We start from the raw sequence: 71,834 nt of genomic DNA on the forward strand, positions 1-71,834 counted from the left end.
ACAGGCTTGGGATACAGGCCGACTAGGACACACTTTCAAGGTGGGCTGACCAAAACTGGATGGCCTTCAATGCAGAGAAGTGCAAGGTGCTCCACCTCGATAGGAAGAACCCTCATCATCCTTACAGGCTTGGCAGTGCTACACTTGCTAGCACCATGACTGAAAGGGACTTGGGGGTCTTGATTGACGATAAGATGAATATGAGCCACCAGTGTGATGCAGTGGCAGACAAAGCTAATCAAACTCTGGTGTGTATCCACCGATGCATCTCAAGCAAAACCAAGAAAGTCATCCTACCGCTTTACTCGGCCCTAGTGAGACTGCAGCTGGAGTATTGTGTCCAGTATTGGGCCCCCCACTTCAGGAAGAATGTGGAGAAACTTGAGAGAGTCCAGAAGAGAGCCACTCTTATGATCCAAGGCCTGGAGGGAAGGCTGTACAAGGAGAAGCTGAGGGACTTGGGAGTCTTCAGTCTGAAGAAGAGAAGGCTCAGTGGGGACTTGGTGGCAGCCTACAACTTCATAAGGGGTACATCAGGACCTGGGAGAACATATGTTCACCAGAGCTTCCCAAGGGATAACAAGGTCCAATGGCCATAAATACCTGGAAAGATGATTTAGACTGGATATAAGAAAAAATTTCTTTACGGTGCATGTGTCCAAGGTCTGGAACAAACTCCCTGCAGAGGTGGTGCAAGTACCTACTCTGGACTCCTTCAAAAAGCAGCTGGATTTATTTCTTGCTGGGGTCACTTGATCCCAGCTGACTTCCCACCTATGGTGGGGGGCTGGACCTGATGATTTCATGAGGTCCCTTCCAACCCCTAAGAGCTATGAAATCTATGAAATCTAAATTGATCCTCTAGCAATTTATGACCATTATTCCTCATATTCCCCTGGGGTGCCTTGGTGAACAGATGCTCCCCCAGGCCCTGATGTGCACCCCTTATATACTCATAAGCTTCCACCAAGTCCCCTCTGAGTCATCTCTTCTCCAGGCTGAACAGTCCCATGTCTCTCAGCCTCTCCTCATGTGGCCTGCTCTCCAGACCTCTAATTATATGTGTAGCCCTCCTTTGGACTCTCTCAAGCTTCTTTACATCCTTCCTGAAGTGTGATGCCCAGGGGAATAAACAGGAAGGATTTTTCTAAAATACAATGCTTTTATTTTGCTATTTTCCTTACCTAGAGATTATAAACCCTGTTATTCATGGTCACTGTTACCCAAGTTGTCTTCCACCTTCAAATTCCTAACCAATTATACCCTAACTAATAAAGTTTTAGGATGAAGTTATATATTACACTTAGACCATACTAAATCTGTGGAATGTTAAGTGGTGGTAAAGTTAAAACACGCTATGAGCAGTCACACATTAAGGATTAATACTATTTCTTGCCTGCACAACTCTGACTTGCCACTAGAGGGCTGGTAGCAGGGGTGTATCTACGAGCCAGGACATCTGAGCTCAATCCCTGCTGGGGGGGGGGGGGACTAGGACAGATGCATCCTGGGATGCTGGAGGACTGCAAATTGCCCATTTTATCTTTGTAAAGCAGAGTAAAGTTAGTTAGGTGGCATGACCCAGAGTTAATACGTGCCTGAAGGGGCATAACTTTGAGATGTTCAGAGGGCATTCAGCGTGAGTTAATGAGCTTTAATATGTGGACACTTCCCTTTTAAATGCCATTAGTATGGTCTAAGTGTAATGTGTAACTTCACCCAGGAGAATGAGAAGAGCCTCACCTTTAGCTATTCTCTTCACCAGCTGTACCAAAAAGTTGTTCACAACACAAAGAACTTGCTGCACTGTTTGCGCACTGCTATTATCTTCTCAACAGATAATTAAAGCCCTGTCTAAACACTAACACCTGCTTTCTGCATGCTTCAGGTGTTTAAAAAAAATTCTCATTCTTTATTTTCAGGTGTGGTGGTCTACAATGCATCTATATCTACCACAACACCATGATGTTGTCCTTTTTCTCTTTTTTCCCATAACTCAGAGGCTTTCCACTGATCTGCCTCTCATATTGTTTTGGACCTCAAAGCAAGTTTATATATCTTTAGTTAATATACAAAGTCCCATCCTCTCCCTTTTTTCCTTGGCTGTCCTTGCTGAACAAGCTATATCAATCCACATCAATAAACCAGTTGTGTGAACTATCCCATCATGTCTCAGGTATCCCAATTAAGGTACAGGTTTGTGTGACTACTAGGAATTTTGTTCTTCCTGCTTATTCCCCATAACTCTTGCATTATTGTATAGGTATGTTAGATGACTAACTGATTGCCTTGCTAGTTTTCATCATACAACCATGCTGATATTTGTTACATTTCCTCTTAATCTCAGGCCTTTAGGGCTGCTCTTTATTTGTCTGTGGACTTTTGTCTTCTGACCCCATCAAACCTACTTTAAAGACCTCCTCACTTGGACTCACTTGAATAGCAAATCTAGGAGTAAATAAGCCCATCCCCCCCATTCTTTGGTGGATCCCCTCTCTGCTCAGCAGTCCTTTTTTTGAACCTACACATGGTCAAAGAAAGTACTGTCTGGTGCAAGAAGTAACCAGCAGTTAAAACCATTTGAGCTAAATCTGTGAATTTTGATTACAATACAAGCTAATATATAACCCCAACAAAAGATTAGAGTGCCTAAAGGGTGGATATGTGTGTATACACACATACACACACAGAGGAGATAATGTATCAATTATTGTTGATGCCTAACTTTCAGCGTGCACCACTGCTGGAAATCCAATGCACGTTTTAAAACTTTCATTGTATAAATGTGCACCACTGCACAGTACATGTAGTAAAATAGCATGGGACATATGAAAAGCAGGCTTTGTTATTGGCATGTAAGCACTCACAAGGCTTACATTTCTAAAACTGTTCTAACCAGGACCAAATAAAAGTAATGCAAAATAAAAGTAAGCACGAAAACAAATGCCTATGTGGCCTAGTTAAGCTATTAAGGGGGAAGTGTTACTTTCAATTCTTTTTACGTGTTCATAGCTCTCAAAATTACTTTTACCATCCTATTTAAGTCTTTCAGTTTTGGCATAAGAAGGTGCAATTACACTATTTATTTTTTCTCAATAGGGAATTTCTGAACTTTGGAATGCATCTAAAAACTGGAGTTGCGTGGACAGAAATTTTTGCCTGCACAAAGCCCTATTAATTTAAACGGAGTTCCTAAAATTCAGGCTCACATGTACATGGTAATGGCTTGTACATGTGATGCCATTACCATGTACATGTGATGGAAATGTCACTTTGTGTGGCTTAATGGCATCACACTGTACATGTTCAAGAGTTTGGGGGTTTAAAATGAGTTTGCATTGTTGCAAACTAAACTACATTTGGATGCAAAAGGAACAGGCACCTCACCACTTCTGCCTTCAGCAGGCTCCTGCAGCTGGCAGGATGCCTGGGGCTGCCTGGTAATGGGCTGGGGCAGCACAGGAAGGTGGCAGGAGGGTGGCTGGGTTTGCTGGCAGCTGGAGAAAGTGTCAGGGATGGTGCTCCGAACACTGGAAGCTGAGGCAGGCTACTAGCTGGCCAGATGCTGCCCCAGCTTGGGGGTGCCCAATCCAAGACTTCTCCGAACCCACCCGGGCTTCCAGTGCCCCATACACCGCCCTCACCACCCTCTCTGGCTGCCAGCAAACCTAGCGGCCCTCCTTCCGCTTTCCCACACTACCCCAAGGACAAGCCAGCTCATTCCTGGGTGGTCCCAGCCATCCTACCAGCGGCAGGAGCCTGCCGAAGGCAGAAGCAGCAAGGGACCTGATCCTTTTTTTTCTTCCCAGTAGAGCCTGCCTGCCTCTCTTGCAGCTTTGGGGGTGGGGGCACAGGGAGGAAGCTGCCAGTGTGCTGAACAGCACCTGAGCTGCAGGGGGGGGGGTCTCGGTCCTGTCCTCTGTGGTGGCAGTGCCCCCCAAGACTGGCTGGGAAGGATGCTGGCAGGTTGGGTGCTGCCCCAGCTTGGAGGCAGTGGCCCACCTGATCCAAGTGTTCCCCAAGCCCACCTGCTAGAAGCCCACCAGGCACTGCTCCCAGGGTGAGCTCAGGGAAGAGCTGGATCAAGCTGGGTGCTGCCTCTGAGCAGAGGCAGCACCTGGCCTGCTAGCAGGCTGCCCGGGCAGCCCTGGGGGGCACCACTGCCATGGAGGGTAGGACTGGGCCCCCCCTGCAGCTCAGGGGCCGCTCAGCCCACCAGCAGTTTGCCCCCAGCTGCAGGAAGGCTCCAGCTCCAAAAAAAAAAAAAAAAATAAGGATTGGGTCCCACACCATAATGTGAAGAAAAACTTGAAACAATGGATTTCAATTAAAAACCCACTGTTTCAATTTAGGGGCCATAGGGGCCGAGGACAAAACCCCATCACAACACCCTTGGCTTTTAAAAGAAATATTTTTGCAAAACTGAATTTGCATACAAATGTATTAATAATGACATATTTGCAAAGAAAATTGTTTAAGAGAAAACATTGCCAGGAACAGAGACTGAGGAAGCACACCTTATTATTAGCAAATAAGATGCAGAAAATATGAATAAATGTAAATGCATTTGTATATTCATATTCATATATATATGAATATGAATATACAAATGACAAGACCAATCCATTGCCTAAGGTGAGAGAAGTATATCAAGTCAATAAATAGAACAAATGGTTACTGGTGTATTTAATTAAACTAAAAATATTTAGTTAAGTTGATAGCAAACCTACTAAAGAATTGAAGACAATTTAAATATTTTTATTCTGTCAATGTCCATTTGAATTAGAACTATCGATTAAACAGCAAGTATAATAGATCTTTCAATGCCATGGCCTCAGAGCAAACTCTTTAGCTAAGACTGCAAAACAGTCATAGCCATTTTGAGTAATAAGTATATGAATAAAGGAGGCTTTCCCTTTTTAAGAAAATCTGAAGCATTTCCCCTTCTCTTCCCCAATGGCTAAAATAGCATTTTTCAGTTTTGAAACTCTTCACATCTTACAAAGGATATGCCTACTATCAACTTACAAAGTAAAATTAATATTGAAAAACACTTATGGGGCATGAACAATAGAAAATGGAATTAGATCTCTGGGTTTACACTTTCAGAAAACTGGTCTGTTCAAACTGTTTTTTCACAAATGTGTGCAAATAGGTATGTCAGCCTTAAAGGCACACTGTCAGATTGAAATCTTGTCAACTTAAACAGCTAAAAGTAATTTAACACGTCATTTACTTCTCACCCCTTCCTATTTCTATTGTGTTACCATCAAACTTTCTTATTCTGAAAAATGTTCTCTTCCCTGTTGACGTGCTTAAGTGCTGTATGAAAGACCTGCAGACAGAAGCTGACTCGGGTGCAGAGGCAGAAGCAATGAAACACATAAACAACGCAAAATAATCATCTTTCCCCATAATCTTTGTTATAATTGTGGGTGTTGTCACAATAGCAGGCAAAATCCATTTCAGACAAGTGTGTATTTCCAAGGTTGACATCTTTTCAAGCTTAACCTTGGTTCTCTCAACAGCTCACCCACAAGAGTCTCTCTGTAGGGGTGGACTTGACCTCCATTGTTTGCAGTGGTTTGGCTACAACAGTGGCTGGCCACTCATTGTTGGAATGATGGCATATCCCCTTTGCAGACAATGGTGAAGCCATCATCTTCCAGCCTGTCTGTACCTTAAATTCAGTACTTTCTGTAAAACCTTATGCCATAACATTTTGGGGAGCCTTTGTTTGGGAGCCAGTATTGAAAACATACTGCTCTGAGATGCTTACAAAAGAGTCAATTTATAAATATTGCTTACTCCAATTATAGTATCCCCCACCTGTGATGCAATCACAAAGGATGCACCTTCACTTCCTTTTTTAAATTCCTCTTTTTAGAGGTTTAAATTGACAGGAAAAGTCTGCCTTATTCTGAGCTAATCGTTTGTCCCACACTCTCAAAGCTTAGGAATCAATTTCTTGTTGCTAAATTTGGGATTTTCTTGTTGTCAGGACAGGTACCAGTTCCAGATACCTTCCAGCTTACATAACGCATGCTGAGATTTAAAACAAAATTCCCCAATTACATTAGTTTGTTAAATATCCTTAGATTTTTGCTTCTTTTACTTTTTCCAGGACCACGTGAAGCGCTCAGTACACTTGCTGAGGCATTGCCACAAGGCGGTTTAGTAGCACATGCTTTGCTTTTTGTAAAAACAAGTTCTCCATCAAGTAACATTGCAAAGGCCACCTGAAACACTTATAAAAATACCGCAAGTGGCACTACAAAACATGCCATGTTGTAACCCGCGTCTGGAGCTCATACAATAGCACAGGGGTCCATTCTCAGTCTTTTCAGCCTGGAGGCACCCCGTCAAAAGCGCCAGGTCTTAGTTTTAACTTTTTTGACTAAAGGAAAATACTGGAGTAGATCTGTTGCAGAGAACTCGGGAAGCACACAACAGGGCAGAGCAGGTTTTATACCATTTATTCCCATTTGAAACCTCTGGGTTTAATCTTGCAAGTCACACTGGTGCATCCCACAGCACCAACGCTGCTTGGTGCCCTGCGGCACCCTCGAAAGGATGTTGGGGCAGCCCAACTGAGAACTGCCACAGTAGGGGAAATGAAAGGAGCAGCAGCCAAAAACCAGCATGATGCGCAATCCCGGGTGCCAAGCTCAGCAGGGGGAAAAGTTTGTGCTTGGCTTTTCCTGAGAGCCCTTGTCTTCGCCACAATCCTGTTAGGACCAGACGGATTTTCCCTTGCTTCTTTTTTTCCGGGGTCACTAAAACACATGTGGGCAAGAATTTTTTTGCCTCCCCAGGCTGCTGGGGGGGAGATGGGTTTCTTTCCCTCCTATGGAAAGGAGACACCTAAGTGAACCCCAGGGCCCTCAGGAGGGCTCCAGCAGCAGGTGGTGGCAAGGGGCACCCCTCTCCCCTACCTGAGGGAGTCTCCCTCCATCCCTCTTTCTCTCAGGGAGGGTAGTCCTGCACCCACCCCCGGGGGTGGGGCCCCGGCTGTGAGGAGCCCGAGCCCCTTCTCAGGGGCTACAGGACTTTGAGACGTCGCACGAGAAGGGAACATACGAATGACCACTGGACATCCCTCTACACCAGCAGCGGCTGCCCGCATTTAAAGAGCAGGCGGAGGCGGAGGGATCCCTCCTGCCGTTGAGCCGCGCCGGGACTTTTTTCCATCGCCTCCCCACTCCTGAAGCGGTGGGCCAAACGGACCTCGTTTCTCCGCGAATCCCTCCGCCCGGTGGGAGAGCGAACACAGGGGCGCGGAGCTGTGTAGTGAGTCCGTGGCGGGGCCGGGCCGGCGGGGCTGCGTGGGACGGAGTGAAGCCAAGCCGCGGCCGGGAGGGGTTTTTGTTTTTTGGTTTTTTTGGTGGCGTATCCTTCCGCCGCGCGACGCGTCCGATATCGAGGCGCGGTGTGCGTCCGCTGCCGCTGTCTCTGAGCATACAGGCAGGAGGCGCCTCTCCTGGCTGGGCGAGGAAGCAGCGGCGCCGAGCGGCCCCGGCAGGAGCTGGCGAGAGGGTCGCGGGGAAGGAAGGACGACGACGACAACGAGGAGAAGGCGGCGGCGAGGGCTGCCGGGCGCGACGCCTCCCGTGGGGTCTGCGTGAGGGAGGCCGGGGGGACTCTTTCTCGCGGCACCGGCGGAGGGATCTCTGGGTGCCCCCTCCCCCCCCGGCCGCCGCCGCGCCGCCATCTTGGATTTTAATCCGCCATTTTTCCCCCTGGAATTATTATTATTATTATTACTATCGGCCTTATTGCCGCAGCTGCCGCTGCTTTTTGGATGCCTCATTCCCTCCAGACCCGAGAGCCGGCACGCGGCGGCGGCGGTGAGTTCCCGGGGTCCGAGGGGGGGCGGTGTGAGGGGCCCTGCGGCGGGGGGGAGACCCCGCGGGGGGGGCTCCGTGGTAGGGTGCGGGGGGAGGGGCGGGCACTGCTGGGGGGAGGGGGGACTCCGCGCCGGCGGGGGATTTAAAGGGGCCGCGACGCCTTTATGGAGGGAGGGGCCTTATGGGGGGGGCGGGCCGAACCCCCCCTCCCGCGCTGTTCTGTGCTGGGAGGGAGGGAGGGAGGGGGGTGGCTCCGCCGACAGGCGGTGTGATTACCCCCGGGCACCGCCGCCCTTTGTACTGGGCCCCACTGCTGAGCTGGGAGAGTGGCTCCCCCGGCCTTGGGCTGCGCCTGAGGTGCCCCCGGAGGGGGGAGGCTGGCAGTGCTGGAGGAAACGGGACGGAACTACCGGGTCCTTGTCCAGAGCGAGACACGTGGCCGAGACCTTGGGTTTAAACGGCGGTTTAAAGGGATTTCTGTCAGAGAGCAAAACCCCGGGGGGGAAGCATTGGCTGTTCTGCAGGTTGTGGTTGTGGGCGCCAGCTCTTCCATGGGAGCCCTGTGCGAATCCGGCAAGCACAGGTCAGTTTGCTTCTGAAGGAAGTATCAGTTTGTGAGTCTCAGCTGTCTGGGGCCACCAAGTTTCTAGCCAGGTTCTGAGCGTGGAAGTAAAGTGTAAAGGATTTCAGAAAGTCTTGCCCGCACTACTCAGCCTTGAAGCAAACCCTATTTTATTTTTAAGTGCATTTGAATTATTGTTTTTCACAAGGCAGTTGGTACTGCATGTCATTCCCCCCCCCTTTTTTTTTTCCAAATCAAATTTAATCTGTAGCTTGTACTTGTTGTCCTGAGATTATATATGCAGTGCTTTCAGTATAGTACCTTTCCTCCCAAGGTAGAATGGAGGAAAAATGCATTTAAAGTATTAAATAGCCCTAAAATAAGACACCCCCCCTCCATCTCCTCATCTGATTGCAAGAGGGATGAGTTGTAAGTTTTTAATTTGTCTATTTACTGTGTTCCTGTCCAATTTAAGAGCAGAAATTAAACCTGTTTAAGCAAGTTATGTAATCTTGCTTAGTGCATAGGTATGGTTTACAAGATAATATTCCTAAATGTGGTTGTCGCACAGGTTCATGTGTATTTGTTGCGAAAGTTAAATAAGTTTTCTCAGTATTGGTTGTAACTCGCGACACAGCGAGTGCTGGACTACAGCTCCCAGGGTTCCTTGTGCCTCCGACAGTCAGCTGCTTTAGGAGAAAAGAGCATGCTCTAACACCACCACAATATAAGTGTGTGGTTCGGCATGCAATGAATGCCCTGATTTACTGCAACTTCCAATCTCCTATTTTGCATGGCTTCTGCATGTTTCCACTGTGGAGAGCAGTTGTCCAGTGTCATTGAGCCTCATGAGCTTCCTAGAAAAGCAGTGCCCTTTGGGTCTACCCAAGTTCTGCCTTATGACAGCTAATGTCTGGAACCAGAGTTGTGCGACTTGCAGTCCCCTTTAGTGGCCTTGATTCCTTCCTCTCAATGGACATTTACAGGCATAGGGACTTTTGTTTCAGAGTCTGTCTGTCTTTTGTCATTAATAATAGTCACGTAAACAGGTTTGCTGCCTTTCGGTCTTTATTTTGTTTCTGAGCTGTTGCACTTTTAGCTTGCTTACACTGATACTGAGTTGCAAACATCATGACCCCAAAATCAGTGGGGGCTTGGTTGTAGCAGTGGATATCATGACCCGCTTTTGTCCTGATTTTTGGATACACAAACTTGGTTTTATAATGTATTGTTGAAAGTCATTTTCTGAAGCCTACAACAGTGCTTCCTAGCATCAGGAACCAACAGTGCTTTTCAAATTGTGGTAGTGATGCTTTGCCAAAGGGTAGATGCCTAAGTTTTAATAATGGTGGTAGAGATTTCAGTTGTGCAGCAAGGTCACTATGTGCTTAGACCCCTGACACTGGTGCTGACACTTCCAAAGGAATGAACATGCAGGGACACATTGGGAATGGGGTATGAGGAGCAGTATTTTGCAAGTATGAGATATGCAGCCAAAAAAAGTTTGAAAACCACTGATCTACCAGGCAGCTCTTCTTAATGATATGAAACTGCTTGGCATTGGTTTGGTTGGGTTTTTTTCGTGGTGGGGGGGGAGGGGGTTGGTTTGTCTGTTATATGGAGTCTGTTCCTCTTTACAGGGATTTTGTGGCAAGAATTCCATTGAGTCTCAAATATGCATGTTATCTGTGCTGGCAGTTGCAGCATTTGAAATGTGTTGAATGTTCCCCTGAATAAAAAGTAGACAAGAGCTTTGATTCTTGCAGAGTCTCATTTCCTTGTATTCTCTGTCATAAGGTTGTTTGTTTGTTCATTTTTCCTGAGAGGCTCTTGGGACCCTGGAGCATTTATTCCTTGATTTCTTTTAATGCATAGTGGTGTGGCCACAATGTTACCTTCTCTGTTTTAGTGCTCAAGAGGTCAAAGGATGAGTTGATGAGTTTGTGGTGCACTCTTGCTCTGTTCGCTTCATTCATGTATATTTCTCCATGTGGTGATGTTTTAGCAGCCAGATTATTGGTGATTTTTTTTTTACTGCCAATCTCAGAAATGTGTGGTTTGGATGGCTGAGACTTTGGGACTGAAGGACATAATAGTTTAGAAAACTCTCATTGCCTTTTAATAAATTGAAAAGCAAAGGGAGAAGTGACTTTACCTATCAATTAGACCCCACGTTGAGGCTGTCCTTTGTGTTTGCCATGGTTTTGAAGGCAGATAAAACTTTATGCTTCTGTTTAGAATAGTGTTTCTAAACAGTAGTTCTTTTTTAGATTTGAGGCACCCCTTGGAAAATTCCAGCCCTTAACTTTCACTCTTTTTGACTACAGAAAAACAGTACAGCAGTTTTTCTGTTGCAAAGAACTCATAAATACCATAGGTCAGAATGTTTTTTAGCACTATGGATTCCTGTTTGAAATCTCTGAGTTTCTTTTGAATACTGTTTGCAGGCCTGACAGTGCTAACATGTGTGGCACTCTTCTCAAGGCAGATGCTGCAGGCTCTTGATTGAAAATCACAGATTCAAAACCTAGTCTATTGCTGGTTTTGTATAATCCATGCTCTGTTGTGGAGAATGTAGGGTGTCAGGCTAAATGAAAGTAAATGACATTTTATTATTTATAGTCTGGCTTTTTTAATGTGGTGTATTTTTAATGTGTATTTTAAGGATTTTTTAATGTTCTCACTGAGGTTACTTGCATTAAGGATAAATGCCATTAATATTTCATCTAATATAGCAGATGTTTCAAAAGTGATTTTATTCTTTCAATCCCATACAATTTATGTGACACTTAACCTGCCCTGGCTAACCCTTTATCACGTTATGGCAGGACAGTTGTTTTCTGAGAAACTAAAGGAATTCTCACTGCAGCAATAACTCAGAATTCTTGCACATGATATAACATTGTGTGTGATGCAACTATTGCCTGCAGCCTTAATGCAGAAAATGCTTCTGCCTTCACTTAACTTGGGAGGGTCTTTTATGTATGGATAGAGCCTACCACAAGAGTGCTCTGGTCCTGGATTAGGGCCTCTCCATTCCACTTCAGTACAAGTAATTAGTAATAGTTCCATTATAAGTAGCTCATTCTGTTTTAAGAGCATAAACGCATACTTGCAGGATCTAGACCGTAGTTGTTTGTTTAAATTGTTGAAGGCTTTTTCATGTATATACTTCTGCTTTATATTTTTGAGAAGGAGAAATCTTAAATCAAGGAATGATTAATAGGAACGCTTCAGAAAACTGAAAGATAAGAAGTGCAGTACTCGGTCAGAAAAGTGGTCCATCTAGCCCAGAAATGGTTCGTTGTTTGGGCTGGTGGGACAGTTCAGGAGTTTTGCTGAACTCTTAGGGGGAGGGTGCTAACCTGGCCTTCAGCATAGCTGTTTATACCACCCAGCATGAGGAGAAGATGCCAGTTGATCTTATCTGGCCCTATCCGCCCTGCATCCACCATCAGGAGCACCAGATGGAGTGGGTGGGAACGATCTCCACGGAGACTGTCATGAGACCCCCATGGGCAGAGTACACTCAGCTGGGTGGATGGGATGAGGTCACAGGTGGGTGGGGAGCAGTGTCTGGGAGTATGATGGGCAGGTAGGGCCGAGATCACAGGGCAGTAACAGCATGGGCCTGGGGCAGAGCCACAGTCTGCTCCCTGTACATCTCTGCAACAGGCTTTGCTTCTGCTGGTAGGGGCTGGCTGCCGCCTGTGGATCCAGCGCCCATCACAGGGACGTGTGGGCAGCAGATTGTGTCTCTGCTCTGGGGTCTGGCCCCGTGCTCTCACCACTGTGATCCTGACCCCTCCAGCCTGTTGTGCTCCTGGATTTTGCTCCCTGCCTGTGACCCCATTCCATCTGCCTGGCCAAGTGCACCCTGTCTGCAGGGATCCAAGGCTGGTCATCATGGAGACCCCACTCACCCACCTGCTCTGTCTAGTGTCCCAGTGGTGGGTGCTGGATAAACAGGCCTGGGCAGCAGGGTGGAGCCTACAGCAGAGGCAGAGACACTAGAGTGTGAGGGCAAAAGCAAACTGTCACAGCCACAGGGACTGTTGGGAAACTGAGTTTGGCCAGCACATTACCCAGCCCTGCAGACTACAGCTTCCAGTGTGCCCAAGAACTGCATGTGGGTATATAGATGGACTACATTTAGGACCAGGTGGCACCTCTGTGCCCAGGGGCAGCAGATCTGGCTGCGTGCATGCAGAGGTGAGGAACCTGCTTTGGGCCAGATACAATCACCTGGTAGGCTAGATCCCACCCGTGGGCTGCATTTCGATCTAGCCCAGGTGTTTTCAACCTTTTTGGAGGTGGGAGGGGCATGGCCATACACATAGGGGCAGCAACTGCCACATGCAAGCTTCCCTTGCATCTGGCCAGGTGGGCAGTGCCTGTGTGGCAGCACAAGATGGTATGTGGCAGTGTTGCATCCCCACCTGCCTGTGTGTACTGCCTAGGGCCTTCTCAAGTACCCCCTGCACATCCCTGCAACCCCTGATCTAGCCCGTCTGTCTCTGGCAGTGGCCAGTAATAGATGCTTTAGAGCAGGAGTGTCAAACTCAAATGAGTTCATGAGCCAGATTCAGACCATGGAGCTTTTCATGGGCCAGGCTACCTACTTCTGGGTGTGGACTGCAGAACTTCTTACTGTGGCTATCAGAACTGCTGTGTCAAGGCAGCCAGCACACAAGAGTCAATGTTCCTTGCCACCCTGCTGCCAATTTGTGTGTCTGGCTGTAATCAAAAACTAGAAGTGTGGTGTTCAGGAAGGGATAAAGTGTTAATTCCCTAGATGTTGCCTACACTGGGTGCACAGTGGAACTAGGACAGTGGTTCTCAACCAGAGTGCCTTGAGATCCTTTCAGGGGTTCTGTAGGGTGCTACACAGTGTTAACACCATTAGGTTTACTAACACAATTCATAAGATAAATACAGAGATTTCAAATAGAAAACTGGTCTTCCTCAGTTCTTTGCAAGAGAAACTTTTATTATTTTTCTGTAGGCATAAAAAGATTGGAAACTAACAGCTGGCATTTTCCAAGGGGTGCTTTGAGTTTGTCTAAAGATGTCTTGGGTCTAAAAGGTTGAGAACCACTGCTCTAGGAGCTGTGGTGAGAAGCTCTGTAGGCCCAATCCAAAGGTGATTCATCTGGCCAGAGAGAGAAGTACTGTGGGCCGAACGTCAAAGGAGGGTTTATGAATGGGGCTTATCTAGAATCACGCATCCTCTGTCATACCATCCCTGGCACTAACTATCAACTTGAGTTTTGTTTTTTGTTTTTTAAAAAAAGGTTGATAACATTTTTGTTTCATGTCTGCTGTCAATCTCAAAATGTACATGCTGTTTCCAGCTTGGCACTGTCTATGGTGCAGAGTCCCAATCTACATAGAATTTGAATTGAATGCATGATCTGATATGACTATTCAAATAAATACAGCACAAGGGAGTTTAAGGGAGATAGGCCAGAATAGACAGTATTTGCAGAATATCCAATATGTTTGTTAACAGTGTATAGGGGCCATGTATAGCTGTAATGCATGCTACCAAAGTATTTTTAGGCCATATTTCTTCAAGCAAGTGAAAAATATATCCCTCTTTTAAAAAAATCATGAAAACATGCACTGATCTTATTCTTTGAAAGATCCGTGTTGCAGTGCGTCTGAGTATAAAAGAGATCTGAAAGGGGAACCTCACTGGGGTGGGAGAGGACACCTACTTACTCACTGCCAATTTCAAAACCAGCCAAAATGAGCTTTCAAAAAAACCCAAAAACCCCAGAATGTTTCACTCTCAGTTGAGAGTAAAATATAAAAAACTTAAGAAAAAATAGTTTCTAGAACTAGTTACCACATCTATCTGATTTTAGAAATTTATAAGGATAAATACATTTTTGTTTATACTTCAGTAATCTGATGTCAGTGTTCTGATAGCTACAGTAAGCAGTTTGGGCAAGTAATGTGAATAAACCTGTGAAATGAGTAATACAAGAATGCAACTGCTAGTTTATCTATTTCTGGATGACTAACAGTAAAACTTAAGTATTATGTTGTGCTTTCTAGGAATATGTATTGATCTGAAGGCTGCTTTTTTATATGGGTGTGACCTAGTCACTTAACTTTGGCATAGTATTTAGAAAGCTTCCTAAATGGGTGCTGCAAAGGTACCTAGATCTTGAAGAGATCTCTGAGATTTGATAAGTGTAACTGTATTGTCATTTTTCAAGATGACACTAGCTTAGTGAAATCTTGTCTGAATGTGACATTGGGCTCTACCATGAAATGACAAGGATATATTTAATTGGGGAAATCCACCATTCTACTGCCCCACTTATGCCTGTATAACTGCCTAGTGTGGATGCTTTCTGAAACATCTGGTATGAAAACCTATATTTATATGGGTATAATTAGGCTGGTAAACTTCCTTGATTGGACAAAGCCTCACTTACTCAGTTTGTAGGTATTATCTAGAGGGAAATCCTCCAGCAGGAACCCATAAGTATGTAACGACGGTGCGGATCTATTCAAACCAAAACTTTCTTCCACTAGAAGAACAACAAACACTTGAGTTTCCATCAAGTCCCTGAGAGCAATCTCTGTCAGTCACATGTCAATGGTAATTAGGACTGCCACCTATCACTACCTTACCAAGACGAGATAAATAGAGGCCACTCTTTATTTTAAATGTTCTATATCTGTTGTAAAGCTTACATTCTGTTGTGTGTTTGGAGACTGAAATTTGAAGAATCTCTGTTATGTTTTGTGGGCTTTGTTAAAATTTCTAGAGTAAAGAATGTAAGTTGTGCTGTTTGCCACTTTCATAATGGATAATGGATCCTTCTTATTGCTCTTAATGATTGAAATAGTCATGGGCTTTCTAGAGAGGAGCAGCTGCATTTATTTAGATCTCTGGGTGCCAGGGAAAAATGTAATTTTTCTCTCTATTTGTTCAATTTAGATGTATTGTCATCCAACATGCCTCATTAGTGTGAAAGCGTATCTTGGAAATAGTGCCAGCCTAATGAAATCTGCTCGTTGTCACTAAGTATTGACAGTCTGTATAGCTATGTTTGGTAATCCAAACCATTATTCCCACCTTAAAGCAGGCTGAGTGCTTCCACCTTGTGTGTCCTAAATTATATTTAGGTGAATGTTGGTATCCAGCATCATACAAAAGCCCAAGTGGGGTACTAACCTGAGTCTCTTTGTTTGAAATAATTGTAGGTGGTTTTGTGCTTTTGTGTCCATGTGCATGTGTATACTCAGGAAAAACTCAGAACTCTGGGAGAATCGGAGCAGTTGAACAACCTCTCTGTTTTTCCAGTGCAAATTCTGGACTCGGAGAGAGGTTGTCCATTAGTGCTTTTTGTTTTAATTAAAAGCAGCTGATCATCACAGGTACAGCTAAATGTGATATTTTATATGATAACTAGTAAATGATACAAAGAAGAAAAACATGGTTTTGTTTGCTTACCGTTGTAATCATTAGCTCTTTTTAATAAATAATTTTGCATGGTGATTAGATGCTTTTAATGGTCAGGTCCAAAAAAGTGATGTAATTGCATATCTGTATTTCATTATGGTAAGGTCAACCAACCCATTACAATGGGTTCTTAAATCTGTTCGGAGTCGTCTTGAGGACAAAGCCAGTCCAGAGTGTCCTGTCCTAAATTTCCCTCCACTTTTTTTTACTGCCTCCATATCTTCAGATAACTCAATGGTATTATTTGCAATATGCTTCCCATTGCATTCTGAATAACTTTTATCTTTGTTTTGTGGTATGACAGTTATCAAAAGGTCTAAACGTTTATATTTATGTTAAATCTCCAGTCATTACCTGTCAAGCGGCCTTTTTTTTTTTTAATTAAAAATCTTTTTTTGCAAGTATTTTCAGTTATTAGCCATACAGTTGTCCAGAATCATTAAAATATTTGCAGTTTGGTAATAAGGTGCCTAAAATAATTATTATTTAATATATATTTCATCTACTTAATTGCATGACACATTTTAACCAAAGATTTAAGGCTCTCAGTTTTTTCCAAAATACGATTAGCGCATTGAAAATCATGTAGTCCTTTTGCTACTGTGCAGTGCGTTAACTAATGATACAATTAGAAAGCTGTTATATATATATATATACTGGGCATTTAAACTAAGACCTGGAGGTTTCATATTTCATAACTTAAACGTATGTCTTTTTCTTACAGTCCATCTACCTAAAAAGTAAACAAACGTGTGTAAATACAATTCTAGAGTTATTTGGGATGGGGGCACTTTCCTGCAAATCACATGTTTGCATGGATCATGATACAGCGGTGTGCAGAAGTAGTAATGGTTGGCTTATATTATGAATTATCAATGCCAAAGGCATATAGACTGTAAGTAGAAATGGGGGTATGCTTCCCATTTACATACTGTGGATTTTCTGCTCTAATTGTGATACTACTTATTACTGGCCCATTGAGCCAAACGTAATTTTTTTACATGGACCAGTAGCATAAGTGGTAGCCTGAGGCCATTAGGCAACCACTGCTTTTAAACTCTGAATATTACATTTAAAAAAATCTATGTTAATTTTATCTCCATCATTTCTTACATGTTGTCAGTTGTATCTGTTGATCACATTTATTAATAGCTAGTGTTTACATCCAGACACATTCAGTTTAATGCCTGTTGTTTTTATTAGGTGATGTATCTGAAGAATAATTCATTTCTTTTTTATCATGTAAATATCCATTAGTTCTTAAATATTTGAGTTGTCTTTGTCTTGGAAGGTAGTCTCAAACTTTAATTATGGATCTACAGCTGATAAATTTTGTCCCATCATTTTCCAAAAGTTGTAATTAGCTGGAGCTTGCGCTATTTTTATCTTAGCAGTCCACATTTCTTGCTCTCACAGCATTCATTTCTAGAGAGAGAGAGTATGCCACCCATAAATTGAGATTCCAGTCTATTCAGTAGTGTCCGTTATTAGTTCCATTAGTTCAACAACAGTACACAGGCAATCCAGGAAGTTTTTTGGAGAGTGTTGGGGACAACTTCCTGGTGGAAGTTCTGGAGTGGCCAACTAGCCTAGGGGCCACGATCTTCTTGACCCGCTGCTCACAAACAGCAATCAATTGGTCGGGAATGTAATAGTGGGTAGAAACTTGGGCAGTAGTAGCGATCATGAGATGAATGAGTTCAGGACCCTGAGGAAAGGAAGAAATGGAGAGGAGCAAAGTAAGGACCCGGGACTTCAAAAAAGCAGACTTAGACTCACATAGGGAACTCACAGGTAGGATCCCCTGGGAAGCCTATCTGAGAGGGACAGGAGTCCATGACAGCTGACTGTACTTTAAAGAAGCCTTACTGAGAGTGCAGGAACAGAACATCCTGATGTGCAGGAAAACTAGCAAGTATGGCAGACGACCAGCTTGGCTTAGCAGGGAACTCTTCAGCAAACTAAATCACAAAAAGGCAGCTTATAAGAAGTGGAAACTTGGACAAATAACTTGGGAGGAGTATAAGAGCGTTGCTCAGGCATGCACTGATGAAGTCAGGAAGGCCAGAGTGCACTTGGAGTTGCAGCTAGCGAGGGACATGAGGGGTAACAAGAAGGGTTTCTACCAGTACGTTGACAGCAAGAGGAGGATCAGGGAAAGTGTGGCCCCTTACTGAACGAGAGAGGCAACCTTGTGACAGAGCATGTAGAAAAGGGTGCAGAAAAGACTGAGGTGCTCAATGCCTGCTTCACCTCTGTCTTCACAGGCAAGGTCAGCTTCCAGACCGATGCACTGGGCAGCACAGTTTGGGGAGGAGGTAAGCAGCCAGCAGTGGCAAAAGAACTGGTTAGGGACTATTTAGAAAAGCTGGACATGTACAGATTCATGTGGCCAGATAGGATGCACCCAAGGGTGCTGAGGGAGTTGGCTGATGTGATTGCAGAGCCACTGGCCATCGTCTTTGAAAACTCATGGTGATCAGGAGAGATCTCGGATGATTGGAAAAGGACAAAAATAGTGCCCATATTTAAGAAAAGGAAAAAGGAGAATCCAGAGAATTATAGACCAATCAGCCTCAACTCAGTCTCTGGAAAAATCATGGAGCAGATCCTTAAAGAATCTATTTTTAAGCACTTGGAGAGGAAGTTGATTAGGAACAGACGGCATGGATTCGCCAAGGGCAAGTCCTGCCTGACCAACCTGCTTGTCTTCTATAATGAGATGACTGGCTGCGTGGATGCGGGAAGACCAATGGATATGGTATACGTTGATTTTAGCAAGGCTTTTGATACGGTCTCCCACAACATTCTTGCAGGCAAGCTAAGAAATTAGGGGTTGGATGAATGGACTGTAAAGAGGATAGAAAACTGGCTGGAGCATCAGGCTCAGGGGTAGTTATGAATGGCTCAGTGTCTGGTTGGCAGTTGGTATCACGTGGAGTGCCCCAGGGGTCGGTCCTAGGGCTGGTTTTGTTCAGTGTCTTAATCAAAGACGTGGAAGATGACATGAAGTGCACCCTCAGCATGTTTGCAGATGACACCAAGCTGGAGGGAGTAGTAGATATGCTGGAGGGCAGAGCTAGGATTTAGAGTGACCTGGACAAATTGGAGGATTGGGCCAAAATAAATCTCATCAGGTTCAGTAAGGACAAGTGCAAAGTCCGCCACTTAGAACAGAACAATCCCATGCACCAGTACAGGCTGGGGGCTGACTGGCTGGGCAGCAGCTCTACAGAAAAAGATCAGGGGGTTACTGTGGACAATAAGCTGAATATGAGCCAACAGTTTACCTTTGTTGCTGCTTTGGTAGGGGTGTTGCGAGCAGGTCAAGGGAAGTGAGTATTCCCCTCTATTTGGCACTGGAGAGGCCACATCTGGAGTACTGTGTTCAGTTTTGGGGCCCCCACTACAAAGAGAATGTGGACAAATTGGAGCAAGTCCAGTGGAGGGCAACAAAAATGGTTTGAGGACTGGGCACATGACTTCTGAGGAGAGGCTGAGAGAACTGGGCTTATTTAGTTTGGAGCATAGAAGACGGGATTGAATAGCAGCTTTCGACTACCTAAAGGGAGGTTCGAAAGAGGATGGAGCTAGACTGTCAGTGGTGGCAGATGATGGAACAAGGATCAAAGGTCTCAAGTTGCAGCAAGGGAAGTTTAGGTTACATATTAGGAAAAATTATCTCACTAGGAGGGTAGTAAAACACTAGAACAGGTTACGCAGAGAGGTGGTGGGAGCTCCCTCCTTGGAGGTTTTAAAACCCAGCTAGACAAAGCCTAGGCTGGGATGATCTAGTTGGGGATGGTTCTGCTTTGAGCAGGCAGTTGGACTGACCTCCAGAGGTTCTTTCCAACTCCTAATTTTTTATGATTCTATGATTAGTTTCTAGTACTAATGTTGTTGTAAGGAATGCCTTTCACTAAAAGCATGCATGAATGTTACAAGGAGTTTTTTTTTCTATTTAAAGGTTTGAGTTCTTCCTGTTGCTCTCTTGATCTAACAGGGCTTTTTTGTTACTAGTTTAGTGTTGAACACGGTAAATCCTAGGCTTTGAATTAATATACCATATTTACTCTACTTGGATCTAAAAACGGAGTGTATGTTTTTTTTTTGTTTTTTGTTTTTTTTCCCCCAGCCAGCTTGAAGGAATAAAAAGCCTTGTGTTGGAGTCCGGTACTAACCTGGGGCAGGCAGCGGCTAGCTCAACTCTGGCTCTGGCCAGGGGCTTGGGGCTGAAGCTGTAGCTGTAGCTGAACTGCTGCTTGCCCTGGGCTGGGCTGGCTTGTTTGGCAGGGGAGGAGGCTTCCAGCTGGGGAAGCATTCGTGGGAGGGGGCACGGAAGACCTGCCTGTACAGCTTGGAGGGAGTGTGGGGGATACTGCAACCTGTATATCCTCCACCCTACCCAGCTGCCCACTTTCTCCATTACCTTCTATTCTTATTCCAGTCCCTCCAGCCCCAAGCTGGTTTGGCTGGGAGCTTCCACCACTTCTGCCTGGCCAGGCCAGGCTGGGGCCACTGCTGCTGCTGACTGTCATCATTGTCTGTGTCGTCCCTGTCCCTGTCCCCTCCATCCGTCCCCCACCCCGGTTGCTTTCCTTACCACAGCAGTTGGGGGCGGGGGGGCAGGAATTTAAGATGACTTCCCATTAATTAGATTCTGTAGGTGGAAAATGATAGTGTATACAATTTTTCATGTATAGAATCTAATTACTGGGGGTTGTCTTGAATTCACCTGATTACTGGTCTTAATTTGTCTTAAATTCATCTTGGATTGAAGAAAATATGGTAGGGTCCAATCCTTGCATGTTCATCCAGTATCTCAGAGGCAGATGTCTTGGGAGCACATCAGACTCTTTAGTGCAATGTTGTGAACTTGGATTAAACCTGGAGTGTTTTGTATCTAGCAGCATTAAAGGATGTTGTGGTGCTGAAATCTTCCAGTAGTTTAGTCACTTGTGTGATCTTTTGTAGAGCTTAGAGATCTTTCTAGGTATCTCTTGGATAAAGTAATCACCATTTCCAGGAGGGCTAACTGTTTTCAAGTCAGTGTAGCTGCCTGTGCTGGAGATTAAAGTGTAATGTTAAAAGTTGAAACTTAGTCAGTCTTCTCAAAAAAACTCCCAAGCATTAAGCCTGCTTATGAGCTTTTTTTCTTACCAATTTTGGTGGCTTAACAGTTGCATTAATCCTTTATTTTTCCTTCTCTTGCATTGTTCTGTGAAAGACCTGCATAAACAGAAGGAACCATCCAGGACCCTTATTGCCAGGCAGCTCCTGATTGTCCTCATATATACATAGTTGAATGAGCAGAATGTAAAACAGGCATTTGAGGTCTGAATCATTTACAGCACTGGTGTCAAACTCTTCCTGGGCCAGTTCTGGACTGCAGGGGCTCTTCCCAGGCTGGATCTTTGGGAACACGCTGAAGCAGCGGTGTGTACCCAGGGCTGGGCAGCTTCATGGAGCCACAAATGGGCAGTAGCACAGACCTGAATCCATGGGTGTGCAGGAACAAACATGGGTATAACTATGCATGGCAGCCCCCCAGCTCTACACCACTGTCTGAACATGGCTCCCTGCAGCTGTATTCCCCAGGCTCTCCTGCTGTCCAGCCAGAGCTCCATGCTGCTACATGCCTTTGGTTCGTCACCAACATATGCCCTTGACTCTGTACTGCCCCAGTATGGCTCTGTCATTGCACACCCTTGACTTTGCGCTGCCACTTGCCCCGGCACTACTGACTGGGCCAGGTTCTATGCTGCTGCCTGAATGTGTGGTTCCATGCAGCCACACACCCCTGGCTCCATGCCGCTGCTTGGTGGTGCAGAGCTCTGGTTGGTCTGCGATGCCAGGGGTGTGCAGCAATGCAGAGCCAAAGGCATGTACTTTCAGTAGCCCTCTGGACTACTGGTGGGCCAGATACAGTGGTTCCACTAGTGAATCTGGCCTGCAGGCCATATGGTTGACACACCTGATTTACAGCCTGGCTACAATTTAATTTGAGGAGATCATGACTGGCTGACCTCTTAGGTCAAGGTAGGTTACAAAATTTGTTTTACCTAAAATCTGTATTAGTTGCTGAAGCTCTATGTGCATGATAGAAATGAAGCTCTTCCCTCTCACCCACAACCTCCTGCCCCTCCTTCCTGCCTGGATGTCAAATATGTCCCCCCACACTTTCTGGAATAGAGATGACAGGTTTACTTATTCTGTTTCAAAGCTTCTGCTGCTGTAAATGAGTGCATAGGGCAAATAATCCAAAATAAATTTTAGTGGTGGCTTCAGCTAGGTCCTGTAGGTTCAAGTCCAAAAATGTATAAGTGTGATGCCAGAGAAGCTGATAACTCCCAGAGCTTATCATTGAGGTTAAATTTGCTGTTTTAATATTCACTTTTAAAATCAAGAGCTCGTATCTTCAGGTATGCAGGTTGTAGCTGTAGAGGAAAAAACAATCGGGGCTCATAGTAGAGGTGATATCTTTTATTAGACCTCCAAGATTTTTGCATAAAAATTATTTAATTACAAGCTTTCGGACATAAACACCCTTCATCAGTCATTGGAAAAAAGATTGTAAAAGTCTTCTTTCTAGCCAGGACTTTTACAATCTTTTCTCTAATGTCTGATGCATGGGTGTTTGTGCCCAAAAGCGTGCAATTAAATAATTTTTTTTGCAAAAATCTTGGTGGTCTAATAAAAGCTATTGTCTCTACTATAAGCCCCAAACTCATACCTTTTTGATTCTAAGCATTTTGGTATGGGTACCTGATTGTCTGCAAGTTATCATGCAAATTTAAGATGGCATAGTAATTTACATTAAAGCCAGTAAGCATTAAAAAACAATGTTGTTGATACCATCCTGTTTTGAGCTTAAACTTAATTTGTTGACATGCAGAACTTTCTTGTGTTTTGATGTAAGTATAAATCCATTAAATACTACACGCTAGCGAGTACTGAATTGGTTCCTTGACTTTCAAAAGCCTATAGTTTCAATTTTGTTGATAGTGTGATAATCTGTGTATGCCCTTATAACTAACTCTCCTACTAGATTTTTTCCCCTTCAGAAATTGTGCTTTAAAATTTATATCCCCATGTAGCATTACTTTTTTTGTATATTTTATTTCTACTAGGTATTGAAACTGAAAATATTCTTCCCCTACTTCTTCAAGCCTTTTGAAAAGTGACTAAATGCACCTGGGTCAGGCTGTTTGTGGGTATGAAGTGGCTGGGAGAATCCAAGAACATGGTGGTGAATGGCAGGAGAAGTGGAGGCAAGCTGTCTAACGAACATCCGCAGAATCAGTCCAAATTGCAGCACACTGGAAAGGAGAATCCAAAGACTGGCAAAAATGTAGTTGAGAGGAGATCAAGCAGATGTATGTACATATTTGTGATTTGGTATTACGATATGAAGCATAGTGTCTTATTAATGTGTCAACTTTTTTAATTTTCCAAAATGTTGATAACTAAATCTTTTTTTATGAAGAAGACTGTACTTTCTCCCCTCCCACCCCATGGTTTCCAACAGAATTTTTTTTCTTCCTGTCTGTAAGTATTTACCATTACCATTTCCTCAGGGGAAAAAGATGAAATTCAATTGAAAGGTTAAATTCAAATGTTTTGATGTAGTTTTAGTTTGAATGGGAGAGAGAAAGTGGGAGGCAAACAGAATGCCTAATCTGTGGTGCGTAAAAACAAACATTGTTTCAGATTGGATTATGGATGTATTCTAATTTAATAATTTGCCCAGAAATCTTAAGAATTGGCCTGTAGGAAAGAAAATAAGGGATTCTGCATCTGCACAATTAATTGAGGATTAGGCATAAATCAGTTGGCATATAAAGCCATGGTATAGACCTCTCCCTATTCTCCTTGTTCTAGAAAAATGGAAGCATTATAAGCATGAATCTGGAGAAGTTGTAAAAATGCAGATCCAGAGCATTCTGTTAGGACCTTCCCTTTGTTTCTTAATGGGGTTAGCTAGAATTGACTGAATTCTAAATGATTTCTCCATGTTTTGTAAAGAAGCTCAGAGTCATGGATATGTGCTTAGGATAGAGACCACATCCTTTGTCCTCAATTCTTTTCTTTATCTAGTCCCTTCATGCAGAGAAAGCATGCTGTTGGTTAGGGTTGTGCAAAATTTCAACAAGTTTCATTCTGAAGCTGTTTCGACGCATTCCGAGCTTGAAACAGCGAAGTCGAAATAAAATGAAAGGCTTTGGAACAGCTTTGAAATGAAACACAAGGGCACTTGAAACATTATGAAAGTTTTGAAACACTTTGGGTTTCGAAGCCAGGCTTGCTTAAAGCTAAACAGAAACTAAGAAGAGGGAGGGGGGAAGGACTGCTCTGATATTGACATCTAGCTCCTCGTTCAATTCTCCAGCTCCCAGTTCAATTTCCCAGCTCTTCCCAGGAGGGCTGCAGGGCTGTGCCAGATTCCTTCCGGGTGGAGCGGACCCCCAGAGGTTCAGGCTGCCTATCCCGGTGGTGGGTGCAGGCTGTGCCCAGCACCGGACAAGATTACTGCACAGCCCGACAGACCTCCCGGGGCTGCAATTCCCCCGGATCTCCGTGTTGGATGAGAGGAGGCTGCCGCTGCCAGCAAGTGTTGGGACTTTTGATTTGAACGGTTTGAGGTGCAGTTTCCCAGAAACCTCTGCACCTATCTCCTTGAAACTTGGCAGGCTTCATGCCCTCAGTAGGTGCTACCATCCCCACAATTTTCATCCAAATCAGGCAAGAAATGACAGTTACAGGCATTTTCGTGATTCCCCATTATAGCCTGTGTTCGAAACAATGAAACAGTTTCAACAAAACAAAATGGAACAGTGCTTCGAAACAGTATCCCATCAAAACAGTGAAACAAGTAGAAACTAAACAGTGCTGTTTCGCACAGCCCTGCTGTTGAGAGTCCATACTGATAGGATTGGGTCTGTTGTTTAAAAGGCTTTGCGTTGTCTGAGATCTAGTATTCCCCTTTTCCTGGTTTTGGTGATGCTTTTAGTAGGATTGCCCTTCTTAAAGGACTTGAATGGTTTTCTGTTTTTGTTAGCCCTGACTCTTGCTCTTCTTTCCTTTTGCAGGTAGTGGTGCTTCAGGATTTGAGGGCCAGAGTCGTTACGTGCCTTCCTCTGGAATGTCTGCCAAGGAACTGTGTGAAAACGATGACCTAGCAACTAGTTTGGTTCTTGATCCCTATTTAGGTTTTCAGACCCACAAAATGAATACTAGGTAACTTTGCTTGCCTTTATTTGCATAGAAGAGAAAGCGTTTTGGTGATATAAACAAAGAGGAAATGTAGAGTTTCTTGTGTGTTTGAAAAATTGGTAATTTTTGTTTTTAAGGTGCTGTTGCTCTTGTAATTGGAACCTAGAGCAGTGGTTCTCAACCTTTGCAGGTTCAAGGCACCCCACCACCACTTTTTTCTGAATGTAGCAGCATCTCTGACTGAGGACTACTATTGGTGCTGCCCCAGCATACCTGAGTGCTTCTCAACTGGGTTCTGCTGTTAAGGACTGTGCAACTGCAGTGACACTAACCTGTGCTGCACAGTCAGCCTAGGATGGGCTGTGCCATATGTACATGCTCCTCCTGCATTTAGGCTCTGATTACCTTAAAGCAGGCAGGCGCTTCCTTGTGCTGTGCAGCTCTTTCTGGTCTGGTACCCCCAACGTTGCTCTTGAAAACAAGTGGATGGGACACTTCCCCTTGCACCTGTTTCTGGAGGGAGCATTGTGGCAGACAGAAAAGAAAGCCTCACAGCATGAGGCTGCACAGCAAAAGTTGCCTGCTGTAGGCTGATTAGAGCGCTGTAATACAGCAGGAGCACATGGGGCAGTTTTACCTGGCCGCTGCTGCCACAGCACCCTTGAAGGGGAAGTCACAACTCCCCAGTTAAGAACCACTGCCCTAGAGCATTACAACAGCACACATTTGCACCATTGTAGCTGGTATTTCTGTTAAGCCCTGTGGTCAAATTTCATCGTAAAACAGGACCTTAGACAGTTTCCTAGTGTAAGAATTAGTTGTTCAAAAGGATTTAAATAGTTAATCTTTTGAACTAATGCCCTGGAATAGGAAAGTAGATTTTTTTTTTTTTTAATTTTCACTTTATAAAAATGCCTGGGCATTAAACCTGAATATTGGTGACACGGACCTACAATCACAAACATATTCATGTAAACCTCCACTGCAGGGACAGCCAGCAGACTGGCATGTATATGTTCCTAGTGTACATATGAATGCATACAGAAGTCAGGTATGTATGTACATTTGCTCCCAAACCCAAGTTTTCAGATTAATACCTAAATTTCATGTGGATAAACATTTGATTTGTGGATATCTGTTATTTTTTTCCAGTCTACTACAGAGTACATGTGAAAATCTGTGAAATGCTTGTTTATTAGCAAAGACCTATGTTGCAGTAATTTTATTCTGTAAGCTTATTACAAAAATGCACACTATTGTAAGATGTTTAGGGCAGAGACTGCCTCGCATTGTACTGGCACAGTGGGCCCTTAATCTTGTTTGTGGTCTTCAAAAAGCATTTTTATTACAAATAATAAATAAGCAGACTGTTTAGCCAGTTCACATTAATATTTCCTTGGCTGAATATTTTGTTCATTTAAATCAAATTTCTAATCATTATTAGAATAATCTTTATCTAAATGAGTAAATCGTGTTACTAGGATATCGGTGTATTTTACTGGGTTGACTGGATCTTGAACATATAGAACAGGCCAGTGGGTGATGAATAAGGCAGCTAAGTTACTTTTGTTGCAGAGTAATACCAGTTAAGGTGCTGATGAGGCACTGCTGTACAAGTTGCACACTAGAATTATAAACAGATAATAGCATGTGATCAGAAGCTTGAACTTCCCAGTTCAAAAAAACTGTTTTTAGATTGCAGTGTATATCATCTTTAGGAAAGTTTGCATTGCATTGTTCATGGTCTCTCCATTGTATTGTGTTTTCACTCGCATGCTTTCCAGGTAGGTATTCTTACTGTGCCGATTACCACGTTGTCTAAGTATCTTCTGTAATCCGTATTCATGCTCCTGCATTTTGTTGCTTGGACAACAGTTAGTTGAGGAGTTTACATATATAACTAATCCTGTAGCTTCTTGTCAAGGAAATTGTTCCTCTTTTGCTTTTGTTTTATGATTTGAGGGCCTGACCGACTAGCCTCTTGAGCTTGTCAAAGTCGGCTTTTCTGAAGTCAGGGACTTCTATGTTGCTGACTGACTTGCCAGCTTTACGGTGGATGGTGAAGGTGATCAGCTTGTGGTCGCTGTCACCCAACTTCCCATCAATCACTAGGTCGCTGATTAGGTCGTCCCCCGTAGCCAGTACCAGGTCAAGCAGCGCTTTGCCTCTCGTTGGCCCGTAGACTTCTTGAGTCAGGTAGAGGTCATCCACACACGAGAGAGCTTTGCGCCCGCTCAGATTTAGCTGAGTGATCTTCCCAGGAGATGTGCGGGTAATTGAAGTCACCCATGAGTTGGTGATTTGACCATATGATTTAACCTGGCTAGCAGTATTGGCTGTGTACACATGTACTGACATTCTGATAGTTAATCTGACTTAACTTTTTTAAGTCGACTTAACCGTCAGAGCATACACGTGTATGTGGAGTAGAGTTGACTTAAATGTGGTGCAACATGATATACCTGTGAGGTGTATTATCTTGAGTCACATTAGTTAAGTCATCTTAGCTCACAAGATGGCTGCCATCCATGTCAAGGAGCTGGACATGTATATGCTCTGACATGGCTTAACTTAAGTTGCCTTAGTTAAGTCGCATTATTTTAGTGTGTATACACACCCACTGAAACATGTAATGCAATTGCCCCATACTACTGTACCTGTAAAAACCCTTCTTGGAGCTGTGTGGTTGCCAGGTCTTTTTAAGCAGTAGCTGGCTGGTTGCTTATAAGAAGGTATAAAAGGCTGTTTTAATAAAAATCCCAGCACAAGTCAATATGGGTGTCTTCTCCACATCCTAAGGGTCCCAGAAAAGAGAGGTCTAGATGGATTCATGATCTGTCTAGAGATCGCTATTGGATATATCTGGCCAGTGTGCCACTTCAGAAGATTCTGATGGAGGGAATGTTGGAGGCTCAAACCACTAGATGTGCTGAGTTCAGCTTCTTGCCCATCAAAGTATCAGCATGAGTTAAGGCAGACTTTCTCTTAACTATTTTTTCACAAAGTTTTGTAGATGATCCATTGATGCTGTGAGCCAGAGTTCTGGAGAAAACCATTTCAGATGCATGGAGTTATTTATGTTCCTGTCAGATATAAACTTTGTTGCTTTGAACTCTTCTGCTATTGAAACGAAGCCTGTTCTTTGAGTATCTACAGCCAGTACCCTCTTAAGAGTTTACTTAGGGCACAGAAATATTTTGGGTGATTCTTATGCATTTTTGACTTTTTTTAATTTTACCCTTTCTAGGGATACTATACATTTTGGTTCTCATAGTGCTGTGTCTTCTGAGTAGGTGTCCTCTTCTTCATGGAGCGGTAACAAGAAACTATTCTCTTCAGATGGCAGCGTTTGCTCTGGGTTCTCTGAGCTATCTCTCCTCAGCTCCCAGGATCAGTAGTTCTACCTGATGCTTCTAAAAGAGAAAACAGTAGGACAGTTCTCAAAGGTTTCTCTATTGTGTCCCCTGATGAGTTTGTCCTTCTTTCTTTTAGAGGTCCTATCATCACCCAAGGTTTGACTGAATGTAGCTCATAAGATCTCTTTCATTACATTTTCCAAAATAAAGTTTTGTTTTGACATCTTGAATCTCTGAGAGAGCAGCCTTTCCTGCCCATGAAAGTCTACTGGAATTGCTAGAAGAAGCCTGGCAAAACCTTTGTTTCCTTGTGTGCATGTTCTAGAATAAGATCATAGAGCTAATCGCTCAGGATTTTGCTACATACTCGCTTGTAATTTTGTTTGCAGATGATTAATTAAAAGCTGGGGAAATGGCATTTTATCTCTCAGGTTAAAATATCTGAAAAGGTGATACTGTGGTGATAATTTGCAGCCCTGTTTCTAAAAACCTAGAACAGCTAGGCTTCTGTGGCCTAGTTTAATTCTTCCTTATAATTCAAGATGGCCTTTGGGAAATAGGTTTAAAAATCAGTTATTCAAGATCTTGAGACACAAGAAATCTGTATAAGTTCCTTTTTTATATGTACAATGAAGTTGCTCATAGCTATATCACTTTTGACTTTACAGTTCTAGTTATTTCTTGGCAGGTTGAAGTCAAAACAGTGGCATTTCTTTTTGGAGAAACTAGGGACAACTTTATTTTTAAATCTGTCTGAGTTGGATTAAAAAAAGGTAGAGCCAGGTCTTATTCCACATTTTGAGTTGTCTAAGTAGTATATTAGCATCTTGAGTTTGATCCTGTTCCGTTCCACTCAAGTCTGAAAAATCATTGTCTGCTGTTGTAACATGCCTTCATGTTAGTCTTAAGATTGAGTTAAAAAGCAATGAGCACCCAGTTGCCCTTCACCCAACTGATTTTTGTTTAAGCAGGGGCACATTTAGAGCCCACTTAAGGCCTTGTCTGCACTACAACAGCAGTGTGTCCAGGCCAGGATGAGCCTGCGCACATCTCACCTATTCACATCCACAGGTATACTCCCAGAAACCCAGAAATAAGTCAGTGGGGCTGTTCCAGGCTCATCCCTCTGCCCATTGTCAAGCTCTTGGTCTGAGAGGCCTTAGAAATGTCTGTTGTAGGTTCATCCAGAACAACCTCACCAGTAAACATCCATGGAGGCAGGATATTGCTGTGCCAGGTTTGGGGGTTACTCAGGATCAGAAGAAGCAGCTAGGATCCAAAGGGAGTATGTAGAGTCTAAGTGTAGGGAATCCAGGAGCCAGAAGATCTGTTTGGGGAACCAAGCTGAAGATCCACAGGGTTGGGCAGAGTGCGGGGTCAGGAGGCTAGCCAGGTTGGGTATCCTGGACATGAAATGAGTCGTCAGGAAGCCAAAGGATCAGGCCAAACCTGGGGGCTATGAGTAAGCTGGGTCAGGTACCCAGAGAGCCAGGAGAGGCCCAAGCCAAAGGTACAGTAGCATAGGTACATGGTTGGGCTGTGTTGCCTAGACCCATCCTTTTCAGGGGCTTATACTGGAAGAGATGAAAGGTCATCTGACCCTGGCTGACCACTCTAGTGGCAGGGAGTGGGTGGGTAGCTAGGCCCAGATGGAAAGTTTTGGCCACCTGTGTCTACCCCAATGCTCCACTGAGAAGGTTGCAGACTAGGCTGAGAATTTGTGCTAAGCTAAGCAGGCCAAGGCTCCAGGTTCAAGACTATGACCTAACAGACATACTTGAGCCCCTTTAGTGCTGGGACATGCCATTACTGTTGTGCTGTAGATAAACTTGTGTATCTTATTGGCGGAATAGGTTGTTGCCTTGCTATCATCTTTTAGGATCTGTAAGCTTCAATTTCAGGAGTACTGGAACTGCCTGCCACTAGAGTCTCATATAACACTTTGTTTCCTGTAGGTCTTACTCACTCCCACCTCAGCAAAATGTGTCTAGGCAGTAACTTAGACTTGATTTTTTAATTAAATTTGTAAGACTCTGATTTTCACCATTTTTCCTTTTCTCTCATGTAACCGTTTTGCTCCAGGTTTTCTAGTGGTGGGAACCCATTCCTGCAGACTGAGCAGCCCTATGTAAGTCAGGGATTCACTCTTCAGTTTGAAGCCATGCCAGAATCCAAGCTTTCACTCTTGCCTTCTTCAGCGAGCCTTCTTTCAGAGTGCTGGAAAAAGTAATCTTTGCTCTATTGAAAATATGGTAATTAGAGGTGATGTCATAACTGACTTGTAATACTTCTCATTTTCCAAAGGAATCAGTAATCTGCATTCCAGTTGGACACCTGGACACTTCCAAATTGAATATCAACTAAGGGTCCTCTAATTCTACCTGGCTCTTATGAGGAGCATAATTCCTACTGTCAACCTTTGGGACTAGTTCAGGATCCCTTCCTCTCAAGACTCTTGTTTCCATGTCTTGATGAGGGAAGGACATGGGAAGTACTTCAGATTCCTAGCAGGCAGTACTGCTACAGGGCAGTGCTCTTTTGTGCTGGCAGCAGTTTCCTGTGTGTTGTAACTACTGCCAAGCACTTGGTGACAACTGATCTGTCTTACTGATGTGTTTTAAAAATGTAGCTGTACCTTGTCTGTCTCATAATTGCTCAGTTTTATAGCAAGATAGTTGACACCCTGTGGGAAACTAACTCTTTTTTAAATACCTCTGTCTGAGAATGGTGTAGTCCTTTGCTGGATACAGGCCAGGCTGTCATATTTTAGTTGTAAATGTACATAAGCCAAATGCGTAAGTTTCCTTTCATAAAAGTGAGATGCAATAATTTGTCTCCTCTTGGCCCTTCTGGCACAGTTCCTGGGCACAGAGTCCCTATCTGTTCACCTTTTAAAAGAAATGGGGTTTTGTTGTTGTTGTTTAAGCTGCCCTAGTTCTGCACTTTTTCGTGCTCCTGCACTTCTTTTCTTTTTGGTCCTTGGAAAATTTAATAGAGCATGGAGGTAGACTCATAAATATTTAAGATTTACTTACTCTCAGGTGGATGTAGTCTCTGCTTGTTTTCTGTATCCCCAACAAAGCTCTTGGATTACTGTCACAGGACAGGTTCAGATGCTTTGTTCTGGAAATAGATCCAGCTAGGGCAGTCACAAACCTTTAAGGATTTTTTTTTTACCTACAACCATTCAGCCAGATGATCACCTGCTTGTTTCTAACACCTGTTGCAGTGCTGCAGATGTGATCCCTGCAATAGTGTAGGAACCTGATGTACAAATGAAGTGTTCACAGCTTGAACTAGGTCAAAAGTTTCTTGAGTTGGACAGTGTTAGAAACCATTGAAGGTGGTGCCCTTCTCATTCTTGCTTGCATACTTGTGGGCTCTAATCAGGGCTGGGTTCTGAACAGGCAGTGTGAAGCTCAGTCACTTTTGAATCGGGAGGCAGTTGTGCTTTTGAAAAAAAGCGGGGGAGCCACTGCATCTGGCAAGGGAAAACGATAGGCAACCTAAGATGACTTGGTGCAAGTCTTTAAGTGGTCACTCAGACTTTAAGTGGCTTGTCCGTTTGTAGTTTGGGGCCATCCAAATATGGCCTTCCTTACCAATCAAAACAAGTGTCCCAAATTCTGCTTGAGAGCACAGCACAGTTAGATTGCCTTAGCTTTTGCAGTAGGAAAGAAGACTTTGTTACTCCTTACAGTTGGAATATTACAGAAGATGTAACAATTCTGAGCTATACAGACTGTTCTCAAAGCTTCTGGCTGTGTCTAAAATCTGTCTAGTTACACTTCCCCAAAGTGAAAATCTTGTCTCTGTGAATCACCCTGGTATTCTGCTAAGACCTCACTGAAGTGGCTTCACACACAGTGGCCAGCACAGCTCATCGGTTTTTCTAGGCCAAGTTGTCTTCTGCTTGACTGACAAGTTCTAACCTAAACTTTTGGAGTCTTGGAAGAAAACAAGTTAGGGAGTGCTGTGCTGCCATACAGAGCTACTTAAAAGGTTTGTTCTTTCTTGTTCTGATCCAGTTGGACTTCGTCTAAAAGGTCTCCTTAGTTATTTTGAAGACTTGCTGAGGTTCATAATGTTTATTTTTCTGGGCATGGCAGTAGCTTATAAAATGGTCTTTCAACTAATATACTCCCATCTTGAAACCTTAACAGATACAAGAGCTTACAATATGGCAATAACTAAACTTGTGGAAGGATCCGTTAAGCTAGTTTTGATGCTATCCTCTGTATTATCCTGTTTCTCTGATCCTGGAGTTGCCAACCCTGGCCAGCCCACATTGTCCATATTCTACAAAGATAAACTATTAATATTTCTGACTATTATAGTTACGGATTTTCCATCATCTTTACTGCTCTGCTCCCCTTCTTGCTAGGGGTGTCCATCCCACCCTGCAGAATGTGAGGCCAGGTTGTAATGGCTCTGAGAACCGCTAGGGAGCCAGCACTTTATTTTTAGGCAGTGTTTTTTGTTTTTTTTAAACCTGGTGATTCCTCACCAAAATTGTGGGAATAGCCATTTTCATGGGGTTTATGGAAGCTGCCTCTTTTGCAGTTCCTGCAGAATCACAAATAGGCTAGATCTCTAGTTATAGTTTTAGACTTTTCTCAGTCAGTTGGTGTCTGCATTCCTCCAGAGTTCCATAGTGAATCCTGGCAAGAGGGGATGGCATATCTTGAGAAATATGGGGCACACAGAATTAAGCCTTACTAGAAAATCAGATGCATCTGTATACGTTGGAGAAGGGTTCCAAGGTCAGGTTTCATAAGTGTATACAGCTGTATTCAATAACATTATGAACTAGTTGATTGATGCTCCTCATGTCTGATCTGTGAGTTTACTTAGCTAAGGTATAGGCTTTCAAAATAATGTGTCCACAGTGAGCTGTGCTGGAAATCTGTAGGGCTGATATAAACATTGCACATTGCATGAAGAATGAGTTTCAAAAGCAGACTTTTGATCATTGTTTAACCTGGCAGAGCATGTCTGTCTGCTTCCTCATGGAGAGTTGTAGAGGCAGTGCCACAAAGAAATAAATAAATACTGTTTTCCAGCTGTATTGCCTCCAGAGTTGTACAGAATTCCCCTCCATTTCTGAGCCCATTTCTAAATTCGGCTTCTAGAAGTAGTGGCCTTCCAGGGACTATTGGAAGGCTGGGGTGTTTAAGCTCTTGACTAAGGGATCTTGGGGTTTGAAAGATTTGTGTGTATGCTCAAAACTGCCAAACCCTGCTAAATGAGGGTAAATAATCTAAGGCTAAATGATAATATAGCCTTGTAAGCAGGTATACCTCTTCTCGTGTCTTGTTCCCACAGGGCCTCCCTGTAGAATATGTGTTTAATTCAAGTAAATAGCATCTTTAACAGCACATTTGTTTTCATCTGGAGTTTATTTACCTTCTTGAGACCCAGATTCTTACAAATATGGAACATTCACTTAATTTTGAAAGTCACTGGTTTAAAAACTGTATGTTCTCTAATCTCTCTCTCTTAAATTTGGATTGATCTTGCCATTTTTACTTAACCACGGTCCTCTCAATTCTTTCTCACTTCCCCCTAACCCCCTGCCAAATATCACGGTGATTTTGGATTTAACCATTTTGTATCAGAGTTCAGTAAAACATGCTGCTGAATTTTTTTATTATTATTATTATTATGTTTGTTCTATCATATCATTCAGCTGAAATGCAGCTGGAGTATTAAAACTTCATAAAACCTCTTCATAGTACATGGACTGCAGTACATCCAGTAATAACATTAACTGACAGACTGGCAATATGAAGTGGGATGGGAAGTTTGGTAAAAAAAATAAATAAATAAAAATAAATAAATCTCTGACTACCTTTATCCAAAAATGAAAAGCATTTATTTGTTAAGTTTTACTGACAACAATGAAATTGTGGCTGAGTACCCCCATCCCCCTTCCACTTCAGTTTTAGATGTAAATAATTCATCTATACAGATATAATTTATAGTTTGCATTTAAAATTCTTGAACTGAAGTAGACTAAATTAGTGAGCTGCTATCCCACAAGGTCTCCCTTGATTTTTAGAGATGATGTAGTTTTTCTTTTCACCTGCAATATGAGAAGTTGATTCTTCTTTGTTAATGACATTTGGAGATGAAGTGCAAAAGCAGATTTGATTTAAAAATTGTCTGATTTTTTTTTTATACAAATAACTTTTGTTCTGGAAAATTTAAGGAATTTCCATGTACAAAGACCATGTCTGATAGCAAAAAGTGTTGCATATGTATTAAAATAAAAACTTAGACTTTCCAAATTGATTATAAATGGAACCTTTCAATTTATCCCGCTGCACCATAGCCCTATAGCATTAACTGTTGTACTAATGCTATAGTGTTAGACACAGCATAATGCTTTGTTTTCACATCCACTGAAGTGAGTAAACTCTTAAATAAATGGCATTGGGACGCAGTTTTTGGTCACTTCAAACTTTGTTCTCTTCATCCTTCACTAGTGCAGCATGATAGATGTGCGTACTTTGTGGAGGTCCATGCTGTATCTCTTGCCGGATCATGTTGCTGTTTGTTCAAACTCACTGCTGTCAGTGACCTAAAGTTAATCAAGGTACTGTCCTCCTGAACTTACCAGAACCTTTCCTTTAACTTCCTTTAGAGGCAAGAATCTCACTGATCCTTGGCTTTATAACTTGGAGTTTCAAGATTCTTTAAGTAACCCTGAGGTAAGAGAAACTTGAGAGAGAGAACTTTGCTTCTCCTTGACAGCCTTGCTAAATAGAGCATTGGTTCTCAACCTTTTTAGACTTAAGGTATGCCTCAGGAAATGCCAGCTCTTATTTTTCACTTGTCTTTTGACTACAGAAAACTAAGAGCATTTCTTCCATTGTTAACAACTCAGACCACAACTGGTCAGAATGTTTTTGATGCTATGGATTCCTATTTGGATTCTCTTGTGAAGCATACTTGCACACCTAACAGTGAACATCATGTAGCACCCCATGGCATGCTTGACAGGATCTTAAGGCACCCTCAGGTGCCACAGCATCATGGTTGAGAATCACTGAAATAGGACCTTCTCAGTTACAAGCACCAAACTGGGACAGACCATCATCTAGTTGACCATCAAATTCCAGCATCCTCAAGTACAGTATTATCTTGTTGCCTCAATAAAGTACTTTACAGGGAAATTTTAAAAGATCTGTACTCTCCTGCTTATCAAAATGAAGTGGTTTTCTGCAAAGATACTATTAAGGCAGAAGTTTTGCTCTTGGTTTCCATAACTCCACTATGAGGTATATGGAAAACTCCTGTTTCGTGAGATTTTTGGCTCTGATGCTCTTGTTAGCACTCAGAAGGACTATCTTAATGACCAGACTTCAACACTAAATACTTCCATGTGTTCAGAATGATATGTTTAGTTTCTTTCTGGCCAAAGCCAGCAAATATGGTACCTGCCATGAGCTGTCCAGAAGCTCCATTTGACACAGCTCATATTCTAAGTGCATCCTTAGTTTGGAGGCTGTCTATCTCCTTTTTTTTCCCTTTTTCCTATTTTCCTTCTTTGAGCAAGTCCCTTGTTGACCCTGACGGTCTCTTCTTTTTACTTGTATTTTCATGTGTGTTTACTAGTGACTTTCTTTTCAGACTTGTAAAGTCTTGTGATATTATAGAGGAAATGTCTGCCTGCTATTTCCAATGCACAAGTTGGGTTCTTTGTGAGAACCAGTGATGAATCCCTGCCATGCCAGAGCTATGGTGGTTATGTACTGTCTGATACTGGCCTCCCAGAATGAAGTGCCACAATGCAAACTGCACACAATCAGAACCAAGTAAAACATTTTTGTAGGATGTGGAGAGCTTTAACCAAGGACAACAATCCCACAAGCTCTTTTAAGGAAGAATAGGCTTTTTGGGTAATCTGGTATATCGAGGCATCAGTGCTTTGAGTTTGGCCAACACCATATGGCTGGGGTGTTGAAACTATAGTCTGCAGGCCAGATCTGGCCTATAGAGCTGCTCGATTCAGCCTGCTAGGCAACCAGCAGGCCACCTGAGGTTGGCAGTGGTGGCTACTGCAGTATCCAGATCCCTTAGGCCACAGTGAACATGACTGTTGGTAACAGGAGGGCACATGAGAGTGGATACAACCCTGGTTGCCCTCCAGCTGCTTTGTCTGTTGTCAGTGCCATGGCCCCAGCTCCTGACTGTCAGCCCCATCACTGCCCTATGCTGAAGCTGCTGCCCTGTGCCAGAGCTAGAGCTGTGACGGCAACTTCAGCTTGGTCATGTGGTGTGCAGTGACAGCCAGAGCTGTGCTACCTGCCTTGTGCTAGAGTGGCATGCTGCCATGTGCTGTGGGCTGTATCCGGTCCACAGAGCCCTGTAATTTGGACCATTCTAGGCTGCAAAGTAAGTTTGACACCCCTGCCATATGGTATGCTGCGAAAGCACACATCTGAGTTTGGTCAGTGCCTTCATGAGCATTTTGGATTTTGAGACTCCTAGCTGTTTAATAAATTTCTAATTGTCAGGATTCGACATGGGTAATAAACATGCCGAACATCTGAATGTAACGAGAGGACGTTGCTGGGTTCAGTGTCCCTCATCCTATTCCCAGACATCTATTGTTTACTGTCACCTGGGTTTTGTCACCTTCCTAACAATGCCTTTTCTAGTATAGTGTTTTGATTAGAAATGTTTCAAATGCTGCAGGAAACCATTGTGCATAGCTTTAGAGCCTTAAACAGTAGGAGTACTTTACATGCACGGTTTATCTACACATTGTGATTTTACCAGGAGTACAGCAACTCAAGAGCTCTGTTCCCAGTTTGATTTTTTGCAAGTCTACACACTGTTTGACACTTGATTGTGTCAATTTCAATTTCAATTCTTTCAGAATTTTTTTGGGGTTCTGGTTTTGTGGAGGTTTTTTTTAATCTTTTTTTCTTTTCAAGACTTCTGGATAAACCAGCTATCTCAACTTAGTTTATTTATATGCTGCTGCCAGCCAGCTAGGAAAATTTCAGTGTTTATGCTTCAGTGGAAATATTTCTCTGCTGCTTGTGATTTGGGAAATATCAATCCATTCCTTCTAAACACAAATTTTTGTCATCATCCTGATTGAGGGAGCAACAAGACTTCCATTTCACCTGTAGATGGAGTAGATTTACATGTACAGGAAAGTATATTCCTACTAAACCCAAGTTTCATCCGAAAGGATCTTTTATATTTCTTATCATGTGTTAGATATTAAGCTGGGCTTGACACTTCATATTTAGTATTGAAAGGTACTGAGCTGTACCCAAAACATAGAAAACAATTGAAGACTATTCAAAATAATCTTAACTCTTAAGTGTTTTGAAGATAGCTCCATGATTCATTCAGTCTTAGAGGATACTTCCCATAGCCTATTATGAAATTTAGCTTTCAGTCATGGACATGTGTAAAGGAGCAGTTAAAGTCAGCCTACAGATTCTTTCAGTAACTCTTTTTGCTCTGATATGACCTTTGCCCAAGGTCATACCCTGTCAGTTTGTTTCTGAAGTAGGAAGAGACAAAATTTGTTTGCCAGTAATTTGTTATTTTGGTATACTTCTTATTGCTGCAAGCCAGTTTTTACTCTGTGTGTTGGGAGGGGTGGGGGTGAGGGTCCTAATTGAATTTTCATTTATTAAATGTTTCTTGTTGACGGTGTTAAAATAGTATATTATTGGGGCTTCCTTCAAACTTATTCTTAAGAGTGACAATCTGGCACTCCTGGCCCCTTTTAGAAAATGGGAAACGTGCTTACACTGTAATGTTACTACTTTTGAAGATAGTGTGCAGGCTTCTTGGTCACCTGTCCCTCCACCTCTCCTCTGAATTTGGGAGTTGTTAATACTGACACTGATCTTTGGCATTGGCTTTATAGACACTCCGGCCTCCATTTTTATCTGGTTTACTTCTTTGGTATTTTTAAATAAATTTAATAAAAATGAATACATTTAACTTTTTGTGTCTAGCTGGGGTTTGAAAGACTCTGTTTCCTGTTTTCAGAATAACTGACTGGAATGTTCTGAGACCTCTTGGGTGAAGCAGTATCAGTAGAGTATAGTCTTCAAAATTGTCTAAAAAGTGCCTCTGAGAACTAAAACTTTAAGAACCAAGGAAAACACTGTAATCACTGTGCCTTTGATACATGTAGAAGAAGAGGAAGGGTTGTATGCCAGCACTGCCACTACTGATGGCAGTGGATACAGACCATTTAATGCCTGTATGCAGCATTTCATTCAGCAGTCACCATTTTGTATGCTGTCTTTGAACAGGATTCAGTCACTCTTTAGATTGTTCAGGTACTGCCAAAAGATTGGTACAGCCCTTGGCACTCATGCTGGAGTCGGGAGACCTAAGAATGAGACTCCTGCATGATGCTTTTGTAATTGATCTTTACTAGAGTGGGTTAAGTACTCGTTTTTCACTTCTGTCGTCAGTCTTACAGGTGTGAGGGGACATGTTTTGTTCAAAATAAATTCTAAGTATTGCTTATAATTTAGTCAGTTCAGCAGGAGTAGTTGTAGAGGGCAAACCAAGAAAGATACTATCATGTTGGTTGCAAATAAGTGTATGCAAGCTGTTTGCCTATACTAGTCCTGTTATATGGTCGTTTGATGTACTTTTTACTTCTGGCCAATTAAACTTATCTTGCTGCTTTCTAAAGAAATGAAGAAAAGAAAGGTGAACCTGAAAATCGGAGCAAAGACGTCCCAATTTTAATGTTAGTGACCACTTCAACTTAGGTTCCACCACTGGAATATTCTGACATTTGTATCTTAAGAACAGTCCATTTCATATAGTTTATTAAATCTAGATACTACCTTCCTTCCAGCACCCCAAAAAAGAAGGGATTGCCCTTAACATGTCTACTTAAAATGTGTTACAGAATGAACAGAAATGTAACCTTGGTAATTCATATACTTTTATTTCCAAGCTGAATCTTCTTTCCAGAGCATGTTCAAGACCCAGCTCTTTCTCTCCCTTATTTAGGGCTATTTTGTTAATGGAGAGTTCCATTTCCAGCTGTCTGGCTTAAACCAAAAATATCAACAGCAAATGGTTGTAATCTTACTAGTGAACACCTGTAGTCTTGAACCAAATCTTGCCACCTTGTTAAATTTTGTTCTAGCTAATAAAAAGTCTATCAGTGATCTTGTCACTTCTTATAAAGGTACATTTGCAAGGTTCTTTGCTTGAAGTTCTACTGGCTGCTGTACCAGTCTTTTGGCAATATGTGAATGATCTACAGAATGACTGAGTGTGTTCCAGGAGAGCATACCAAATGGACCCAGTGATGAATGACATGCTAGTATAAAGGTAGAACCATGGATCTTTAGCTGTTTCCACTGCCATCAGTAGCAGCATTACTATTATGCAGCCATTCTTCTGCCTCCCACTTGTATCAAGGGCATAAAGATTACAGTATTTTCCTGAGGCAGGAAACAGTCCAATTTATCTTTTGTTAGATTTGATTAAACTTTTTGTTGTCCTCATCCTAAAGAGAGCATTCAGAGTCTTTAACTTGTGGTGTTCTCTGAGATGAGTAACAAATAAAATGAACTCAAGCTTTGCTGTATCTGAACATGCATCACTGAAAACATTTGAAATGTTAACAAAATGAGCATGTGAATGATTCAGTAACCCATTTCAGAAAAAAATTAATGGGATGAGAGATCAACCAAACTGCTTGAACTTAAATTTCCTTCAAAAGTCATACTTTTCTCTAAGTACGTGTTCTGAATAAGTAATAAAACAACATTAAAATCAGTATGATAAAACTCTAATGGAGATACTGAAACAACTGCAAGCTTCAAGAAAATACGTGAAATTTGTAAGCATGTAGGGAATGTCTTCCTTTCTTAAACAACATGGTAATGTCTTGTTTAAACAGGTAGGCTTTTTAGGCTGCTGACAGACTTTTAAAAAAACAACAAAACAAGCACTTTAACAGAAGAGGCATTGCATCAGTTTAACTTGGTGCCTGCAACATCTGTATAGACTGCACATTTCAAGCGAGGCATTGTGGCGCTTTTATCTAGTAACCGATTCAATCAGCTATTGGCAAACACCAAAAAGCCCCCCGCCAAAGCATGTGAGCTATACAGACATTGAGTGAGCTGGGTCAAACTGATGTAGTGCCTCTTCTGGGCATGTGCCATGCTGGGAGCAGGGGTGCACAGCTGAAAGTAAAGTACTGTTTTGGGGGTGGGTTGTGGCTTTAAGTCTGTAAGCCGCCTTAATGGCAAAGAGATGCATAAAAAGTTTTGGGGGTTTTTTGGTTGGGTTTTGGAGGGGGTTCACATTTCAATAATTGTTCAGTAATCCTATTTTCATTAGTCATGTTTTGTTTTGGTTTTTTGGAGAGAGGTTTTTCTGTCAGACTAGTTTGCTTTCATGGATAAATTTTAAAACTGTGGAATGCATTCTTCATACGGATGCAAATGTAGAGTTGGTGAACCATAGAAATATACAGTATTGCCCTCTCTGAGGGTACTGATAAATGGCTGGAAACCACTAGGAATGCTTATTTTCCCCATATTTCGTAGCAAGATAAGTTATAGGGAATTATGATAGACTTGTCAGTATCCTGCAGGTTGTGGGGGTTTTTAAATCTTTAAAGCAAACACTGAAAGCTTTTGTTGAAGCAGTCTACAGCCTAGAATCAGACACTGATGTAGTTCTGCTCTTCCATGAGTCTTTTGATTCATATGAGCTGTGTTTCTTAAGTTCTGTTTCTACTCTGTTTTTTATAGCTGTTGATCTGAAGACGAGTTTTTGTTGTTGTTTTTATTTTTTAAACATTTCAGCCTAATAACAGTAGCTCTCCAATTTTAGTGTTATAGGGTAGAATAATGATGCCTGATCCAGTTTAGTTGCAGCGGTACTAGTCCGTTGTGAAATGACTAGCAAGGGAAGGATATGGAAAATTCTTACTTTTCTGTGTCATCTCATCTCCCTGAATGTCATGCAGCAGAAAGTAAACCATCATTCTGCATTATTGGGCCTTGGTCTTATCTGAGACCTACTATATAGCTAAAATATAGTTTTCATTAGATTAAATGTTCTTTAAAGTTTCAGATTTGCTTTAGTGCTAGAAATGAGGGCTCTAACTAGGTCTACCTGATGTTAGTTCCTTGATGCTCAGAGGTGAATAATCCTTGCCACCAGTGGGGAAAAGCTTTATGTGAAAGTTTTAAATAAGGATGAATAACAGTTGACTGGAATGGTTTTATTTTTATTTCAGGTTTCGACCCATAAAAGGAAGGCAGGAGGAATTGAAGGAGGTGATCGAACGTTTTAAGAAAGATGAGCACTTAGAAAAAGCCTTCAAGTCCTTGACGTCAGGTGACTGGGCCCGGCACTATTTTCTTAACAAGAACAAAATGCAGGAAAGGTTGTTCAAAGAACATGTAGGTGTATTTATAATTAATGCACACTTTCAGATTGTTCGTATGTTTTTTCACAACTTACTGTAGAACGGATAGAGCAGTCACTGAATCTAGTATAACTGGTCTTTTCTCTTCCCTTGGGGCTTAATGTCAATTAAAGAGGAGTAGAGAACTTTTCCTTAAAGAAACGATGCAAGAGTGTTCTCAAAAAATACATGTAATCATAAGATCCTCTTAACTCCCAAAAGAACTTCCTAATAAGTTCAATGAGAGATTAAACCACCGCTTACTGTCTTCTTAGCTTGACTGTTGTGTCACATGAGGTATCCTTTGACATTGAGTTAATCAGGACCATGGTGGGTTATCAAAGTAAACTATCAAGTGGTTTTGAAGGACAAAATAAGACTCTAGGGTAATATGTACAGTTAAAATATTTTCTTGAATGTCCACAAATTTAAATGCACTAAATATAGTAAAGCAATATTGATTTCAAAGATGAATCTAATAATGGTGGGTTTTTTTAAGTAATCAACTTTCAACATTTTGTGGAAGAAATTTTTGTGACTTTTCTTCCACTTTTAATACAGCAGAGTTTTTTTGTTTCTGTTTTTGTTTGCGTTTGCTCTCTCCCACCCCCCCCATTGCAGGTATTTATTTATTTACGAATGTTTGCAACTGACAGTGGATTTGAGATCTTACCTTGCAATCGATATTCTTCAGAGCAAAATGGAGCCAAGATTGTTGCAACAAAAGAGTGGCAAGTATTGTGATTAGCAATTAGGAAAATCGTACCTAATTATTATTTTTTTTAAAGGGGGAGGAGGGTGATAAAATTCTTTGTAAATGCAACAACTATAGAATTAAAATTGCAGGCAACTGAAGATTGGTAAATTGAGGTTTGTAATTGATGTTTCAGGGTGGGTGCACGCATTCGTGTGTGTCTGTGTGTGACCAGTCAGTTGTTGCATAATAAATTCCAAATACTTGCACCCATCCTCATCTTACATAGGAGCAAGGGAAAGGTAGGCAACCATGACCACCCTCCAGTTCCTCGTGACTGCCAAGGTCCTTGGTGTCTTTCTTTGTTGTATATTGTGTGGTGGGTTTTTAACTCATTTTCCATGTCTTTGGGAGTTTTCTTGGGTAGTCATTACAGACATCACCCAAATGTGTAAACAGCAGGAGACTTGCTTTAAATCTCTACTCACTATAGAACAAGATTTCAGACCCAAGACTGTTAAAGTGCTAAGCAGTGTCTACTTTGGGACACTTCTTTGCTTCACAGCCTTGGTTTCTAGACTGGCTGTGTCTTGTGTATGTGGAGTCAGATTCAGATTGACAGAATGTAATTCGAGAAAATCTGAAACTCCACTCAAAAGAACAGCTTGCCAATGGGAATGTCTAGCATAATAGGATTGAAACCCTGATGAAGTCTTGTTACAGACCTGGCATGCCTACATTTAAAGGAAACTAGTAATTGAGGGTTTGTAGAACAGCTATGGTAGGCATAAAGGCATTGGGATTTGCTATTTTAAAGGCATCTGATGGCCCACATGGCCTCAGACTCACCTTCAGCTCCCCATACTGCCACGCTGCCTTGTCTTTTGGGGTGAAGGCAGGGAGTGGCAGCTAGAGCAGGGAGGGGGGAACCTGAAGACTGGCTGCTATTGCAGCTGGAGCTGTAGGGTGCAGGAGGGGAAGGGGAGCAGTGGCTAGGTGAAAACCCAAGGGCCACCCATTAAACCTGTGAGAGTTTGGGGTCTGATACTTGAAGGTTCTGGGTTTCATTCCAGTCATTTGAGCATGCTGCTCTTTCAAAGAGCCTTATCTCTGAAGATCTACTTATCACAGGGGTACAGAGATGGTATTGGCATTCTTCCCATGTGAATCAAAGGAAAGCTTCTTTGTGCTGTGTCCTAAACAGGCACAAGACTCCCAACTCAACTCCAAATGCAGGAAGCTGTGATTGTTCTAGCCAGAGTAAGAAGTGGATGAAGGAGAAGAAGCACAGAACTGATAGGTTTCCCCATTTCTACATGATATCATTAAAGTGGGGAGATAATGGGACCTCAGCTTCCAGTATATCTCTGTGTAGTAGCTCTTCAGTGTTGGGTAGGAAGATAGAAACACATGAAACTTTGTCATTGGCATCCTTGTCCTTTGATGGCTGTGGAAGCTCCAACACTCGACCATTTTGCTGCTGCTGCTTTTGACCTCAGGAAAGAGTTTAGAAACCATTTTTCTGTGTCCAAAATAGTGTAGTGGGTTCAGTGCGTCCTTTCTTTAACCTGACAAGGGATCTTTTCCCATAACTCTACTCCATGCTTTGACACCCAAACCTTTCCTGTGGTAGCCTAAAGCTGTCTTCTGTCAATTACACACGTGTGTGTTCAGAATAACAAGCACGTAAGTTTAGACAGAAACGCACACACAGCTCTGTGCATTTAAAATATTCTGAGGATCCAAAATAAGGACCTAGATGCCCTTGCTGAACAAGGCACTTAAATCCCCCCCCGTTCAGCAAAAGCTAAGCACCTTATTAGGTGTTTAGGAGTGTAACCTTTTAAAAGTGAACTAAAATGCATGTAACTTAAGTACATGCAGAGAAAGTTCCAAAATTAACAGATTCCATGGTTGTCTTCAACATTACAGCTTTACTAATATATTTTTAAATGCTTTCTTGTGATTTCAGTTGTAGGGCTTGAATTGAAAACTCCAGGCTTTTGTCATGGAAAAGCTGACTTTAATAAAGTCAGCTTTTACACATTAATAATGTGTAAGGGAGCAGCTTTCATAGGAGGTACACAGGCATCTAGGCTAAATTCTTTGACACAAGTTTGGTCTATCTTAAATAATTACAATTTTAATTTTTAATGCTGTTAGTGCTTTCTTTTAGTTGATTTAAGACTTCATGGTCTTTTAGCATTTCTCATTGTGCAGAAATTTTATTTTTTGGCAAGAAAGCTGTTTATTTGCAATATTTTTTCATTTTTAGAATACTTATCTTTATCTTTTAACATTTAGGAAGCGAAATGACAAGATAGAATTATTAGTGGGCTGTATTGCCGAACTGTCAGAAATGGAAGAAAACATGTTGCTCCGACATGGAGAGAATGACTTCAGCGTCATGTATTCTACACGGAAAAACTGTGCTCAGCTATGGCTTGGTCCTGCTGCATTTATCAACCATGGTAAGTAACAAGCCTTAAAAAGCATCAGGTAATAGAAGCAATTCTGTTTAAAATTCTCTTGCGTGTAAGGGATGCCTCAAAGTAGCAATGTTGTTTAGATTCATTCTGAATTTTGGATCTTAAATATAATTAGCATGATCTGAAGTACCGTATTGGTTTTAGGGCTTAAATCTTGGTCAGTTTCCAGGTCAGAGCTGCTGGGCTGTGCACTGGGAAGCTAATTAGAAGCTGTGAGGAGGGCTGTCTTCTCCTTTCAAACATGGACAAGAAAATGATCTGAGAATCAGTAAAACAGCAGATTTGGGCCCTACTACATGACACTTGTACAAAAATTTCCCCTGGCCTGAGCTCTAGGCTGTAAGGAACATTGTTCCTAAGTGAACTACTTGCAGTGTTCCTTGTTCATTGCTTAGACAGACAAACTTCACTGATTCTGTTGCGTTTTGTACCTACAGGGGAAAAAGCAAAACTTTCCTTGGCTTGTCATTTTTTAAAGGAAAAATGATAGAATGTGTTACAGAAACAAAACTGAGAAACTGAGATTTGTTAAAATGTTTCAAGATGACCCCTCTTGATGCAGAAAATTCTTGTTTAATATAATGCCCTTGAGTATTTTAGTTGAGATTCTAGCAGCTATTGAAGTCAGAGTGAAACCTTACTTTAGATGTCTATAACTATTCATGTTTCAGGTCTTATCAACAGTTAATTGACTTTATCTTTTGGACCTTTTTCAGATTGCAGACCTAACTGTAAGGTAAGCATTAAAACCCCCCCACACACATACAGAATACCCTCCCCACCAAAATGTCAACTTGTTTTATTCACAAATGCTAGCTAATATTAGTGATTACTACTTTTGTTTCAGTTTGTATCAACTGGCCGTGATACAGCATGTGTGAAAGCTCTAAGAGATATTGAACCTGGAGAAGAAATCTCTTGTTACTATGGGGATGGCTTCTTTGGAGAGAATAATGAATACTGCGAATGTTACACGTGTGAAAGGTTTGTGCTATTGAAAGACATGGTATATTGGATGATGATGTGATATATTGCAAAGCTGCAGGTTCAGTTTCTTTGGCTGTCCAGGAATTGTAGATAACATCATAATAATAATCACATTTTTTTTTTTTTGCATTTTTTTAAAGGATTTTTGAAATCGTCTATATTTTGCTAAGTTAGAACAATGTAGACATCAGATTTTTATAAAATACAAAGATATGCAAGGGTAAGTGGGGGGGCAAAGAATGGAAGAAGAGGCCCCCAGGTGTTTTCAAAAGCAGGGAATAGAGATGTAATTTTTGAGGCGCAATTCCTCCCTGAGGTAGAGCCAGTTACCCTTTCGTCTAGGTACAGCCTGATGCCTCCGTCTGCCTCCCAATAATTTGCAGAACTTAAAAGGAAAAAAAAAAAAGCCACTGCATAATTCATATCAAACTACTACTTGTTAATTTTCGGGGAAAGTTGGGTTGGCATGGTGGTCAGCAGTGCAGTGTACGAGAGGTTTTATATTGGTCTCATCATCTCTCTTCCATTCTAACTGTATGTTTCAAGGATTTTTTTTTCCTTTAGTACACTAGAACCTCAAATAGGTTGTCCTTTTTACTTTGAAAACCAACCCCTCTGAGCAATTAAAGGTACCAGGAATCTGTCTTCCACTGCACAAATAGTTGTGGTGACTTAGAACTGAAAAGAGAAGAGGAAGTCTTAAGACTTGATGAATCTTCATCTGTTTCCATTTTCCTTGGGGAAGTAAAGAGATGCTGGCCCATGAGTACAGGGTTGATAATAAATTAGTTAAACCTTGATCCATCCAAAGAAAAGTATGCAGGTAAAAGGGTAGTTATACCATTACTGTCTACTTTGGCTGTTGGTATTAAATGTAGAGGTGGGCAGGGTGGAGCAAATGCAGTAATTGTTGTTAGGCAGGCAGGGTTATTTGAGTAGATGTGATTATCTTTTATTAGGCCAACTGAGTAGTTGGAAAAAACTTCTTAGCAAGCTTTTGGGCGCAGCCACCCTTCTTCAGGCACAGGGAGTTTCTGTTTGCTAAGAACTTTTTTCCAACTACTCAGTTAGTTTAATAAAAGATACCACATCTAATCAAAGAACCTTGCCTGCCTATGTCCTTAGACCAACATTGCTAAACCAAAAACCCAGTAATTGGTGTAAGCAACTCTTACAATGAGGCAAATATGGGAAGAAATAATGGTTAATTTCCTGTTGAAGTCTTAAGCAACAGAATTCATATCAGATGTCCTTTGAAGTATTGTACTGAATTTTCATTCCGTGCAAATTGAATTATGAAAATAATACTAAAACAAGAGGCAAGAATTTTTGTAGGTGATATCTTTTTATTGGACCATCTGCATGGTTGGGATAGCCTTAGACAAGCTTTTGAATATAGTGCTGCCTCCTTCAAGTCTGAGAGGAGGAAAAAAAACATGCAGTTGGTTCAATAGAAGATGCCACCTGCAAAAATTCCTCATTTATTGGACCATAAAAGTTACAACTTTATTCCAACACTCCCAGACCAAGACAAGTTTATTTTAGCTCGTCCCCTGTTTACAAAAAAGGGGAAAGTAATTGCAAAAGACAAGAATCAATTTTCAGTAATTCAGGGACAGTTTTCTCTATCCCTAATTAGAAATGAAATGCGCATTTAAATCTCCTACCTTATCAATACCTGAACTGTCTGCAAAATCTTAAACTAAGGTAATACAATTGTTTTAAGAAGGTTGTCTGAATATAGCTTTGATTGTAATGATGTATATACTATCAAACAACTGTACGATTATACTGAGAATTGTTGATATGTGATATTCTCTTTTATAGACGTGGAACTGGTGCTTTTAAATCAAGAGTGGGCCTGCCAGCACCTACTCCTGTGATCAATAGCAAATATGGACTGAGAGAAACAGATAAACGTTTAAACAGGCTTAAAAAGTTGGGTGACAGCAGCAAAAACTCAGACAGCCAATCTGTCGGCTCTAACACTGATGCAGATACCACTCAGGAAAAAGCTCATGCAAGTAAGCAAATGGAAGCTGTTTTTTATGGGGTTTGTTTTCATGAGAAAATTCTCTGTAAACATGTGTAATGTTGATGAGTCTCATAATGAACAGCCCACAACTTATTATTTCATCCAAGAAACTGTAAGTTCAGTTTTTTGCTAACAAAAAATACAGAAACAATGAAAGAAGAAAAAAAATAAAGAAAAACATACCTTGTATTGCATGTTTTCCATATGAATCCTGTTTCCAAGCAATACCAACAAAGTGTCTAAATTGGAGTGGGTGTACATGTTTGAAATTTGAGTAAACGTATAAAAAATGCAATTTAGGAAATAAGGGTTATTCCTAAACAAGAAACTTCAGGGAGGTAAAGGAATTGATGTTGTATAGGAAAAATGGGATTCAGATAAATAAACTTGGTATATGTTAAATAAGGAAGTTGTTGTTTTGTTTAGACAGTTGTTCAACAAGTAGGCATTTATAGTCCTTGCTATTGTCAGTAAGGTGAAGTTGTTGATCAGTTCAGTTATAGTCCAAAATGAATGTTGACAGCTGGTCATCTTAAAAGAAATTCAAAGGGATTTTTATTCAGTGATTGACTGTGGGCTTTGTAGTCATGCAACTTTGAGATATCTACCTTTTTCTTTTAAGGCAAGACATAAATGACTCTAATGATGTTTGCCTTGTCAAGGCAGACTTCAAACTATTTAATGCAGTAGGTTTCTCTAGCTTCTCTTTGCTGCTGTGATTTCACGCTGGCACTATTTCCATTCCCTGTGTTTTAAAAAAAAAAAAAAGCCAAAATGCAAAGGAAAAGCAGGAAATGTGCTAACTTAAAAAACAGCTCTGCAGCACACCATCAAAGTAGTTTAGAAATGTGGCTCTCCTTGGGCAGATTAGCTTCCCTATGCACTCTTCTGTGTAAGGGACTTGACAAGGAGAGCAGGAGCCAAACCATTAGAAGAAAAAATAGTCTCATCCCTTTCCCTAGCACAATTGTGGCAGAAGACCAGAGCTCTGATCCTCAACTGTGCTTGAAAAATGTACAGCAGAATTTCAGGATGAGGTGGAAAGGTTGCTACATGCAAATTACCAAGAAACAAGCTTTAAGTGTAGGCTCTCCAAAACTTGAAGTTTAAATGTAATTTTGGGCACTGTTAGGCAATACCATATGGGCCAGAGTTGTGAGCTAGAAGTTTTTTCCATTTGATTAAAAATCATAATGTAACACAGTGCAAAAATATGACTTCTGCAAATTTCCATGAAAAGCAAGATCATAAAGTTGGTTGAAGTACCTGGTGAAAAGCCAAGTTAAATTAACATGTCTTAACAATTTTTTTATTTCAACAGCTAACCGAAAATCTTCAATTGGTGTAAAAAAGAACAGCAAGAGTAGAGCATTAACAAGACAGTCGATGTCCAGAATTCCAGCTTCATCAAATTCTACCTCATCTAAACTAACTCATATAAATAATTCCAGGGTACCAAAGAGACTGAAAAAGCCTGCAAAGCCTTTACTTTCAAAAATAAAGTTGAGAAATCAGTGTAAAAGGCCAGATCAAAAGAATGTCTCAAGAAAACTCGAAATGGGAAACTTAGTTCTCAAGGAGCCTAAAGTCGTTCTATATAAAAACTTACCCATTAGAAAGGATAAAGAAACTGAGGGACCAGTAAAAGTTGCAGTCTCTAGTGGATGTTTAACAAGACATGCAGCAAGAGAATACAAACTAAATTCTGTGAAAGGTGCTCATGAGCATGGTGAAATATCATCTTGCACATATATAACCAGGAGGTCAATGAGAACAAGGATGAATTTGAAGGAGACCTCTGACCTACAGCTTGAACCAAATATGTTAGATGGGTATAAAAATAACTTGACTGGGACACGATCAGATAGTTTAGAGCAGCAGTCTCATGTGATTCATGAAAATGACCTGGCTCATGGAACATCACATAAAGGGGAGGGGAGGTGCCAGAAAACTGATGTGGGAATGTCCAAAAAGAAATCGCGACAAGGAAAACTTATGAAATCCTCTACAAAAGTAGAAGAAACTGATCTTACATACAATATACCTGGCAAAGATGAAGTACCAGATTTGATCAGTTCTCATCCAGAACCTGGAGAGAGGAGTAATGTAGTGGACATGCCTGTTGGCTATAAAGACTGTATTTCTGGGTCTGGTGGGTGCTCTGTTACATCTGACAATTTTAAAGCAAAGGATGGCTTTAGAACTGCAAAAAGTAAAAAGAAAAGACGAATCACTAGGTATGATGCACAATTAATCCTTGAAAATAGTTCTGGGATTCCCAAACTGACTCTTCGTAGGCGCCATGATAGCAGCAGCAAGGCAAATGACCAAGAAAATGATGGAATGAATTCTTCAAAGATAAGCATCAAATTAAGTAAAGACCATGAAAAAGATAATAATTTATATGTAGCAAAGTTAAATAATGGATTTAACTCAGGATCAGGCAATAGTTCAACAAAATTAAAGATACAGCTAAAACGAGAGGATGAGAACCGAGGGGCATACTCTGAGGACCTTCATGAAAATGGCATGTGTTGTAGTGATACACTCTCTCTCTTGGGGTCAAGAATGGAAGTGGATGATTATGGTCAATACGAGGAGGAAACGGCAGATGAATCCTCCTCAGAAGAGGATGACGAAGACGAGGATGACTATGATGATGAATTTGAAGATGATTTTATTCCTCTTCCTCCAGCTAAGCGTTTAAGGCTCATAGTTGGCAAGGATTCAATAGACATTGACATTTCTTCCAGAAGGAGAGAAGATCAGTCATTGAGGCTAAATGCATAAGCTCACAGGTCTTAAACTGACCAGGATGTCCATTTTTAAACAAAAAATAATTCCATTCAATTATTCCTCAACTGAAGAACTTTCTGAAAATTTTAGTGGCAGCACTTCTTTATTGTTTAGTCACTTATCAACATAATATTGTAGAAAGTGTACAGCATACTGACTCTTCTTAAGTCTGATTTGTGCAGATTTTTATTGTACTTTTTAATAGCCTTCTTATGTGCAATTCTGAGTTAGAGTAAGAGGTAATGCTCTGTTGTAAAATAAAGGCTCAAGCAAAATTTAAAAAGTGACATCAAAACTTTCCATGCAGGACAATGAGAACAGAATAATGTGGCTACACAATTATTTTTAACCTGTTAAGAGCATTTGTTTGCTCTTACAATATCTGACTAAACAATAATTAAAAAAAAATCATAGTAGCAGCATATTAAGGTTTTCTAGTATATGTTAATATCACCAGCAATGATCTACAGCTATTCAATTTATTTGCTAGATGTTTTTTCCCCTCTTGGAGTTTGTCAGTTTTAACACTGTATGCTGTCCCAGACGTACTGTTTGTGGCCTTTGTTATAGTAGCAAACCGTTGGTTGGAAGTCAAATTGATTTCTTTAAAAAAAAAAAAAAAAAAAAAAAAATTAAAAGGTGTTGACAGTTTGCTGACTTTCTAGTACATTATATGTACCAGGGTAGCAGTATGCAGAATACAAGTTTGGATATGGTGTATTTATTGCTTGTTATGTAAATTAAACACCTTGTATTTAACACTTTTCAATACTTTTAGATAAAATTGTTCTTTGCAAGAATGATTGGTGCTTATTTTTTCAAGAATTTGCTGTGAAACAATGTGATTACAACAGGCAACATTTATCCAATGAACTGCAGCTATCCTGAATTGGTTCTACATAGTTTTCTGTTGCACTTGTAAAATGCTACAAGGAATTTAAAGAAATCTATTCACTTTAACTTATGATAGTTTTATGAAATTAAAAAAAAATCTAAGTCACAGCTTTTGTTCTGTGGTAACCTATAAAAATGTTTGTCTTCTGAGATCCAGTGTAAAGGACTGAAAAAATATGTATATGTTGTAAATATTTGTGTGTTGTGAGAAATTTTGTCATAAGAAATTGAGATAACTTACCAGAAGGGTTTTTAAGTTTAGAAATACATTCATGCCAATAAAATAGGAAATTATAAACCTAGTTTTAAACTCTGTATCGGTGGGAGTTTTGTGCTTTTATTTAGTTATATATTCAGGATTTCAGAGTCTGCAGGACATGTTCAACAACAAAGCATCGTCAGTGAAGAGCTTCAGGACTGGTTTGTTTTTGTTTTAATAAATGTGCTAGGGACAGGAGTAGGTTGGAAATATTTTTTTTCTTTTAGTTTATTTATTAAAGTTTAGCAGATAAGCCACTTATTTTAACAGGTAGGTCTCTTCTCAGTTTGTGGCAAATTTCTCTGAAATTATTGTACACAAAATATGCAAATTCTTATTTACATCATGGATGAACTTTCAGAAAAGTGGCTTTCTCATCTAGAGATGCCAAGTGAAAATCAGAATAAATTAACAAGTATGTGTAATCCATGTAGCAGAACTGGACTGGGTAACTTTTTAGTATTTGTACACAGCAATATTGGCTCAGAGGAGCAAAGCATGGGGACTACAGGATGGCTGCAGATAACATGTTGGACTGTTAGTGAAATTGGATAGGGAGATCTGCGTGGTAGATAATTCTGTACCTGGTTTTAACCATTTCTTGCCTTCATGAAAACTGTAAAGCTTTCTCAGGATAACCCTTCAAAATTAGATTGGAGTTCTTTGTTGAAACATTTTTTTAAAAACCCAAAAAACCTGTAGGATCTCTTTTTCTGTTTTGTTTCTCCTTCTTTGTCAGTGGAACATTGAACAGGCCCAGAGAGAAAACACACTCAAATAGGGCTAGAAGGCAGAAAGAAGTGTACACATCCCTCATTGCCATGTTTTAAAATGTCCACACTCTATTAAAAAGATACTACACTGAAAGCTCAACTCAGTGAAATAGATACTAAAATCATGGATGAGGGAATGCCGATATTAGGCTCTGGTGTTTGGTTAGGTCCTGCCTTCATTCTTGAAGAGAATGGGGAACTTTGTTGTTGCAAATTGCATAGTAGGGGTGTGCAAAGTGGGCCATATTGGATTCAGCCCGAATTGGGGACAGTGATTGGATTTGTTGATTCAGATCACGGTTGCCACTGGATTCGGCCGAATCCAAGTCTGAAGATTTGATGCTGATTTGGAGAATCAGCGATTCAGCCGTAGACACAGCTTTAAATGTCTCGTAAATGCTGCAGAACGCCCCCTCCCGCCCCGCCCCCCCAAACGCTCGGCAGCAACCCTGGAAGTCAGCCAGAAGTACTTCTGGCCCACTTCCAGGTCTGCTGCTGAGCACACTGGGTGCATGCACACATACATGCACACACACACTCTCTCTCCCCTGGCTTGGCGATTTGGCTGTGGGGGACACCAGGTGCCCCCCCCCCCGCCCCGAAACCCAGGAGGCACCAGTTGCCAAACCAGGGGGATGTGGGGGTGCCCGCTGCCCAGCGGACCCAGAAGTGGACTGACTGGAAGTGCTTCTGATCCACTTCCGGGTCTGCTGCCAAGCATGCTGGGAAGCTCCTGTGGGATGCTCCATCCACCCCAGCATTGCGGCATTCACGAGCTGCCTGGTACTTTGAGGTATATAGAAAAAACATTTAAAGCTGTGTCTGTGTCCGAGTTGTCGGATCTCTCTTAATCAATTTGGAGGCTTCCGATTCAATTCTGAGAGATTAAAGGGTTTCTTGATTTTGGTATGGATTTGGAGATTCAGCCACCGAATCGAGCTGAATCTTTGCCAAATCAAATCGGTGACCAAAGCTTCACATAGCCCTACTGCATAGTAAACCCCATAACAAGTGTGCTTCCACATCTTTGACTGAAGTGTTAGGTGCAGTAAACTATATATATATTGGGTCAGCAACCCCTGTCACACATGCTGAGCATGGCATGGAAGGCCATTTTCCTTGGCATACCACTGCCAGCCCAAACTCTTAAGAAGCTGCTGCCAGCCATGGAGCCCAGGCTGCTCCCAGCAGGTGGCTGGGAGGCTGCAAGCAGGCTGGGCTCCTTGGGCTGGCTGCAGCCAGGAGGCTGCAAACAGCTGGTCTGGGCTCCGGCATGTCGGCACTCCAGCACTTTCCAAGGTAGATGTGGTTTTTTTCAGCACTCCAGCCAAAAACATTGCCTACCCCTGCTATATATGATTTTGCATGTAATCAGATTTTAAAAGGTAGCCACTTCAGCAGAATGCATTTGCTTCTAATTTCCTTTTGCAGGTGTGACCTGTCCTCATAATATCCACAAAAAAATTTGGCACTGAGATTAGGCATTCTCTGTGCCAGCTTTTGGTGCTCTACCTCATGGCAGCCTTTGGAGCCTGTAGTGTGATATCAGCACTTTTCCCTGAGAACTGGGAGAACTTCAGTCCCCATAGTTTATCTTGTAATGTACTCTTTTGCCTCCATTTCCATTTCCGCTCTTTTTCTATCAGTGATATAGAGGGCTCTTTTCTTCTTTAGAGACAGGATAATTACTGTGAAAAAGCACAACTACCAACATGGCAGTTAGCCATACAAAAAGAAACCAAGAATATCAGAAGTGGAGGACATAGGCAGTCACAGTCGCCGTTATCATTACCAACAGCACACAAGAGTAATGGTTGTGAGGCTGTGAAATGTGTTCCAAGTAGTAGGATCAGATTGTGGTGCAAATGTTGGATGGTGACCAATGCATTCAGATCCTTTAGATGTGGGCAGTCACTTCCCTAAAGTTTGAATGCTGAACTTGCTTTATAGACACCCCAGAATGACAGCTGTTTTACCAGTGCACAAAAGTAACCAAAGCTCTGTGTTGCTTGTCAGTTGGTGAATGCTTCTTATTAGGTATGCCAGGGGCACTATGTTTTGCTGCACAGGATTGTGATGGTGTACACTGCCTAGTAATTATATTTAATGTATATAGATTCCCTTTACTATACAATGGAAAATGGGAGGGACCAGAGGATTCCAACCCTCACTTTCCCCATAGTAGTTAAAAGGAAGGATGCAGTTAAACTTGCATTACTGGCTCACCATAGCTGTTGCTGGCATTATTGGTGGTCAGGGAAGGTATACGTTGCTTGTATAATGCGAGTTATTGACAAGCCACAAACGGGAACAGCTTTTCCTAGATTGGCATGTTGACGTAGTTGGGTTGGAGTCTTCACTGTGATTCTCAGATCTAATCTAGCCTTTGCTGTCTTGGAGATTTGAAGTTGGGTCACCTGAGCTTCAGCAAGGAAAAAGTTAATTATCCTCTGAGCAGGTGCAGGACAGCTGTGGAGTAGACTTTTGCTAGCTTAAAAAGAATAGTAGAAATAGGGTTTTTTGGGTAGGCTCTGCCTGTGTCATCTAAATATTCTTCTTGCTGCATATTCTGTGATTTTTGCATAACATCTATGAGGCCAAAAGGGGAATCTTACTGTTGCCACATAAGAGGTGGGCAGGTTCTCTGGGGTGCTTTTTGAGCAGCCTGACACAAGGCCAAATAGCAGCACCCACTGAAGTGCTGTATGGGGTAAGGAAAGCTTTAAAAGGACACTTTAATGGTTTGTGGTAGCCAGATAGCTACTGCACAAGCAACATAAAATAATGCTGTCTGGCTTATAAATTATTTTGGATGAGAGAAGCTATTTATTTTGGGAATGTTGTATCCCTGAATTTAAGACAGAACTGTAGGTTTTGCAAGACAGCATTGTATGCAATAATATACTGAAAGAATCGTGCAATAGGTATACGGTGCGTAAGGGACATTTTTCAAACCCTCCAGCAGGTAAGGGACCAGAGTAACCTTAAGGATAGCATAGTGTTTAAACTATAGAGTCTTGGACAAACTACTGGGGAGAAGTATAAGAACATTGCTGGGGCATGCAGAGATGAAATTGGGGAAGGCCGAGATGAAATGGGAGTTGCATCTAGCAAGGGATGTGAAGGCTGACAAAAATGGTTTCTACAATGTGTCAGTAACAAGAGGAACCTCAGGGAATGTGTGGGTCCCTTATTGAATGAGGGAGGCAACCTACTGACAGATGATGTAGAAGAGCCTGAAGAACTCAATGTTTTCTTCACTGGCAAGGTCAGCTAACCAGACTACTGTACCTGGTAGTGTGCTGTGGGAAGAAGACAAGCATCTGACAGTGGCAAAAGAACAGGTTTAGAACTGTTTAAAAAAGCTGGACATGTACAAGTCCATGGGGCTGGACATGCACCCGAGCATGCTGAGAGAGTTGGCTGATGTGATTTGCAGAGCCACTGGCCATTATCTTTGAAAATTCGTGACAATTGGGAGAGGTCCTGGACAATTGGAAAAGGGCAAATATAGTGCCGATCTTTAAGAAAAGGAAGGAAGTGGATCCAGGGAACTACAGACCAGTCAGCCTCACCTCAGTCCCTGGAGAAGGAGGTGGTGAGTCCGTGCTGATTGTTCCTAATGAAGGGCAAGTCATTCCTGACCAACCTGATTGCCTTCTATGATGAGATGACGGGTTCTGTGGATATGGGGAGAGCAGTAGATGTGATATACCTTGACTTTAGCAAGGCTTTTCATGTGGTTTGCCACAACATTCTCTCAAGCAAGCTAAGGAAGTACAGGCTGGATGAATGAGCTGTATGATGGATAGAAAACTGGATGGATCATCGGACTCTATAGTAATCAATGGCTTGATGTCTACCTGGTAGCCGCTATCAAGTGAAGTACCCCAGGGGTCAGTCCTGGGGTTGGTTCAGTTCAATATCTTCATAAACAGTCTGGAAGATGGGATGGAGTGCACCCTCACCAAGTTTGTAGATGACAGTAAGCTGTGGTGGAGCAGTAGATACACTGGAGGGTAGAGCTAAGATTCTGAGACCCCTTGACATGTTGGAGGATTGGACCAAAAGAAATCTCATGAAGTTCAACAAGGACAAGTGCAAAGTCTTGCACTTAGGATGGAACTACCCTGTGCACCGGTACAGGCTGTGAGCCGACTGGCTGGGCAGCAGCTCTGCAGAAAAGGACCTGGGGGTTAGAGCATAAATTGAATATAAGCCATAGTGTGCCCTTATTGCCAAGAAGGGTAATGGCATACTGGGCTGTATTGGTAGGTATATTGCCAGCAGGTCAACAGAAGTGATTATTCCCCTCTATCTACTGGTGAGGCCACTTCTGGAGTACTGTGTTCAGTTATGTCCCGTCCCTCCACTATGGAAAGGATGTGGACAAATTGGAGAGAGTCCAGTGGTGGGTAACAAAAATAGGTAGAGGGCTGGGGAACATGACTTCTGAGGAGAGACTGAGGAAACTGGGCTTAGTCTGCAGAAGAAGACTGAGAGGATTTAATAGCCTTTGACTACCAAAGAGGATGGAGCTAGACTGTTCTCAGAGGTGGCAGATGACAAAACAAGGAACAATGATCTTAAATTGCAGCAAAGGTAGTTTAGGTTAGATGTAAGGAAAAACCTTGCCAAGAGAGTAAGTAAAGCATTGGAACAGGCTACCCAGAGTTTGTGAACTCCTCATTCTTAGCGGTTTTTAAGACCTGGCTTTACAGAGCCTTACCTAGAATGATACAATTGAGGATGGTGTTGTTCTGAGCAGGTGGTTGGACTAGATGATCTGAGGCCCCTTCCAACTCCAGCGTTCCATTATTCTATACACTTACCAAGAGTAGTGATACTGGCTGCCACATTACTTGAGCATATACCAAGCCGCCAAAAATGCATCTATTCAAGAAGTCTTGCAGTCTCCCTGGGACGTGGAGTTGCTCTTCACACCAATGGTCCCTGCTTGCTGAGGTACTTTCACAGTGGCATGGGAAGGTGCTCTTTGTGCAAGAGAAGTGAGGCTGCTCTGCCTAAAACTGTTCCAGTTGAGAATCAAATACTATTTATTTGAAAAGTTCTGTCAAGCTTTCCCAGAGGACAAGAATACTTTTGGGCCAAGATAAACCAACAGCTCTGGAAGCTGCCAAGGACTCTGATTGCCAGATAGTTGTGTAGCTGTTTGAGCCAAGTGTGTGCTGTCTTCTACCTTTTCCATTACTCCAACCACAGCAGACAAGTAAAGTGTAATGGGCTAGAAAACCTGCAGTGCATTTATAATCATTTTTCTTGCAAGGACTTCCTTTATTTTCAGGGTTTCTTTAGCAGGCAGGCATTGTCCGTTTATATAAGCCAGATGTTCAAGTATTAGTTTGCATGTAACTTATAGTAGCTGAAAGCATTTGGATTTTTTTGGCAATGCACTGAGGTTTGTTTTTTTTTTATTCAGCTGTGTTGCCTGCAGAAGTTATTCATCAAATGTGTCAAAGCCGTTTGCAAAAGTATGCATTTGGGAATATTTTTGGCTGGCTCCTTCCTGTTCTTGGTGAGTTTTGCTTACTTCAGCAAATGCATATTCTTAAATCTTAAAACAGAATTTCTTTGTTCCCAATCCATGTATGATTGGCTGCCATTTCAATCATGGGGAATGCAAAAACTTTTGGGAGCCTGATAGTGTTTTAAAATGTGCATTAAAGGGAACAGTAAATGATTCCCACCTTAATCTTCTTCCTCAGTGAGTTCTGTTTGTGGTCATCTGAGTCTTAAAAGACTTCTTGAATCTCCACTGCCTTGCATCTTCTATTCACACCTTCTCAGTGAACTCTCTTGGACCTTGCAAGTTAGCTACCATTACTGTTGGGTTGGTGGTGGGGGTTTCTGCTTATTTTGGCATAAAGCTGCTGGTGAGTGCGGCAAAGCAAGGAAATCTAGGACTTCTTTCCTGAGCAAGGTGACAGCACAAGATCTGGCTGTTGTTTTGCACAGAGCCATATCTGTGTGCCTACAAAATTGGTATAGCAGGAAAAGAGGTATTTCCAGAATAGGTACTGGATTTTAATGGTGGGTTGAGCAGCACTGACTGTCTGGACATTGGGGACCACTGGGTCTGACTAAAATACTTAACCAGAAGAGCTGCCTGCTGCAGACAGTAGTAGTACTGCATGACCAAAGGATTGCTTGTCTCTGATATTGGTGCTTAAGTATCCATTTGAGTGTTATGCCAATAGAACATGCCATGAGAGGACTTGTCAGTCAGGACCTGGCTTAACTTCACTAGCAAATAGTTCAGGGTTTTGGCAGGTTTCAGTGCTGAGAGCTGACCCAGGCAACAATGTGCAGATGGATGGCAGGGGTTTTCTGCTAAAATGTTTAGCGTACTAGCCTAAATCACATGTGGCAACTGAATTTCAGGAGTTCTCATTATTTCATCTATTTGCAAATTATGTTGCAAGCTATGTACAAAGCAACTATAAATATAATTTTGAGTTCAGTACTTCTACTGTTTCATACAATTTTGTTTGAACTGGAATTATTGAAGTTTTATAGTGTGCTGCTTAAGAGGTCAGGACTGGTAGATCCAAGTTCGGTTACACTGGAGAAGCCTTCTCTTACCCTTCCTGACTTTAATCCCATACTGTTGTCAAAGTTGTCTCTTGATTTATTTTAAATCTTTTATGTTCTTTTTTTATTGAATACACAATTTGGCCCAGTTTTCTTTTTAAATTAGTAGTAATGCAGTCTCAACCAGATTTATTGCGGCTCTAGATTTTAGCTGTATGTTGAAATAAGTGATGTTTGTCTCTTTCCAAAGTAAATTCAGCAATCTTGGATTTGCATGCAAGGACAACCTTCAGAGCCTTGGGCTGGTGGTTTTTCTTACCTCTATACCCCAAAGTGTGACTGAGTTTTAGTTTTTTCTTGCAGTGAGATTTCTTATTTCTTTCAACAAATGACTTGTGTACAAAAAAGCATTTCATTCTGTATCAGCGTTGCATTTGCAGTTCTTATTGTATTTGTATATTGATGTAGCTTGATGCTCCCCTAGCAGATGGAATGAAAGGGGCTGCAAAGCTCTCAACTGGTAATGGTGGTATGGATTATTTTTTATTCTCCATTGTCTTTTAATGAGAAAATTACATGTGTAAAACTAAGTGGGGCAGGTGAAGAAACATTCTTTTAACTAGTTTCCATGTAACTAAATTCTTTTAATTGACTGAAATCTTTTAAAGTAAATCCTAGATTGAGTTCCCCTTCACTCTGATTCTTTCCAAAAATAGGGAAGGAAATAGGAAAAGCAAACAACAGGACCTGAGCATGCTGGTAGTGCTCAGTAACAATAATGAAATAACAGAACAGGTGCTGAAACTTCACATTCGCCTTGTGGAGGCATTTGGTGCTGAACCCCATGGTGCTGATAGTCATTGACTGTCTTGAGACCCCAGCTTCCTGAAAAGTCCAGAAAGAATGTAGCTCTTCCCTACAGACTAAATAGGTAACTAGTCGATAGTATACGATGCAGCAAGATAGATAATATTGTTACGTGCCAAAGGAAGGAAAAGGACCCTTCTAGCCTTACAGGCCCTACAAAGTCAGTAGGGCTCCCTGGACAGGCACCAGTGAAGGGCGATGCCCTTTGGCATTGCTCTTCAGTAAACCCAAGGGTCCTTCTTTTTCTTTTACTTCTTTCTTAAGGTTCTTAGCAATTCAGAGGTGTGTTTGTTGGGAAGGAGGGCAGGGGGAGGTAGAGTTAGGTTATGGGACTTTTTAAAAAGGGGGTGGTAGCCACATCCTTTTGTAGGAGAATGAGGGCATTGTCCCCCATGCCCTCGTTGGTGTAAGGGGCTGTCCCCTGAGATTGAAGCGGGGTATTGGACATGTGCAGGGTTTGCTTGTGTGGGGGGTTGGGTGGACAGGTGATGGTTGCGAGGAGGGGGGTGGGGAATTGGTGTTCTTGGGTTTTTGGGGTGTTGTTTGGGGAGTCTTTTCTGTGGGATGTTTGTTCATTGTAAGCTGCTCTGCACCTTTTGGATAAAGCAGGATGTCAACCTAATAAACAAGTTAATAAATATTTGCATTTCAAGAGTGAATGGAGTACCAAGGTCCCTAATGAAGGAGGGAATCTTTCTATGAAAAAAAAAAAAAAAGATTTCCCTGGAGACAGTGGAAAAAGCTAAACAATTTTCCTTAGAAAAATGTTGAGGTGGTCACTGCAGCCATGCAGTCATCCTGGGTCTCCTCTAAATCGCTGAAAATTCACAGCATCATAGAAAATTAGGGTTGGAAGGGACCTCAGGAGATCATCTCCAACCCCTTGCTCAAAGCAGGACCATCCCCAACTAGATCATCCCAGCCAGGGCTTTGTCTAGACGGGTCTTAAAAACCTCCAAGAATGGAGATTCCACCACCTCTCTGGGTGACCTGTTCCAGTGTTTCACTACCCTCCTAGTGAGAAAGTTCTTCCAAATAGCTAACCTAAACTTCCCTTGCTGCAACTTGAGACCATTGCTCCTTGTTCCGTCATCTGCCACCACAGAACAGTCTAGCTCCATCCTCTTTCAAACCCCACTTCAGGTAGTTGAAGGCTGCTATTAAGCCCCCTCTGTCTTCTCTTCTCCAGCCTAAATAGGCCCAGTTCCCTCAGCCTCTCCCCAGAAGTCATGTGCCCAGACCCCCTCACCATTTTTGTTGCCCTCCACTGGACTCTCCAATTTGTCCAGATCCTTGGGGTAGGGGGCAAAACTGAACACAGTACTTCAGATGTGGCCTCAGCAGTGCTGAATAGAGGGGAATAATCACTTCCTTTGGCCTGCTGGTAACACTCCTACCAAGGCAGCCCAGTATGCTGTTAGTCTTCTTGGCAACAAGGTCACACTGCTGACTCATATTCAGCTTATTGTCCACTGTAACCTGCAGGTCCTTTTCTGCAGAGCTTCTGTCCAAGCAATCAGCCCCAGCCTGTACTGGTGCATGGGACTGTTCCATCCTAACCTCAGGACTCTGCACTTGTCCGTGTTAAACCTCATGAGATTTCTTTTGGCCCAATGCTCCAATTTGTCCAGATCAATGTTTCTCAACCAGTAGGGCATGTCCCACTGGTGGGACATGAAAGTTGTGTAGGTGGGACTTCAACTCATTGCCCGATTGAAAAAAATCGGTTGTTTGCACTTCAAATAAATGAATCAACAGATATCTTGAACAGTGCAAAAGTGGGATTTTGTTTTTATTGTGGCGGGACCAGGGTTTTTTGACAAAATAGTTGGTGGGACACAAGGTGCAAAAGGTTGAGAACAGCTGGTCTAAGTCACTGCATCCTAACCCTGCCCTCCATTGTATGTACTACTGCTCCCCCCAGCTTGATGTCATCTGCAGACTTGCTGAGGGTGCACTCTGTGCCATCTTCCTGGTTGTTGATGAAGACATCGAACAAAACTGGCCCCAGGGCTGACCCCTGGGGCACTCCACTTGATACTGGCTGCCAACTAGACGTCGAACCATTGATTACAACTCTCTGAGCCTGATGCTCCAGCCAGTTTTCTATCAGGCTTACAATCCATTCATCCAACCTTTACTTCCTTAGCTTGCCGGCAAGAATGTTGTGAGGGACTGCATCAAAAGCCTTGCTGAAATCAAGGTATACCAGATATTCTGGTCTCCTCACATCCACAGAGCCAGCCATCTCAACATAGAAGGCAATTGGGTCAGGCATGACTTGCCACTGGTGAATCCATGCTGGCTGTTCCTAATCACCTTTTCTGCAAAGTGCTTAGAAATGGATGCTTTAAGGATCTGCTTCATGATTTTTCCAGGGACTGATGTGAGCCTAGCTGGTCTGTAGTTCCTTGGATCCTCCTTTTTCCCTTCCTTAAACATGAGCACTATTTTTGCCCTTTTCCAATCATCCTGGACCTCTCCTGATCACCATGAGTTTTCAAAGATGATGGCCAGTGGCTCTGCAATCTCATCAGCCAACTGCCTCAGCACTCTTGGGTGCATCTCATCTGGCCCCATTAAATTGTACATGTCAAGCTTTTTTAAATAGTCCCTAACCTGTTCTTTTACCACTTTTAACTGCATGCCTCCTTCCCAAACTGGGCTGCCCGGTGCAGTAGTCTGGGGGTGACTTTGCCTGTAAAGACTGAGGTGAAGAAGGCATTGAACACTTCAGCCTTTTCTGCATCCTCTGTCATTAGGTTCCCTCCCCCATTCAGTAAGGGTCCTGCACTTTCCTTGATACTCCTTTTGCTACCAATGTACTTGTAGAAACCCTTCTTGTTACTCTTCACATCCCTCACTAGCTGCAACTCCAAGTGCACTCTGGCCTTCCTGACTTCATCCCTGCATGCCCAAGCAATCCCTTATACTCCTCGCTAGTTATTTGTCCAAGTTTCCACTTCTTTTAAGCTTCCTTTTTTGAGATTTAGTTTACTGAAGAGTTCCCTGCTAAATCAAGCTGGTATTCTGCCATACTTGCTTGTCTTCCTGCACATTGGGATGGTTTGTATCTGTACTCTCAGTAGGGTTTCTTTGAAGTACAGCCAGCTTTCATGGACTCCTCTCCCCCTCAGATGGGCTTCTCAGGTTATCCTGCCCATGAGTTCCCTGAGTGAGTTGAAATCTGCTTTTCTGAATTCCAGGGTCCTTACTCTGCTCCTCTCCATCCTTCCTTTCTTCAGGATCCTGAATTCAATCGTCTCATGGTTGCTGCTGCCCAAGTTGCCATCCACTACCACTACATTCCCCACCAAGTCATCTTTGGTTTGTGAGCATTCATATCATGTTGTTGTTTTCTCTTGTTTCAGAAGGCTCTTGCTCTAAGTGACTTCAGTCAGTGCAACTGGATAGTGACCATTGGTTGGTTCTGGCTCCACATAACAAATACAGAAACCTATCTGGTCATAGCAAAGGTCATTAGTAGGAAAATGTTCAGAAGGAACTTTAGAGTTGCCATTTACTGAGTCAGACAGTAGGTCTATGTTGCTAAGTATCCTGTGTCACACAATGGCAAGGAGTGGATGCTGAAAAGGAGAGTGAGCTGGGTACGACCAGAGTTTTTTCTACTGATCCTCTCTCACTTGCAGCCTCCAGCATTTGAGAGTTAGTAAGTTCCAGTTCAGAGGCTGTATCCCTAACTCTCATGCTCAATAGCTCCTGATACCCCTTTCCTCCAAGAATTTGTCCAGTCCATTTGTGAATCAGCTCCCACAACATTTTGTAGCTATGAGCCCCACATTTTTTTCACACAGCATATAGTTAAACTTTCTTCTGTTAGTTTTAAACTCACTGTCTGCTAGCTTCCTTTTGTGACCAGTAATACTTGTGTTGTAAGAGAGGAAATAATAAATGCCTATCTACCTTCTCTTTGCCATTTAGTAAAACTATTTGTAGAGTAAAGGTTGTTTGGGTGCCTTAACTGTACATATTCATAACACATTTCAGATTTCGTCTCAATTTAACCTTAAATTGGAATTTGCTGAGCTTTTAATAATGCTTATTTTGAGACATACATTACAACAGCCCTCTATAGTGTTTTACCCTTACAATGCTGATATAGTTAGTCTCAACTTCAAAGCTGAGGGCTGCATGATTTAAGTATAAGTTAATGTCAGTTTTGAGGAAGAATGGACTGTGTAGAATTCTTTGCAGACATGCTGACCAGATGCAAAGTCAAGTTCCAGATGCACCATTTATAGAAGACATCATACCTCCAACAGGAACAGTTCTTCCAAATCTATCAGCTGTAGTTCTAGGGCAGGGGTGGGTAAAATGTGGCCCATGGGCCGGATGTGGCCTACCAGGCCATTCCATCCGGCCTGTGGGACTCCTAAACAATTTAGAAAATTAATATTTATCTGCGCCTGGATGCCTGTCATGCGGCCCTCGAAGGCTTGCCAAAACTCAGTAAGCGGCTCTCTGCCCGAAATAATTGCCCACCCCTGTTCTAGCGGAAGGCAAAGTCTGGCCAGTGAGCTGAATAAGGCCTACCGTGGACTCCATTTCCCAGCAGCACCTGCCCACAATGGCATAGGGCCAGGCTTTCCATGGAAACTGGCCCCAGCAGTGTGGCAGGACATGCAGCTGGGTGGGAAATTGCTCCAGAGCTGGGATCTTGCAGCAGTGACTATGTGGTCAGAAGCTGGGACAGCTGCGATGCACTGGCCACATGCCCTGGAGAGGGGTATGCAGGCAGTGGACTGCAGCTCTGCCCTGGCTCTGGACCATGCTGTCATCACTGCAAAATCCTAGCCTCAGCCCTGGTGCAGCTCCCCATCTAGCCACATGGCCTGCCAGTGCCACGGGGGCTGGTCTCCATGAAAACTAGCCCCACCCTGTCACAGCACTGCTGCTGCCGGGGTCTCTATGGAAACTGGTTACAGCGACCCCTGTGCGTGCGGCTTCTTGCAGTGTGGAGCTTGCAGCCTCTCCACATGACCCTGTGGCTGTTCCCAGCTGCAGAGGCACCCAGGGGAGAGAAGTATGGTGGCAGGAAATAGTGGCTCCATGCTCTGCCCTGCTTCTCTGCCATGGGTCTCTGCAGCCCAGCAGGCGCAACCCAGGACAGCTGGGAACAGTGGGACTGTGCAGAGAGGCTGCAAGCAGAGGCATGCACGGGGGCCCTGGGCCTCAAGCACCCCAACGCCCCCCAGCTGGGCAGCAGCTCAAGCCTTGCCTAGCTCCCTCCCTACAGAGACCTCAATTCCTCTTTTCTCCCCCCAACTTACCTGCTGGAGCTGCCCTCAAGGTTGCCTGGGGCCACGTGTATGTGCTGTCCATGCACATGGCTCGGCCCCCCTGTCTCACCACCTTCCTTCTGCTTCCTCCCAGCCCCCTGCACAGGCTGGAACTCTGCCAGCCTGTGGGGAGCTGATTGGCAGCAGACTTCGTTATAAAGGAGCTTCACTTCCAAATTGTTAAGCAAGGTATTACTGTAATGAAAATTATGTCAATAAAAAAAAAAACTGCGGCTGAAAAAAAATAACCACAACCACATTTTCAAACTAGCCCAATTTCACGGAAAAACCACGGACCTGGCAACACTGAGCCCATATCATAACACAGAGCTCACTGGCTGATCTTCTGGTTTCTAGGTATGAATTTCTAGAATTTACTGACTCCAGACTTAAAACATGATGCATTGATGAGAAAAAACCCTTAGGAAATTACAGTCAGCCATTGTAGCTTGCTGAGTTTATTTTAAGGCCTGGGTCTCTAAGCTTGCATCATTCATTGCCTCTAGCTTGCCAGTCTGAACCAAAGGTAGAGGTATTTATGAAGTTACCGAATATAATTTTCCTTCTCTGGGGCCTGACCTGAGATTCAGGATCTCTTCAAGCCCCACGCAGGTTCTTGCTGCAGGACTTCGGCCACAGAGGTCTTCCGATTTAGAAAAGCTGATTAGAACCGGGGCTCCTAGTTGCTAGGGCAGGAGTTGACAAAATGCTGAATCCAGCCAGTGGCTGGACTCCATTTCCCAGCAGTCCCTGTCCATGTAGCTCCCAACCAGTCTCCAGACAGCATGGGGCCATGACAGCATGGGGCCACAGAACCAGGCTGTCCCTCAAGACCCTACACTCCTGGTGTCTGCATGGAGACCAGCCAGGAGCCATGCAGGGAGTTTATGCATACCCCCCGCAGCTGGGGGGCCATGGCTGTGCCAGCAGTGGCAGGAGCCCAGTGGTGGTGAGCGGGGAGTCCCGCAGACACCGCCAGCACTGTCAGCAGCAGGATGGGTGGCAAGCACCGACCATGGATGACCACCTGCACCACCGACAGCAGCCAGGGGCGATTATGGACTGCCTGTGCCTCTTTGCAGAGGGTGCACTGCCATGGACCAGGATCTCATGAGAGTGACAACATGGGGCAGGGCCAAAGCAGAGATGTGACCAGCTCCCTGCACATCCTTCCCCGCAGAACCCTTGCCCATTGCAGGGGCGTGCGGGCAGCAGATTGCAACTCTCTGCCTTAGCCCCACCCTGTGCTGTCACTGCTGCAAGATCCCCGGGTCTCCCTGGCCCTTCCTGCCCATCTTGCTCTTGGCCGCAGCCCCATCCCAGCCACACACCCTGCCCATGCGGGTTCTACCCCTGGTGGGGGGTGGACAGGCCAGGATGCAAAGGCAGCAGAGGCGGGTCCAGCAGCAGCCAGAAGCCACCACCTCAATGGCTGCTGGTAAACGGAGTTTACTCTGGGCCCAACCCAGCCTGTAGGCCAGATTTTGCCCACCCCGTCCTAAGGCTTTTCACTACTGCAATCAGACGACCATAGCAGGGTGCGGGGCCCGGGGCAAATCAGTCTATGCAGGACTTGAATGCGGCAGTGGGGGTGGGGAATGGCAAGCAACTGGATACGAAGCTAGCCTTGTTCCATGGGGCCCCCCCCAAAGCATGGGACCTGGGGCAATTGCCCCAATTCACCCCCCACCACCACCAGGATGGCCCTGACTGCAATACTTTGCAGGCAGAGGCTGCACTCAGTCCTCTCTGCCTAATCAAAGAAATGCAGCCTGGGGAACCGAACTTGAGATCTGTAGCTCTTAACAGGTCTCTGCCTTATGCTCAAAACAAAAGTTTCCAGAGTTACAGTGACGGAGTGTGGGTAGGCCTCACCTCCCTCATCGATAGGTTTGTTGAAACGGTGACAGTGCTGAAACAGGATTTCTCCAGTTACAGACCAGGGTGTGGGGACGCACAGAGTAACATCCGCTCCAGAAGTCTGTTTAATTTGCATGTTCCTGGTATTTTCTACAGTCACTTTCCTGCGAACAGGAATGAGGTGTTCTGCTCTTGTCCTGCTCTTTTCATAGCAACATAGGACTTGAAGGGACCTCTTAGGGGCCTTGACTCAATGACCTGCTATTGAAGACACTGCTTTCTATCGTCCTTTTTAATATTGATCAAACTCTAGTTTGAGAAGTAGGTTTCCTACCCCCCCACACACATGCACACTGGGAGGCTGTTCCAGCATGTCACTCTGCTGCCGATTAGGATCCCTCTACACATAATATCAATTATACAATTACCTTGTTAACTGTGCAATAAATTTAGACTGGTTGCATGTGAAAACTTAACTATGGTGCCTTAAAAAGGTCCAGCCAGCTATAAAGTTATTGCTCAAAAATATGTAATAACTTTATAGATGGTTTGTATCTGGCTTTAATTTGCATGTGTACACAGTCAGTGGCTGGGATCATAGCAACTGGTATGATCTTCAAGCCTCTGGGGAACACAATGTACACCCTGGGGCTGGGAGATTGCAGTGGCTTCAGTTTCCCAGCTGCAGAGTGCTGTACCTTCACAGCTGGGAGAACATAGCTGTGATCTCCCAGCTATGGGGTAACCCATGAACACCCAGGTCTAGGAGATTGCAGCAGTACCCTGCGAATACAGGCACTGATCATCCCGCACCTGTTAGGAATGCACATAGGGTGCAGCCGGGACCAAGAATCCCACCTTAGCTGTGTAAGGTCCCCACAGCTGAAAGCCCTGTCAGCAGAGGGGGCTCCCAGCCATGGGATGCTGCTGCTTGCCAAAGCAGGGGAAGCCCAGGATCAGGTTCCCCCTCAACTGACAATAAGTAGGGACCTGCTGAATTTGGGACAGCTGCCCCCTGATTTCATGGGCAGAATGCGGGACCTAGTAGCCATTTCACAGGTGGTGTGGGGAGGGTTCCGTCACATCTCTGAATGGGTGAGGGGGCCAGTGGCCCCGTCCCTTGCTGCTGATTGCCTGTGAGGGCTGCCTGTAATGCAGGCCCACCCCTAGCTGCTGATCGGTGAAGAGGTGTGGGCTACATGACAGGCAGCCCTCACCACTAATCAGCAGTAGGGGGCAGCAGCCACTTGCCAGCAGCTCTTTTATTTTCAGTAAGCTTTTATTTTCCCTGCCAATTTCACAGATGTCCAGATTTCACAGACAATGCCAGTTTTCATAAAATCCGCAAAATCACAATTTTGATAGGTATCATTTGGTAGCTATCACCTAGCAATAAGGCGTGATGAGATCTAATGCATCATCCCACAATCATGCCTTCTGCCATGTACATGTGACGTTGTATGGGGTACAATGTGTGGATCACACCAGTGGTGATGTGTAGGGGTGCATGGGGGTCCACATGCACCCTGACAGGCCGCGCTCCCCTCTTAGGCAATGGATGGTGAGGGCAGGTGGGAGCTCTGGTGCCCCCTGTTCCGAGTGCTGACTGGGGAGTGGGAGCGCCACGGCCACTTCCCAGCTAGTGCGTTGTGCTGCTGGGCCCCCCCATCAGCAAGTTTGGCCATGGGAGGGCTCTCCCCCCAGTCACTGACTAAGATGGCACCAGTCACCCAGGAATCACACATTAGATCCTATCATGCCTTTATCTGCACATTTAGAAGGCTCTTTCTACCTCTCAGTCCATATTTTAGAAGAAATTGTGACTCTTCAAGTAACAGATCCCTGCTAGCTCTCACTTTGTCACACATACGTGTGCACACGCGCACACATTCTACTCAAAGTAGCTAAAAAGGAATTTTTTCTGTGCTAGGGAGGGCCTTTGTAAAGTTGGGGGTGGGGAATTTTGTCATTCAAAACTTTCTCAAGAAACTTCTTAACTGAGGCCCCCAAACCTTTACCTGCCTTTATTTAACCTGCAAGCCTGGGCCTGCTTTCTCAGTTGTTCACTGGTGCTGAATTCCTGCCTGAGTTCTTTTACTTGTCTACCTACATCCAGTCCCTAAAGAATCCATGCTGGTTGAGACCACAGGTGTGTCTAACCCAGTGTCCTCTCTCTCAGAAGCAGTCCTTCCATGATGTCCTGTCTCCTCAGCTAAGGATAGACATTACACACAAACCAGTTTACATGATCAGAAACTGGTTTAAACCCGTAACAAATGGCTCAAACTGGTTTGAAATAAACCTGGTTGAACGTAGTATCAGACTTAACTGATTTGGCTCAAACCGGTTTATGCAGTGTCTGTTGCAGACCCCTTGCTGGTTTATGATAAACCAGACTCCCCCAGCATCCCAGCATGCTCTCTGGGCTGGATGGGGTTCTCTGTTCCACAGCAGGGCTGGCCTTGCCCCTCTGCTCCCTGGCTGTAGCTCCAGCAGAGACTTGCAGACTGCTCCCCGCACTCCTTCTCATCATTCCCTGCTAAGCAGGAATTCCCCACTTCCCTCTGCCTTGCCATGAGGTGTCCATGTATTAGCTAGACAGGTGCGAGCAATTATTTTGGGCAGAGGGCTGCTTACTGAGCTTTGGTAAGCCATCAAGGGATGCATGACGGGCAGCCCAGGGCAAATTAATATTAATTTTCTATATTTTTTAGGGGCCCCGCAGGCTGGATAGAATGGCCTGGTGGGCTGCATCCGGCCCCTGGGCCGCATTTTGCCCACCCCTGAACTAGCAGATCACATGCTGGCTCCAGTCAGTGCTGTGACAAAGGCAGAAACAACAGGTAGCTGGTAATGTCCCTCTATTGTTTTCTTAATGGCGTGATAAACACCAAGTTAGGGGCGATAAACACTTATCAATTGCTGAGCTAATCAGAGCGTCCTACCATGGCCTGGCCAAGCCCCACCCACTTCAGCTCAGTACAGTAGAAGGGAAGGGAGGGCTGCTGTAGCCCCCCGGCTTCTAGCCTGAGCTACTGCAGGCATGTGCCTGCATACCTGGAATTAAAAGGGAATGTCTATCCACCTCCAAATCAGTTCAAGCTCTTCAGGTTAGGCTAACCTGCAAAGACTGAATCAATTCAGGCTCAGGTATTTTGAATGTCTGTCCCTAGACCTAGCTTATGTCTTCTCCTACACTCTGTCCCCTTCTCCCTACAGGTTGCTCTACTGTCAGTCATTCCCCCTTACTTTATTTCTCCCTTAGCTTCTTTAACCTGTTCTCCCATTGCAAGGTCTGACTGACCAAACTCCAGCCCTAGCTCAACTCCTTTACTTGCAGCTTATTAAGAAAAAAAAACCAAACCCAAAACAATCATTTCTTGGTTACCTGACAGCTTCTAACAGCAGCAGGAGCAGTCCCTTAGCTACTCTCTGTAGAAAAGGGTAGAACATGACTTCCTCAGTAAGATAAGATCAGCTGACCTGACCCATGGAGTGCTCTCTCAGCTCAGTGCCCAAGAATTTCACCAACTAGGAAGCAAGCAAAATTTCAGCAACTCCACCAAGCAATCGCCAGCCATACTTTGGCATCAGCATGGCCTTTCCCAAGTCTGGATAAAGGAGAGGGGCACTCCGCTTCTGCATTCTAGGGAGAAGGCCCGACACTTGGCTAGGTTTCTCTTCCTTCAGCGGTCAAGCCATGACCAAGGTTTGAGTAACCCAGGGACTGCTCCACTTCAGAGGGATGATATGATGTCCCACTGAAAAGCAAGCCTAACTGTGAATGGCATCCATGTTGTACTTGGCATTAGGAAAGGACTGAGGTAGGGTGAGTCAGAGCAAAGGCAAAGTCATGCAGAACTCAAGCAGTGGGTCAGCACCACTGTGCCTCCTTATCATGGTCAGGTCTTCAACACTGAGCTGTTGAGAGTAGATTTGCTTTTCTTCAGTTAGCTCTGACATAGGGTTAGTGTATGTGTGCTGAATTACTGACATGCTCAAATGTGACAGACTTCTGGTGGTGTGTGTTTGAGATTGTCATTTGTTTTGCAGAGAGAGAGTTCATTCCCTAGTAATGAGGCTGGGTGTAGGTGTGAGGGACACCAGACTGACATATCATGGAGTGAACTGTGGAACTCCAAAGCTAAAAGCAGGGCTCTATCTGTGGGGGCTGGCACAGAGAGAAGTCTGTAATGCCAACTTATCTGCGGATTACATAAGGAGTTGGGAACTTGATGTTTTTTTGTTTCCAGCATCCCAAATTCTGCTTTTTGGTTCCAACACTTTTGTTAAAATACATCTTTTGGAATTGCTTCAGAAACACAGCCCCTGACACACATTATTTGGTGTAACAGAGTCACAAAGCATGACTCCCACACTCAAATCCTGGCATCTTTTTGAGTTAGGGGATTTATAATTAGGAAAAGGT

The 71,834-nt window shown here is 43.0% G+C and overlaps 1 protein-coding gene across 3 annotated transcripts; it reads left to right on the forward strand.

Annotated features, from left to right (window-relative positions):
* The first annotated feature begins 7,066 nt into the window (after positions 1–7,066).
* Positions 7,067–52,109, forward strand: KMT5B (lysine methyltransferase 5B). 3 transcript variants are annotated; one of them, XM_090032366.1, is made up of 10 exons: positions 7,067–7,847; positions 23,023–23,268; positions 24,982–25,129; positions 41,729–41,894; positions 42,521–42,634; positions 44,902–45,064; positions 45,799–45,818; positions 45,930–46,066; positions 47,897–48,093; positions 49,426–52,109. In XM_090032366.1, the coding sequence occupies exons 2-10, from the start codon at positions 23,109–23,111 to the stop codon at positions 50,892–50,894; spliced, it is 2,574 nt and encodes an 857-aa protein (XP_089888492.1). In that variant the 5' UTR covers positions 7,067–7,847; positions 23,023–23,108; the 3' UTR covers positions 50,895–52,109. The 3 variants fall into 3 exon arrangements, with proteins under 3 accessions (XP_089888492.1, XP_089888493.1, XP_089888494.1); XM_090032367.1 differs by lacking the exon at positions 7,067–7,847 and adding an exon at positions 8,409–8,430; XM_090032368.1 differs by lacking the exons at positions 7,067–7,847; positions 23,023–23,268; positions 24,982–25,129 and adding an exon at positions 30,567–30,687.
* Positions 52,110–71,834: the final 19,725 nt, after the last annotated feature.

The sequence above is a fragment of the Crocodylus siamensis genome, chromosome 2, assembly GCF_052110815.1.
Source record: "Crocodylus siamensis isolate JL-2025a chromosome 2, ASM5211081v1, whole genome shotgun sequence".
NCBI lineage: Eukaryota > Metazoa > Chordata > Crocodylia > Crocodylidae > Crocodylus > Crocodylus siamensis.

Coding starts and splice junctions, on each gene's coding strand:
- KMT5B (XM_090032366.1), top strand. CDS start 23,109: ATGAAGTGGCTGGGAGAATCCAAGAACATGGTGGTGAATGGCAGGAGA. Junction 25,130..41,728: donor ACCCACAAAATGAATACTAG/GTAACTTTGCTT, acceptor TTTTTATTTCAG/GTTTCGACCCATAAAAGGAA. Junction 42,635..44,901: donor TTGCAACAAAAGAGTGGCAA/GTATTGTGATTA, acceptor ACATTTAGGAAG/CGAAATGACAAGATAGAATT.